Source organism: Berghia stephanieae, chromosome 4, assembly GCF_034508935.2.
Source record: "Berghia stephanieae isolate SIO BIC M18660-M18661 chromosome 4, UCSD_Bste_1.3, whole genome shotgun sequence".
Taxonomy (NCBI): Eukaryota; Metazoa; Mollusca; class Gastropoda; order Nudibranchia; family Aeolidiidae; genus Berghia; species Berghia stephanieae.
The window spans coordinates 32981172-33041171 of NC_088363.1; the positions used below are offsets into that span (position 1 = coordinate 32981172).

Genomic DNA, 60000 nt, shown 5'->3' on the forward strand with positions numbered 1-60000 from the left:
CGTCATCACAATCACCACCGCCATCATCATCATCATTATTATTATTACCCATAATCTTCCGGGGTCACGTCGATGACACAATAAGGTACCCGTCAATAATAACGACTCGACTCTTACGAGGCCGACCACATTTCTAAAGGACAATAATATAGACAGATCACCATTGGTTCTAGGCGGTAAACACCCTATTGATTTTAACATTTGATGATTGATTAGTGTGTCATTCTTATCATAGTCGTTGATAATGGTACGTCTCCTCTTCGATACTCTAGAAAACAGGAACCTACTTTTTTTTGTCCAGGAAACTCGTCTTTCAAGTGCAAATCACTTCAATGACCCTCAACTTAACTAAAACTCTCAAATTTCAACTTCGTGAGGTACCAGGTTTGAGAGTTTTTGACAAGTTGAGGGTATTGTATCGATCGATATATGAAGGACGAGTTTTCTGGACAAAATTTTAAATACGTGTTTTGTTTCACAGTACGGCGTTACTGAACATGTGACCCATCGTCTCAAAACGGAATTATGCTAAAAAGCCAAAATTAATGCTAAGCTGGTCAAAAATATGAATTATTGGCATTGTTAACCTAGGTGTGGCTCAGTGGTACGGTCTTTGCTTCGTACCCAAAATTACTTTCTGTCTTTGTTTTGGAATGAGATTACTTAGTTTTGTTCTGACTCTGACCAGAGACCTTGGCTGGGAAGAAAACAGTCGGGAGATTGGGAGATATTTTTTTCCCTTTTTAAATCATCTCTGTTATGTACTGTTATATTTTATTTTTAAAATACGAGTTGTAAACATTTGAGTGTGTTGCTCTTAGTGGGTTCTTGTGCTGGTGTCTGGGTGAGACTTTTAGGTGATCTCAAATTAAGTACACCGATAGTGTGCTCTTGGAATCTACTACTGCTCCCTATTTGTACCATTCACCTTTGACTTACGTTTTCCTCAAGTCCTTGTAATTGTACATCTAGATGCTTTTACTATCCAATTTGCTTCCTTTTTACTGGCGCTAATATGACCTAAATGTGTTGCAAGCGCCGTAAAAACCTTAAACTTAAAAACAAAAACACTATCCACCCAACTGGGTGGGGTCTTTGATCTCCCGTGGTGGTCAGGAGGTCAAGCAGTGTGTTCTATCCCCTATCCCCTTTTTATCCATTTTCCAAGTATCTTTCTGTCTGTGTCTTGGAATGGGATTACTTGGTTTTGTCCTAGCCCTAGCAGGAGTCATTGACTGGGAGGAAACAGTCAAATGTATAGTTATAGTTTTGGTATAACCCTTAAAAACAAAAACATAGGAGTAGGAATGACGAATTTTCAAGCGAACAATGGCTGCACTTCAAGAAGCGACATGGCAAGGTTTTCAAGGTGGCCTACTGGGTGGGGTTCCTGACCTCCCGTAGTGGGCAGGGAGGCATTTACTGTGTCTTCTATCCCCTTCTATCTGTTTTCCAAATTGTTTTCTGTCTTTGTCTTGGAATGAGATTACTTATTGATCAGACCCTGGCCGGAGTCCTTGGCTGGGAGAGAAACAGTCGAATTGTATAGTTATAGTTTTGGGAGATGATTTTTTTTTCCTTGTAAATCATGTCTGTTATGTATTGTTATTTTATATTTTTAACATGATTTGTAAACAGACCCATTATTGGTCTTTGTTTATCAGACTGAAGCTTACATTCCTCATCCTCATGTGCGATATTCAATTATTTATATTAAACTTTAAATCTCCACAAGAATTGCAATCCAGTCTCTGGGTGGGGTTCCCGACCTCCCATAATGGGCAGGGATGTCCTTGCTGTGACTACTATCCCACTGTGTCTGTTTTCCAATTGCATTCTGTCTTTGTCTCGGAATGAGGTTACTTGATTTTGTCCTGACCCTGGCCAGAGTCCTTGGCTGAGAGGGAAACAGTCGAATGTATAGTTATAGTTCTTAGAGATGATTTTTTTCCTTGGAAATCATCTCTCTATTACGTACTGTTATTTTTTTCATTTTTAACTTATGATTTGTAAACATTTGAGTGTATTCCTCTTAGTGGATCTTGTGTTGGTATCTGGGTGAGACTTTTAAGTGATCTCAAACTAAGTTTACTGATAGTGTGCTCTTGGATCGACATCTTTTTCCTATTTGAGCAATTCTTTGCCTTACTTTATCCTCAAGACCTTTAATTTTACATCGAGAATGTCTTTACTATCTAATTTTCTTCCTTTTTACTGGCGCTGATAATATGACCTAAATGTGTGGCAAGCGCAGTAAAACCCTTAAAAACAAACAGCAACCAAGTGTACCAAGTAAAAGTTGTTAGATAAAATAACGATGACTCCCCGATATGTTTTATTGAGGAGGATGAAATAGTAAATAGTTGAAAGCGCAATTTTTTTTGGTTAAAATAATTTTCGATTTTCTTACTGCACTGAGGCTATGGGTTACAATTATCAATGCACATCAAAACTAAACAAAATTGAGAAGACATTTAAATACTCATGGACGGAACTTTATTTTATATGTCATTAGCATATAATATTTTATATCAATGATTATATTTGCGCTGTACTTCATTCATTCAGATCATCATTTGTGAATTATTTATAAATGACGTTGCAATACAAAGCGTTTATGAATGATACGATTAGGAAGGCTGTAACAAATGTATGATTAATGAATGATGAATTATAAAAGAAAAATTTTGATGAAAATATATATATATTATTTATATAATTAGTTCAATCATAAAGACTACATATGAACTATATACACGTAATATATATATACATTTCTTGCATTCATTCGTTTATGTAGTCTATGATATGTGATATAATTTATAATGAGCCATATATGTGAGAGCAATTGCACTATGACATTAAATATATACAGACCTGCTATAGGTAACTAACACACAAATATTTATTTTAGGCAAATTCTATATTTGAAGAAAAAATATGAATATACCAAAAATTAAAAGCATGATTTTCACCAGAGATGCCAACTTTCAATTTGGCTCACAGGAATTTCAAACATCACTCGGAGGAATTTAAATACCGAAAGAGGAACATTGGACAACGATAATCACATTGTGCCAAACAGATTTACTAATGAACCACTTCGAAATCTATATTTTTATTGTGATAGTAGTTGTAGGACCTGGAAACATAAACCATCATAGTGATTCAACAGCTACAGTAACAGCTGTTTAATACCCTTTCAATGTGAAGTTAGTCTATTGCAGAATACTTTCAGCCAGATCCTATATTATTGTTGTTTAACCCAGCTACCCAATCACTGCTTTGAGTGGAGAGGGCGGTTGAGTTAAAGAAATATTTAATGTGGGAAATGTTAATACTAGCACTCTCTAAATCCCGTTCTTTAAAAAACTAAATTGACTCCTCTGATTGTGTTTTAGTATCACTGATACTAAAACGCAATCATTTTTTTCAAACACAACAGTTTTCTACGGCTGTTTTACGGGTAATTATTTAATAATTTTTATTTTTGTTTTAACATGCAATTGGTAAAAATAAAACTTTACTCAATTGAGCAAAAAACTCTATATTGGTTGTATATTAAGTATTACATTATTTTCTTGAAATGACATTTGGATATACTGTTGGTTGTTTTCATCATTGTCAAAAAGATCAAGCTTAACTTATGTTTATGGATACAAAATCAAAGCTTTTCCATTTTTCCCTCTAACTGATTGATATAGTTTGCTATACTCCTACATGATATTTATTAAGGTAAAGTGATGAAGACAAAAGAAAAAAAAAAAGGAAATGAACAGCAACATTAGAGGTCAAACCAGAAGCAGCTAAAAAACTTGAAAAATTGTAATTTTTTCTCTTTCTATTTATTGCCAACAAACTCTCGACAACTGAAGCTGTCATAAATCAAAATGCAATCCTGATTTAATTGACAAAACACGTGAAAACATAAAAAGTGTTGAGACATCTTTAAAATTCAGGTTTATGAATATTTGTCAAGCTGTATGTAAATTTTCATAAATCGATATTTAAGTTTCCTGACCAAAATGGAAAAGTGTTTTACCTTTGAACGGTGAAATAAGGAGTACCCTTCAATTTTTTGACACACTCAACATAATTTAAAGATGAAATAATGTTTTGTGAAGTGGGAAAATGGTTAACAATGATACTTTCTCTTTAAAAACCAGGTAAAATCACAATTACAAATTTTCAAAGAAATATCTCAACACGATACGTTTACAACAATGGAAACAATCAGCTAAAACCCCTGGACTTTGTACCCAAAAGTAAACCTAGTGCATCGGTGGAGTTGTACTCTAATCAAGTCCCTCCTGTTTGGAATTTTTTTTTTATGAGACTAAATTTTTTAAAGCAATTTTTAAAAAAAGTTTTAACTGTCAGAACTAGTTGTTTTTTATGTATTCACCGGTGCAGTTTATAGTAATGTATGAATGAAAGAGCTCCAGATGGGATTTATCTTAACTTAACAAACATATGGCTTGTAAAATGTTCATTACACAGCCAGAGCACAACGCAGTTAGTAAATGAAATATTCTACGATACGGATCATTGTATCAAATTTTCTAAAAATATTTACTTAACAGTATTAAACTTTTGCTGGTCATCATCTTCCATCTCCCAGTCCAGCAGAGGTTTGAAGTTTGGACGTGGAGCCAGTTAAATGTTCTAGAGTGAGCTCCCCTTTCCTACTCTGGTCTAGGGACATTTCACCTCTTTTGCTGCCAAGCGGTCCTCCTACAGGGCTGTTAATATCACGATTTCTGATGGTAATGTGGAGAAAAGATGAAAATTTTTATTACAAAAACAAAATCCATAAATATGATCTAATTTTAAAAGAAACATCGCTTCCCTCCTACTCTGTTGAATCAATTTGAGAGAAATTTTAAAATCATTGATGTCATTAGAAAGAGAGTTTCTCCAAAACCTCCTCTCTGAAGAAAGTAAAGAACCTATTTTCTTTTCTTACTTTTACCCAAGATTATTTTCTTTGCAATAATTGTTATTTTTATTCATAAACAATAAATAAATATAATTCCCATTATTCATACCCAAGGAGAAAGTTCTCATTAGGGTCAATTTCAAGAAAAAACTAGAATAACCCACGCATCAGCGCCTTAAAATGAGCTAGGGGCAAGGTGACTAGCTCAAGGCCACACAGTGTGATAGTGGGTTAAACTTGGTTTCTTCTGAGTAAGAAGCTAAAGCCTGGACTATACAGCTACACATCACTGCTGCCAAATCCATTCGAAAGTGAAGAAAAGTCTTGTAATTTTTCTAAAATTTAATTTTTTATGCAGACATGGTCTTAGAATTAAGTTGGCCTTATGTAAAAACCCTCTCTACGTGTCTAAATCATCAAATTTACTCTTTTTAAAAAAAACGATTGGTATCTTTTTCTATCCTGAAGATCAATAGTAAGACTCAACACCTACTCCCGCTCCCCACCCTCTTAGCTGGAAACAAAAATTATAGTTGGAGTTGACCATTGAGAGAATGCATTTGCTACCTAATTATTAGTCCCTTGATAAGTAGTCCTTCAGAGCCATTTTATGCCAGTTTCTATAGCGTGAAACGGAAAATAGCAATTGCTTGCTATCCTTAGGATAGGACGCTAGTCTATCGCTAAGTACTTTCCATCAAATCTAACAGACTTGACTACCCATTCACTGATGGGTGGACAGGGAAATAGGAAAAAAATCTCGACTGCACCCAGGATCGATCTTGGTCCCTTTACATGCTCTACCAACTGAGCTATCAGGACCCCCAGTCCCTTGATTGGTGACCAAATAATAATTTTTAAAACCCACACTCTGGGACTAGTATTTCTGTGTTGTGGCTAGTTATTTTTATGAAATGTCTCACTTTGCGAGTTCTGTTCACAAGTTCACAATTCATCAAACCCTTTGAAATAATGCTTACATCCAAGTTTTTCCCCTTGTTAAAGTTCACTACTTTAGGCACAACAAAGGACAGAAGGAAAGAATGTTGGTTTTTGTTTTTTAAGGGTTTTATGGCTCTTGCAACACATTAAGGTCATATCAGCACCAGTAAAAAGGAAGAAAATGGGTAGTAAAAATTAAAGCACACAAAGAATAAGAAAGACAAAGGAAATTGGTTCAAATAGGGAATAAATGTAGATTCCAAGAGCACACACTATCAGCGTACTTAGTTTGAGATCACTAAATACTAAATGTCTCATCCAGACACAAGCACAGGTCCCTGCCAAGAGGAACTCACTCAATTGTTTACAAATCATATGTAAAAGGAAAAATAATACAGTGCATGACAGAGAGATTTACAAGGAAAAAAATATCACCTCACAAAACTAACACATTTGACTGTTTCCCTCCCAGCCAGAGTATCCGGCCAGGGTGAGGACAAAACCAAGTAATCTCATCCCAAGACAAAGACAGAAAGCAAGTTGGAAAACAGATACAGGGGGATAGAAGACAGAGCAAGTACCTCCCTACCCACTATGGAAGGTCAAGAACCCCACCTAGGACAGAATCTAAGACAAGTGCATTCCCCTAATAACAAATTTGATCTAATATCTACTTTTCCAAGCAAACTCCCAACCTTTGACTCCGAGCCAGTTCTGCCAATAGACTTTCCCTCTCATTGGCCATTTGCCGTTCTCGCATGCTCTGACGACTCAGCTTCTTGCTGGCATCTGCGGCCATGATCTCCGTTTCTCTCACTCTCTCCCCCATGCGGTGGATGTGTTTGGTGTAGTCTGAAATCATACGCTCTGCCTGGAGATTTGATTATAATAAGAAGAAGAAGAAGAAGAAAAAGGAGAATGATGATAATAATAATAATAATAATAATAATAATAATAATAATAATAATAATAATAATAATAATAACAATAATAATAATAATAATAATAATAATAATAATAATAGTGAAAAGTGTTCATGGCACAGATGTTTCTTTCATATTGGGTTTCAGCATAGCTCATTTTTGGAGCAAGACAAAACACTGTACTGCTGAGCCATCGACAGTTAAAATAATCAAAGAACGATTCAGTCAAAGGCAGACGAATGGTCAAGTGATATTACAACATTTTGGCCATACAGTTTTGTTTTGTTTTAAACGTGAGTTTGTTTTTTTTATGTAGCACAATATTCACCAAATCAAAACTGCTCAAAGCACTGACGTGGGGCCCAAGGCCAACAGCAGCAATGAATATGGACAAAAAATGATGCCTATTGGTTGGTATATATATATACATACATATATATTTATGAGTATTGGTGGGTACTTGTAGGTACGAGAGTGCTCGATAATTTAGGTTAGAGCGTATAAAAATAAATAAATTCAGTCACATATTTTAAAGCTGAAACGAACATTTCCATGTGGACATGGACATGGAAACGTTCGTTTCTACTTAAAAATACGCTAGTGAATTTATTTATTTTTATATATACATAAATATTCATAGCCCAAACGGCCCAACAGAACCGCTTTCTGGTTTTCAACGGTGCCATGCTGTATACTACAGTGCAACCTCTCTATTGCGACATCGTCAAGACCATAAAAAAAATGCCGTTATAGAGGGTTCGTTGTTTCTGAGGAGTAGTCAAAACAAAATAAACAAAACAAAAAGGGGGAGGGGGGGGGGGAGGAGGGGAGGGGAAGAGGCGTGAAATTCCATTTTTTTTCTCTGTAGCTTATCCGGTTTAGGACTGGGATGTATGCAATTGCATACATGGCCACATTAAAAACGTTTTTTGTTGTTTGTTTTTTTTATTCTGTTTTTTTTGTTGTTTTTTGTTTTGATTCTTTTTTTTTTTTAATTTATTTACTAACAATGGTGACTATCATGTCATTCATTGATCGCATCTGTAGGAGACAATCTCACACACCATCAGTCCATTGTATGGCCTATCAAGAGCGATCATTAGTTGAAAAGCAAGCATTCTCATTGGCTACATGTCATGTGAGTGTGGGATATCATTGGTCAAAGAGTAAGGATACTTGCCATACATGAGAGGGTCCCAATAGCCTAGTTGGTAGAGCACTCGCTTCACAATCAAGGGACTGAGATCGATCCTAGGTGCATTTGAGATTTTTTTCTAGCTCCCCCCCCCCAGTCCACCCAGCTGTGATTGGGTAACTGGATGTTAGATCTGGTGGAAAGTCTTTGCAATAGACTAGCATCCTATCCAAAGGGTAAAGAGCAATTGCTATTGTCCATTTCACCCTATAGAATCGGGATAAACTCAGGCTCCATGGGCCTAATGGCTCTGAAGGACTACTTACTATGTGTCATTGGCCTATAATTAAGCTTTTTCATTGGCTATAAGGACAAATTTCATTGGTTGAACAGCTAGCAGTTTCATCAGACCAGGAATTTCAATGTTGCTATTCAGGGTTTTTGCTCAAATGTATGTCGCTATAGAGAGTTTTTTATGAAAAAAAAATCGGGACCTCACCGCCATGTCACTAATGAGGGAATGTTGAATTAACGATTGTCGTAATAGAGAGATTGCACTGCACTATATAGGTGAATAGTAAAGAAAAAGTACCTCTCTAAAACAAATCCCATCCCCTACCCACCTCAGTTGTCCTGGTCTGACTTTGTTTGAGCAAGGATGTTAACTCTTCATTCCTCTTCTTCACATGAGTTAACTCCCCTCGCACATCATCCAATTTGCATTCAAATTTGTGTGTGATTGTTTGGCATTCCTCTTTCCATCTGTATTTCATTTTCATATTTAGGAGACAGGAGAATAATAACAATAATAATAATAATAATAATAATAATAATAATAATAATAATAATAATAATAATAATAATAATAATAATAATATAATAATAATAATAATAATAATAATAATAATAATAATAATAATAATAATAATAATAATAATAATAATAATAATAATAATAACAATGATAATGATAATAATATTAATGTCAGAAGTTATTTGTCAGTTACATACGTTTTCGATTTCTATCTATAATACTGAACATGAATAGTAAGAATGGGATTATCTAACACTTACATATTATATTACCAGGTCAATCTAAAACAAACAGAAAGATTCGAGGAAAGATCTTTTATTACAAATTTAAGAGATTTAGATGATTTTAACTGTTCGAAATCTCATCTCAAGACAAATCTTTTTCAACTAAATAAAGCTTAATGTTTGTGCTTGTGCTAGGGATTGTGGTAATGTGTGTCTGCTTCAGAGGAGTATGAGAAAACCTGCTGAATCCAGGAACAACATTGGTTCCTTGCTTGTGAGTCAGTTTTAACCGGCTCATCCCAGGAACGAAACTGGTTCCCTGCTTGTGAATCAATTTTAACTGCCTCAACCCAGAAATGAAACTGGTCCCTTGCGTGTGAGCCAATTTTCTCCTAATTGCGATATCAAGGACCCCCCCCCCCCCCCCCCCTTCCCTCTCCAGCTTGCTATTATAGGATTAATCTTACCTAGCACTCATTCGCTGTTGAGATGTCAAAAGCCTTCTCAACTCTCCCACTGTCTGGCCCTTTGTATCCTCGGTGGTTTGGAGTTTGATTTCCAAATTTCTGGTTCTCGTTTGCTGTTCTTGTTCAATCAGAGCAAGCTAGCAAAGGACAGAATACCTAAATTGTTATTGAGTGTTGTCAAGTTGAAATTAAATCTGAGATTATGAAGCAACTTTAGAATTGTTACCCATTGCCTCAAAACAGAATTCTGTTGAGGTTTGTTAGTTTTATGTTTGTTTTTAAGGGTTTTACTGCCCTTGCAACATGTTTAGGTCATATCAGCGCCAGTGAAAAGGAAAAAAATGGGATAACAAAAGAGTTCTACAATTACAATTAAAGTACCCAAGACAAAGAGGAATTGGTTCAAATAAGGAACACAGGTTTAGATTCCAAGAGCATACCATCAGTGTACTTAGTTTGAGATCACGTGCATGTCTTATCTTGACACAAGCACAAGTTCCCACTAAGAGTAGGAACACACTCAAATGTTTACAAATCATTATGCATGTAAAACAAAAAAAATAATACAGTGCATAACAGAGATGATTTTCAAGACAAAAAATATCATTTCCCAAAACTCTATCTCTATACATTTGACTGTTTCCCTCCCAGCCAGGGTATCCGGCAAGGGCCAGGACAAAACCAAGTAATCTCATTCCATGACAAAGACAGAGTACATGTTGGAAAACAGATATAGGGGTATAGAAGACACAGTAAGTGTCCCCCTGCCCACTATGGGAAAACCCTACCTAGATGTAGGGGTTAACTTCATGCCAAGAAGAGATTTTAAAGATAAAATGTCCAGAATTGTGAAATTTTCGGGGTTTTTTCTTCAGTTTATGAAATTATAATAATTCTCCATAATAAAACATTAAAACTGACCCAAGTCCCATATATCTGACTATAAATTCAATTTGTATCATCTAAACCATCCAACATAGTAATGTTTTGAGGTGATGTGTCACAATTAAGTCTCATTAATAGGAGAAGGAGAAGATGGCAATGGTTGGGGCATGTCTTTCGTAGACCTGATGAAACACTGATAAGAAAGGCTCTGCGATGGACACCCCAAGGAAAGAGGAAGCAAGGCCGCCCCAAGGAGACTTGGAGGTGTACTGTAAAGAGGGACCTAAAACAGAGAGGTCTGTCCCTCGAGATGGCCCCAAGAGTAGCTGCTGACAGGACCAGGTGGAGATCCCTTGCATTGCCTCAAGTGCCAGAGTGAGTGAGTAAGTGTCCCAATTAAGTCTACAGATGCTAACAATTAAATTTCAAGTTTAACTTATCACATTGAAGTTAAAATAAATATGTCTCCATTGAGAATAGTGAGATTTGTCTCAGACATTTCAAAATACTTATATCTCCTAAATCAGATTATTTTTACTTGAAACTCAATTTTCTTAATCTAGCTCATTAATACATAAGACCAGATCCATACCAAAACCTAGAGGTGCCTAAATGAGTCAATAAAATGTATAGAAAAATAAAGGGAGTAAAAATGACTCTTATAAAAGATACAGCACAAAGTAAACGATGAGACATCATTTACTGACCAGATTAATGCAGTGGGTCACATTTGAGAAAAGGGGGGTGTAATTTGTTCTCGAGAAAGCTTTGGTGATAAGCTTGCTTCATTCTTCTCCAATCAACCATGCTTGAGTCTGATTAACAATAGATAAATAAATGACATAAACAAATATTTCATTAACCTCTTTTGTGAACTTTCTATGAGCTGCTTCTTTCTCTTGTGTAGCCTGAAGCAATTTCTTCTCCACTTCGTTCAGTCGGTCCATGCACGAGATCCTGTCCTCATCAACGGCCTCAAACTCGGACTGGACCGAGGCCAGTCTGTCCTGCAACTGTTTGGTCTCAGAGGTCAGTTGTTCTGTCAATCGTTTATTCCTGAGTCAAATGAAATTAAATTTTTAAAAAGGTTAAATCAAAAATTTTATAAATTTCAATCAAAATATTTTGCTGAAATGGCCACAATCCAGTTTGATGTAGAAGATGAATCAGATACTGATTATGAATAGAAATGTCCCATTGAGATGAATAAATGTAATTTCTCAAACTAACTGAATCTCAATATTTTAAAATTTTAAACTAATTTGACTTAAAATTCAATTTTTGAAATCACGTTCACACCAACATTTGGCTCAGTGACACAGTGGTACGGTGTCTTGTCTGGTCACAAAAGTCAAGTAATGTTAAGTGCGATGAGTGACAGTGATCATAGAAAATTCTTGTCCTCATTTGCGTCCTTTGGGTAAAAGAAACAAAACAAAACAAGTTTATATAGCGCAATATCCAATAAATGTGCTCAAAGCGCTTTACAAAGCATCCCTCGTCAACAGTAATACTTAACTGTAGGACAAGACATGATGGCAATGCTTCATTTTTTTCTGACAGAGACGACACTATTAATGACCAGGTACTCATTTTACACCTGAATGTGGTGAGAGAATGTGAGTTAAGAGCCTATTCCAAGGACTCAACTACGCAATGCTCAGAGCGGGACTCAAACCCTGGACTTTTCGATCCAAAAGCAAGCGTCATACCACAAGACAACATAAGCACATGAATCTGTTAGTGAACATTGATTTAAAGGTCAAAATCATGAAATTTCATTTGAATTGAAAAATGATGAATAAATGTTATTTCTCAAGACTAATTTAATCTCAAATTTGTTAATTTCAACTATTTCCTCTTAAAATTCGGTTATCAGAACCGGGTTCACCTCCCTTTCTTTTGATTATGTGTATAATTAGCGTTGTTCGTGTACTGTGTTAGGGCTTAATGATTAAGTTAAGCTATGTTATGCGCCCAGAGCCCTCCTGATGAAGGGATGTTTGGCGCACTATAAATCTATACCATTATTATTATTATTATTATTAATATGTGGCTCAGCGTCTTGTTACAAAAGTTAAGTAATGTCAAGCGTAATCAGTGACAGTGATTGTGGAAAATTCGAGTCCCGATTTGTGTCCTTCGGTAAGAAGGTGTGAACGAGTAATTGGCTACAAGCAGTGATGAATATTTTAAGAGTGTTAGTACGAAAAGGACATCTAACAGGCAATTGATGCTGTATGAAATGGAAATATGGTTCCAAATGGCCTGCTGGGGAGAATGGAGGGATAGAGAGATGGAATGAATAAATAAAACATTGTGAAAAGCTTTGAGAATTGTTTAATTCATGGAAACACGCCATACAAATGTTCACATTTAACATCATGCCATTTTCAGGCCTGTAAATGGTGGTGAAAAATTTGTCGGAATTTTTTGAACACGCAAAAATACACCAACAGGACAAAAATATGGATTAATTAATAAAAACAACACAGATATGACATGTCAGTTGACTAGTCAAATCCTGTCACTCTCCCTAACTCATTTATAATGAGGTCCTTATTTTATATTATTTGAGAGAGTACCCACATTTCTGGGTCCAGGTCTGAGTTAGTTGTAAAATGAAAGGAAGAGAACAATTCCTATGTTTTTGAAGGATGTGTATCTAGTGCTTGACACGAGAAGCTGCATATCTTCGCTCCTGTTGTTAATAGACCTGTAAATGAGCTCTATAAAAATTGACTGAAACTCTTCGACAAACTGAAAATTCAATTATTTTTTAAAAAATAAGGGCATCATTGGAGAGCAGAGTGATAAATAAAATATATTAAAATAGTGGGTGTTATTTCTTACTGGAAGTATGACTGCCATAATTTGATGTAGAAGGAATGCTAAATAAGCATGTCATTCATAAAAGTAAAGATGACTTCATCAAAGTCATATTCCTGCCTCTGGAATTTTTTTGACATAGTCAGAAAAATAATCACCATTATCATCTTTAACTTCTAGCCATGACCAATTGAATTTATTCCTCACATCTTTATCGATGTCGATAAGTCTGAATTGAATTGAGATCCATGAACAGCTCAGCCATTGTGAGAACATTAGAATAATGTAGCAATGAGCAAACTTGATTTTCAATCAGTAAATGACAGAAGAAAAAAAACTTAAATAAATATGATTTCAGGCCAATACACTGAATTATCAAGAAGAAACTTCGGCAGGCGTAGCGGAAAAATTCAAAGAATCGAAATGAAGGTAAATCGCCACAAAACAGCAAGCTCGCTTGGGCTTGAGCAAAACAATGGCAGAAAACGTCCTGATTTGCACAGGAATTAATTAAGCTACTTACCATTGTTCCTTATAATCAGGTACTCAATCAGTGAAGAAACGGTCAACCAGTTTGTTTACAACGTGAGGCAATCGAAATGTTCTTGTAGCAATCTATCCTAACTTTCGATTTGAAGGTGTCTACATAACGGACTTCCGGCATTCGCAATTTACTTTATCATAGTTTTGAGACTCGCCAGGTAAATGTGGTCAATTTTGGCTTAGATGAAACAGTGAAATTTATCGCTCGGTGGCTCAGTTAAAATTGGCTACAGTTGGGATCATGACGGGTTTGGAAAGTGAAAAAATAATTTAACGAAGAATGTGTGAAAATACCCAGGGAAGTGTTCAGACACGCCTTTTATAAAAAGCGTCGCTTAGTCTTGGCAATATATACATCGTTAATATAAACGGTCCCCATGAGCTATGCGTAGCGCTGTGGAACACTCCTAATTACTTTACGGTCATGGACTACGATTTGTGAATTCTTTCTTTTTTTATTTTTTTATTTCTTTCTTTCCTTTTTTTAAATATTTGAATTTGACAAATTGACTGATTTCAGTTAATTGACTGAGAATTTACAGGTCTATGTTAAATTTTTAAGCCGATTCAGTATGACAGTAGGCAGGCAGTGAATACATCCACGTCTAGCGGAGCGTGCAGGTGGCATGATAATATAGCTAACTGATAGACGGTCTAGTTTTGTTTTGTCTTTGATGCGACAAATAAAAAGTTTCTTTTTTTTTTATAGTTCAAAACGGAATAAAATCAGATTTTTTTGAGGAACGAAATAAAACTTTTTATTTTCTCTTTTGTTGGTTCTGTTCTTTGACGGTATTAAATTTATTTTTACTATAAATTTTTTGTTTTTTTAATATTAGCACTTAACAGAATATATAGAGCAAAATCGTATTGTCGGAAATCCGACAATAGTCGGAAGATTTACAGGCCTGCATTTTGAGACAATAGCTCACATATGGACTGTTTCAAAGACTACTTACTCCAACTTGAGTTTGTCCCTCTCTCCTTGAAGATTGTCCACTTTCACATTGGCCTCGTCCCTGCCTCTCTCCGCGTCAATCGCTCTCTTGTTGAGTTCTTGATAGGCTTCCTTCGACTTGCTACCCTCGGCCATGCCTTCTTTGTATATCTGAAAACGCGCAATCAAATACAAAGTTAGTGCGGCTATGTGGTCTTGTGGTAAGACAATTGCTTTAGGATTGGATGCTCAGCGCAGAGTTGAGTCCTTGGAAAAGGCTCATTACTCACATTCTCTCACTGTACTCAGGTGTAAAATGAGTACCTGCCCGTTAACAGCATTGTCTCTGTCCGGGAAAAAATGTATCATCACCTAACAGGCGTCATGCCCTGTCCATGTTAAGTGTTGCTGTTGGCCAGGGACCCCTTGTAAAGCGCTTTTGGGCATGTTCAGTGGATAATGTGCTATACAAAAGCTCATTTCATTTTTTATTTTTTTAAAGTTGAAAAAGGACAAACTCAAGATAGACATTTCTTTTGAAAACACTTTCTTGGAGTTTAACATCTTTATGTAACGCAATATCCACTAAATGTGCTCAAAGTGCTTTATAATGGGTACCTAGCAAACAACAACACTTATCATGTAGGACAAGACATGACGCCTGTTGAGCAATAGTACAATTTTTTATTTTTTCTCGACAGAGACAATGGTATTGATTACAGAGGTGTTGTGTCCCTCTTGCAGTTGGGCAGAAGTTGTCATTTCAGTCAGGTCACAAATTCAATTCCCATATCCCCAAAAAGTTTTTCTTCTCTAGTGTCTTCCATAATTTCTCCAATCACCTCATTTCTTGTTATTATTTAAGTTTTAAAAAATCTGTCCTTAAGAGCAATAAACTTCATGGAGCTGGAGTAAATCTCAGTTTCTATAGTATTAATCAGAGAAACAATTGATTCCTACCCTTTTAATAGAATCTTAGTCTATTACAAGGTACTTTCTGTCATGTCTAACAGATCTGATACCTGTACTATTCAATCTTTTCTTTTAAAAACAGAAAAGAGCCTAAAGACATAAATTATTTAGGGTATTATTCTATTTATATTCTAAGGCTTCATTTTATTGCCATTTGATCCTGGGAGAGGAGGGTGGGGTAAAGGGTATGAATAAAAAAGAAAAAGAAAGAAAAAACTTGAGCTTTTATAAACAGCGCAAAATCCACTAAATGTGTTCAAAGCGCTTTACAAAGGGTTCCTGACCAATAGCAACATGTAACATGTTGTAGAACGAGACATGTTGCCTGTTAGGAGAGAATACATTTTTTTTTTCCAACAAAGACAATAATGTCAACTGTCAGGTACACATTTTACACCTGAGTAAGGTGAGAAAATGTGAGTAAAGAGTCTTTTCCAAGGACTCAATTATGCATGCGCAAGGCTCAAACCCAGGACATTCTGATCCGAAAGTGAGCGTCATATCACAAGACCAAATAGCTGCAAGATCAAATTTGGCTCCAATAAATTAGTATGATATGATAAGTTTGATCGAAATAGCAGATCTAGAAAACCCACCTGTTGTAATTCTGATTCCACAGCACGTTTTTCTCGAATCAGACGATCTAATCTGGCTTGTTTCTCTGTACCTTCCTGAAGAAAAACAATAATGAAGAAGTTATAAAACATTTCACAGATAGTCCGTTACCAAATTTACCGTAGTACCATGTTAATCATTCCTTACATTAATTAATTTTGTTCATTTAAAAGTTTTTTTCCATTTTAAAATACAGTCCACTCTGGATAATCGCAACACCTTGGGATCAGCGAAAATGTTGCGATTAACCGAAGTTAAGTTTCCTGCCCATTCTTGCAACATTTTACGCAAATATGGTAAATCCAATCAATTGTTGTAAACATTGTTCTGAGTCCACCACATACTGAGCAATTTGATTGGAATAAAAAAGATATATGACAGCCCTGTATAGATTTTGACAAGCAAAATCAGATTTGAGGCAAGCCGACATCTTAAGATTGGATTCACTTTCACATTTTGTTCTCATCATTTGTAAGAGTCCAAGAGATTAGCCGTAATGAGGTCTCACCAAACCCATTGGTCACAATGCACAGTTGTTAATCATTAAACAAAGGATATCATTGCTCAGTCTCTCCTCACAACTGTCATCGTCTACCTGTTGTCTAAACCACGCCTAGCCCACTCGCCTCATGTCTAATGGTCACAGATGACCGCACAAACCCGAACTGCAAAGCCCTGCCTCTTTTGTCTCTAATAGTGTGGTGACACACTAATGAAGTATTAAATCCTGCCCACTCTCGATTCTTCAACGTGTCATGATTTCACATGATGAAATCTGATCATGAGATTTTGTTTGATTGATTCCATGAATTTGCCTCCTTTTGAGGTCGAAAATTTGTTGCGATTAACCGAAGTTTGTTGCAATTAACCAGCGACTTTTATATAGAATTAATTCCTTTTCTTGGGAAATGTTGCGATGAACCAAAAGTTGCAATTAACCGAGTTGCGATTATCCGGAGGGGACTGTATTACAATATTCTTTACAGACCTGCCTTTTATGAAAACTTCGTAGAATTACGAAAATTGGGTTCCACATTCAGAACTTTATGAGCATCTCTAATTCATTGAAACTTATTGAAAAAGAAAGTTTATGCCAGACTGCATAATTTTAACTATTATGAAGTGTTACTCAGTCCTTGTAAGGGTAAATTGTTGTTTTTTTAAGTTAACGATAGCGAATACAATTTTTTATCTCCTAAAAATTACGAATTTTTAAATTTTCAAGTAGCAGGTCTGTTCTTTATCTCATTTTCTCAAAATTTTGGTTCTAAAATCAAAGCTGAGGAAAAATATGAAGTTAGCCAAATTTGGTCACAAAAATATTTTTTAATTTAAAAATTAAATTTGTTAAAAGGAAAGTCCGTGTTTGATTAGGAAACAATTATCTTGGAATAATCTTACCTTTGTTCCTGGAGCATATGCTATATAGGAAAATCAACAGCCCAAGGAATGTACCTTGAGGCGCCCTGACTTTACATGTATTTAATTTGAGTCTGTCCCAATTATAGTTTTTGTTTAACTTCTTCAAAACCAATTTAAACCTGGAGTAAAATTCCATAAATCTATAGTTTTATAAAAAGTTATTCTTATAATTTGCTTTGTCAAAAGCTTTGAAGAAATCAAGTAGAATTAATCAATTTACAAAAACACATAATTACTTCCCCATTTCTCATTTTCAACAAAAACAAAACAAACCCAAAAAAAACCCCTCACAAAAACAAAAACAATACTGACCATCTCCAAAGCATGAAGTTCCTCTGTCAAACGAGAGATGCGTTCATTACACTGTTTCTTGACATTGTCCACTTCCTCTCTTGTGCGAGCCCCAGCTTTGTTGATGACCTTTGACACCATACCTCTCATCTCCTCAAGCTCCTCATCTTTCTGATGTGCAATTATCTCCATCTACAAGAAAAGTAAAAAATAAAACAGAAATAAAAGATTCAACCAGTACCTATATCATTGTTTTATTGAAAATTCAAATTTCCTAAACACAGTGAAATCCTGTTATACGGCCATGAATGGGAAGATAGTGTATTTATTGATAGTGTATTAAATATCATTTTTTCATAAGGTCCTAAGGTTGACTCTGTTTGGGGGGGGGGGGGGGGGGGGGGGGATTGGTTAGTTACAGCATTGTCACTGTCACTAAGTTGTCACAGTGCGGCATAAACCTTATACTTACGGTTGTCTTGGGACTCTTTGAGTTCATTCAATGGATGTTGCACAATATCAAGGCTTACTTTCGTTTTCTTTTTTCTTTTTTAAAATTAAAAATATGAATGAGACTTCATACCTGGTCTTTCTCAAGTACCGCAGCCTCCACCATTTGGACAGCATCTCTGACTTGCACAATGGCATCATTTTCTCTTGCTTCTGTCTCTGTCCTGAATTGTTTTAATATAAAAAGGAATAAAACTAGTAACCTGCTGGTCCAGTAAGATTATTACTAATTCAGTGCTTTGCTCAGATCTGCCTACTTGATTTGAAAAAATTTGTAGTTTTCAGTGGTAGATATTTTAAAATCTATATCTATCTTTAAAAATTACCAGTGTGTCCTCAATACTGCTTTTAACTCCATTATTTACTAGATCTGGCACCAAAACATCGTTTTCAAGCTATTTTATTTAATTAAATATCTTTATATATAGACCTCCAATTAGAACCAAAAATTCGTAATATTACGAAATTTTCATAGGAGTAGACAGGTTTGCTTGCTCTTGCCAAATGTTCAAACAAGGCATCCATCTTGAAGTCATCGTTGAGTTCGAGCACCAGTTCTGCTCCAGACATTGCCGTTTATATCCCTTCAATCTTCTACCAACCTCAAAAAATTAATCTATCATCTGCCCATCAGTCATCCACTCATGGCATCTATTCAATTCAGAAATTTATAAAGACGCTTCACAGCTTTACATTTGTTTGGATTTTTTTTTCCCTTTGTAGAACTAAATAATCTCATAGTTTAATCATTCTAAATAATAGTAATAATAAAATTTCCATAAACTTCTTTGGTTGTTAAACCTTGTAACAAAATATAACCGAATGCCATCACTCAGGGTTGCTAATTTTGGCATTTTAAAATATTTTTTGGCAGGAATTATCTGGTGACTCTGAAATTACTTACAGCCTTCTTTGTAATTCTGTGGATCTGGTCAATAAGGAAGTGTTGTCTCGTCTAAGTTCATCTGATTCTTTTGAAATCACACCTAGTCTGAAATTGAATGCAGACAATGTGAACGAATAAGACCATTCCATAACTGTATTCATTATTTTCAGTATGCTAGGGAAGCCTGAGATTGTAAAAATGTGATTTGTCATCTTAAAACAGTATCTATTACAAAAGGATGATTTTCTAGCTTGTAAAATTTGAGTTGTAAGAAATACTTTCATTTTGGAGAATAAGTTTTATTTCTGAAATTATCAACAATTCCAACTTATAATCTTTACATAGAAATAAATTCTTTCCATATTTCTTTTAGGTGACAGTATATAGTTAAATTAGTTATTTTAAAACATAAGAATTTATTACTTATAATAATAATAATAATATAATAATAATAATAATAATATAATAATAATAATAATAATAATAATAATAATAATAATAATAATAATAATAATAATAATAACAATAATAATAATAATAATAATAATAATAATAATAATAATAATAATAATAATAAAGTTTATTTGTATCAATCCTGTTGACAAAACAGCTCTAGGCGCTCAAAATTGTAAAACATCATTATAAACATTTTTGTACACATGTACACCCATTTATACAAGCGCGCACACACACACATATCCTCACAACGACACACATATGCTTAAGAAATATTTGTCTTACCGCTGCCTTAAGTCATCCATTATCCGTTTCAATTCAGAGTTTTTACTGTCAGAAAATCCCTCTTTAAATATGTTGTCTGCTAATTCTTGATCCTAAAAAAGAAAATAGATTTACTCATAGTTTTACTCATTTGATTTTACAAAATTTCAGAATGCAAGCTGATAACAAAATGTATTTATGAATAAACCAGAGACTAGTGTGTAATGCAACTTACCATTGGCAATGACTTCACACCACATATGAGTGGTAAGTCACAAATCTGGTAGATCAGTTTATAAAAAGACAAACATACTAGAACATTTATATTGCTCAGTATCCACTAACCATGCTCTAAGAGCTTTATAAGAATTATGGGACGTAAAAGAGTGAGGATGGATACTCTTTATTGACGACCAGCATATTTTTAGACTAGAAAATAAGATGCCATCACTCTGAAACCAGAAGATCAATTCCACAAGGTATGTATCCAGTCCTCTGGAAGACTGGTTTCACACTTCCAATGAGATTGGAACCAGTTTTCTAACATCATACTTTCATTCCTGATTAGATCAGCAGATCTGATCCAGCAACTAGGTTTTTCTGCAATATGTCTTAAACAAAGACATTTTAAACACAATTTTCCCTGTCTATCCAGCAAATATTAGGTATATTTGTCTGTTAGATCTGGCAGAAAATACTTTGCAAGAGACTAGCATCCTATCCGAAAGGAAGGAAGCCTTGGTCACTATCTTTTAATACTATCGAAAGTGAATGAACTATGGCTCCATGTGTCTCATGGCTCTGAAGGACACAAAAACAGATATCATTACCCAATCATGACTGAAAGGGCAAAGGTTAAGATATCATCATCATTGCCTTTTTCACCCTGGGTCAGGGTATAGGCCACAGACAAACAGTTTCCATCCTTCTCTCTCTCTCTCGAGCTAACTTTTTTGTCTCGTTCCATGTCTTATCACTTCTCTGTACATCAGCTTCTTTAATTCTGGTTGAGATATCAGGGTACCAGAAAAGGCAAAAAAAAACCCCATTAAACTTTTGTGAGACAAATGAAATGTCCATAATACTCGTACCTTCCACACAAGTTGTTGCCGAAGTTCATTGATATTCAAAGACAGTTCTGTGATCTTTTGGCTTTTGTCAGAGTTCTCAGCTCGGCATTCCCTGGAACATTTAGATTAAATGAAAAGTGTAAACACACCAACTCGTATACATTATTTAAGTACACCTTATTGCAGCTGTGATATTATCTTTGTTTTCAATTTCACAAACTACTCTCATTCTAAAATTCAAAAAGCCTTGAACATTTCTTTATCAGTTTAAGGAGAATAGCAAGATAAATAGTTTACGGAGTGGCTATTCGTCAGTACTGACCCCCAGGCGCTGGCACCTGCGGGTCAGTACTGACGAACAGGCACCGGCGTCTGGGGGTCAGTCCTGACTAATACTATTACTTGTACTGATGCCAATTGGTCAGTTCTGACCTGGCCACGGGCGTTGACGGTACCAAAATTATGGAAAAATGCCATTTTTAAAAATAACTTGCTCTACGGCAAATAAATCAGCATTTCCTGTCCCATACTAGTCGCAGGGAAGCCCTTGTTTTCACTAAATCTTTTTGTCGGTTTACGTGAGATTTGTTTAATAAATATATCAATTAATTAAACAAGTGAAATTGTCCAATCCTGAGAAAAAGACCAAATTTGGTGTTGAAACGCCAAACTGGAAGCCCTATATTTCGGTTCAACCAACGCGCATGCTCACTGCACTGATGCGTGGCCCAGAACTGAAAGTGAAAGCTCTTTCATTGTCTCGTCTTTCTTCATTCCTGTCATTTGAAATTCGGCTTACTCGCATCTTACTGAGACAGGAAAAGTAGAAAACGGTAAGGGCTGCCTGAAGCCGGTGATCGTAAAATACTAACGAAAGAGTGAAAATGAAAGGCTTCGTATGGGAACAAAACAGACAATGGACGTTTCGGGTACAAACCCTTCATTAACACAACAATACACAAATAAACGTGGAAAACAAATAAAATATAATGAAAAATAACTTGTATCGTCTGTACTCAATGGTGGTTGCAGTATGAATGAAATGTTAGCGTGGGTAGAGGATAGGGTGCCCCAGGGGGGGGGGGGGGGGGGGGGGGTGATCTGATTGATAAGAAAAGGTCAGCGTCAGGGAACAGAACCTTCCAGAAAATAATGGAAGATAAAAGACATATAAGTAGTAGTAGTAGTAGTAGTAGTAGTAGTAGTAGTAGTAGTAGTAGTAGTAGTAGCAGTAGTGGTAGTAGTAGTGAGTGGTAGTAGTAGTAATAGAATGGACAAAGTATTATAAAAGAATCGTAACAGGAAATATTATATAACACATTTTCCTCTATTTTTCTTTAAATTAAGCTATAACGAAAATATACGGGGAAAAAAAACAATAAAAACAAAATAACCCAAAGAAATAGAATGGACAACATAAAATAAAAAAGAATCTGAAGGTGGCTTGAAATAACGAGTCATATCGTTGCCCCAACGGCATCTAACGCGTTAGAAATCAAACTTATCTAAGTGACCAAGTGTTACTGTGTGCCATCGGATAAGTTGGCCTGAGAGCCTGGAATTTTAATTGTTTTGTTTTTTTTAATGGTGACGAATAAGTGCGTAGAGGTCTTTGCACTGACGAACAGGTCCGATGTTCGTCAGTGCTGATCAATGGTGGGCGGTGGCACAGACCGAAGAGAGGTTGTCTGTGGGCGGTGGCACCTGTTGTTCAATACTGACCAATAGACACCAGGTTATTGGTCAGTACTGACCTCCAGGCACTGGCGTCTGTTCGTCAGTACTGACCCGCATGTGCTAGCGCCTGGGAGTCAGTACTGACCAATAGCCCTAGCCAATAGTTTATACAATGAATTACTGAATATAGGCTGAGAGGTTCAAATTAGCAGACTTGTATAACAGTGAACGGGTTGGTGAATTAAATGGGTCTTGTCAGTCAGAAAAGTGAGAAAAACTCTTGCACAAATGGTATGAACATTTTGGACAATAAATAAAGTTGAGGGTTATCCCATAATTGTAAAAATAGATTCTGACATATTCCTAAAATAATAGAAGGAATAAAGTAGGCTTCTGGACTGAGCAGACTGGTCAGTACTCTCACACTAATGAATAAGTTTTAGATGTTAACTTACCGTAGTTCATGTTGTAGTCCTTCTAGTTCTTGACTCAGAGCTGCCACTGACTTCTGATATTGGTCCTTGACCTGGGAAATACATGACAAAACAGGAAAGGAAAATAAGGCTGTGTATAGAAAAGGACAAGACATTAGCATCTTGGGCCTTCCTTGTGGGAAAAGGAAACTTCTGGAAATTAATTTTGACAATCATAACCAATACTATCAACAACAAAAAAATAAATGTAAGCAAAAATAAAAATGAGACTTTATAAGCCTAGTCAAGGATAACAACAACAAAATAAATAAATCAGGTGTACTATTATTATAAAAATATATGTAGCCCAAAACCCCTTGAAACAAAATCTCCTGCACTCCGTTTTCAACTATCAATATATCTTTTTTTTTTTAACTATTAAAAAAAATATTTTCTCTTTATTTTTTTAATCCATAGAAACTGGACTTCCAGGTTGTGTGAACCTTACTAAAAGCCATAATAATTCTTTGACCAAGAGCCATGATAATTCCCTGATTCCTGTTTGAAAGACCATAAAACCATTCTTTGCACTAATTCCCAAGAATGGAGAAATTATTTTTTTTCTTAACTTGAAAATAATGAATGCCCTAAATGTTCAATTTCTTATTGGTATGGACTTACTACCAACAAATATATCGTGAAGAAAGAATAAACAAAGGAAAATTCGTGGCATCTATTTTCCTGCCTCATTAGCATTCTTTACTTATTTCTATAAGGTATCACAATATTCTTAATAGGAGAATCATTCAAATAACTAAATAAGATACAGGTCTATGACCAAAACCAAATTACAACAAACATTTTAGAACTTGAATTTATTTTTGAAAACCAAATCAAGAACAATTGTGGAACTTTTTTTCCCCTTTTTTCTTTTGTTTGTTGGTTTTGCTTTTTAAAACAATGGTTGAAATGACAAACCTGATGAGCTTGTTTTTCCACAACTCTGAATTGATGGCTATCTTTCTCCATCTGAAATAAAATGGAAAATAATTCATGTTTTTCATTATAATAATATAGTCTAGTAGTACATATAAGCGTCTATAAACAAAAAAAAAAATAATTTTAAAAAAAACAAATAACAATAGACAATCTATTGTTGTCATTTCCAATCCAGAGGCTTTTAAAAGTCTTATGCTCCTTTGTCCAACACCAATGGCTTTGTGATCTTGCGGAATGACACTCAGCTCCAGACCTGTAGGTGTCTGGTTAAAGGTCTCACTTTTGAGGATACAACGTTAGGTCCTTGGAAAAGGCTCTTTACTCACATTCTCTCATCATACTTAAGTGTAAAATGAATACCGGACTAATAACAGCATTGTCTGTCCAAAACAAAGAAAAAATGGTAACAAAATGCCTCATATCTGTCAACTCTTATCCCATAAGTCACTTGTTCCTGTTAGCCAGGGACCCTTGTAAAGCATTTTTTTTCTTTTTGAAAAAAACTTGAGGTTTTATATAGTGCAATATCCACTAAACATGCTCAAAGCGCTTTACAAGGGGTCCCTGACCAACAGCAACATTTAAAATGTATTATGGGACATGACGCCTGTTAGGTGATATTACAATTTTTTTTCGGACAGAGACAATACTGTTAACGACCAGGTACTCATTTTACACCTGAATACAATGAGAGAGTGTGAGTAAAGAGCCTTTTCCAAGGACTCAACTATGCGCACAGAGAGAGGCTCGAACCCAGAACCTTCTGATCTGAAAGAGAGTGTCATACCACAAGACCACATAGCAGCACTTTGAACATGTTTAGTGGATAATTTTCTCTATATAAAAGCTCATGCTTTCCTTTATCAGTATGTGGAAGTCTTTGCCAATTGTTCCATTGTGCTGTCAAGTGTGTCTGTGTTGGAGTAAGGAAGAAGTGTTGTCTGAGGTAACGTACAAGATAGATGCATAGTTCAGTACAGACAGCCCGGGTAAAAAAACAAGCTTATAAAAAAGTAAGACATCTAATAAGACCCTAGTAGTAGCAGGCAAATGATCTTTTAACTTATTTCCGAAGCAGAAAGAATTTAAAACAAACGGTGACTGTTGTTTCCAAATTGATTCAATAGACACAATAACCACTGTACCTCCAACTCAGCCTCTAGTCGGTCAATCTCTTGTGCTGCTTCCCTCCATTTTTCTTGTGCAGCATCCTTCTCCTATGGGCATAAAAATAAAAAAAGCTTAAACTTTAATGCTCAATTATTTTTTATCAATACTAATTGAGTGATGATGTGGTGGTTGGTGGTGGCTGTAGTAGTAGAAGTAGTAGTAGTAGTAGTAGTAGTAGTAGTAGTAGTGGTAGTAGTAGTAGTAGTAGTAGTAGTAGTAGTAGTAGTAGTAGTAGTAGTAGTAGTAGTAGTAGTGAGGATGATGTGGTGATGCTGGTTGTAGTAGTAGTGGTAGAGATGATGTTGGATGTTGTAGTGGTAATGATGATGTGGTAGTAGTAGTTGCAGTAGCAATGGTAATTATGATGCTGTGGTGGTGGTTGTTGTAGTCGTGTTAGTGATGATGATGAGATGGTGGTTGTAGTAGTAGTAGTAGTAGTAGTAGTAGCAGTAGTAGTAGTAGTAGTAGTAGTAGTAGTAGTAGTAGTAGTAGTAGTAGTAGTAGTAGTAGTAGTGTTTGTAGTGGTTTTGTGGTGGTGGTTGTTATAGTATTGGTAGTGATAATGATGTGGTTGTGGTGGTTGTAGTAGTTGTTGTAGTGGTGATGATGTGGTGGCCGTGATTGAAATAGTAGTGATAGTGATGATGATATGGTGGTGGTGGTGGTTGTAGTAGTGGCAGTGATGATGATGTGGTGGTGGAGGCTTTGGGGAGGGAAGGGGACACACTTGGAGCAATGTGACCTCACCGGAATTTGACATAAGTTGCCCGTAACCCAGAATTTTTTGTTCCAGACTGGATTTTTTTCAGGTGAAACCAGAATTTTGGCATCACTGTAGTAGTTTAGAGAAAGAAAATAAAAACCCAAAAATAGTTCATGTTTCGGGCTGTCATCCTGAAGAGAGAGGAGAGAGTGAGAAATAAAGAGAGGGAGGAGATTGAGAGAGAGAGAAGGAGAAAGACTGAGTGAGATATATAGATAGATAGATAGAGAGAGAGAGAGAGAGAGAGAGAGAGAGAGAGAGAGAGAAAGAGAGAGAGAGAGAGAGAGAGAGAGAGAGAGAGAGAGAGAGAGAGAGAAAGAGAAAGAGAGAGAGAGAGAGAGAGAGAGAGAGAGAGAGAGAGAGGGCGGGGCAGGGGGAGTGTTAGACATACCTGTATGGCCTGATCCACTTGCTCCTGCAAGTTACTAAAAATAGCATCATCTCCTCCCTCCCCTCCACCAGATCTTCCTAAACGTGCCTCCAGTGTTTCCCTAAGCTCTCTGCGAAGACTGTAGACAGGGGGAAAGTAAACAATATTTTTTCAAACTGATAACTAAAACATTCACAGTGAATATTAGAAGCTCAAGACTGTAAATAGTAATGTCCAAAAAAAAAAAAAGAAAAGAATATAAAACAGCTTCTTCTGCCAATATTAAACACAGATAAAAAGGTATTAAATCACATTAAATCCAAATAGAACAGTATTTGGCATGTCCAGTCTGAAAAAAAGATGGCAAAAAAAGTTGATTTAAACTTTACCATAGTTTTTCTAGACTTAAAGTTTCTTGATTTCAAAATATTACCTAAAGTCTATCTAACACATTATAAATAAGTTTGATGGGGTCTTTTTTTTTTGGCAAGATGGGAAGGGGTTAGGGGGGAGGGTGATAAATGTGGTCAATGACTTGATAGGTTAATAATCACCCATAGCCTTTTGATAAGGCATTTTACAAGTATAACCTCACCTGGCTATAAGTATAGACATAGACTTTAAAAGTACTTAGAATTTTTTAAAAATAAACGGCATCTGACAAATGACTTGAGCTGTTATGAAATGTAAACTTGGTTACAAATTTCTTACTTTAAAAAAAAAATTGAGCTTTTATATAGCGCAATATCCACTAAACATGCTCAAAGCGCTTTACAAGGGGTCCCTGGCAAACAGCAACGCTTAACATGTAGGACGGGAATTAACGCCTGTTAGGAGATATTACACTTTTTTTTGGACAGAGAAAATGCTATTAATGGCCAGGTACTCGTTTTACACCTGAGTACGGTGAGAGAATGTGAGTAAAGAGCCTTTGCCAATGACTCAACTAATGCGCCAAGCTAGGCTCAAACCCAGGACCTTCCGATCTGAAAGCGAGTGTCTTACCACAAGACCACATAGCCGTGTATAAATCAAGCAATCATTGTGAGATCGTAGAGAGTGCTCAAACATACTCTTGTATCTTCATCTGTGTCTCTTTTGAGTTCAAGATTTAATTGTGAAGGTTCAAAAAGAGTTCACAGTAGAAACACGTACACTTGTGAACATTAAAAACACTGGTGCTGCTGTGTGGTCTAGTGGTATGAACAGCGCTGTCTCTGTCCGAAAAAAAATTGTTATATCGCCATGTCCCGCCCTACATGTTAAGTGTTGCTGTTGGTCAGGGACCCATTGGAAAGTGCTTTGAACACGTTTAGTGGATATTGCGCTATACAAAATCTCAATTTTTTATTTTTATTTTTAAAATCATCTCAGGTAAACCCCTGGGGTGTGACACTAACACATCTGATGTAATAAATAGGTCTGAGATTCGATCCCTGGTTGAATCTGGCACCGTTTTATCCACACCTTTTCAGACTAAGACCATTGATCAATGTGAAATTGTGAGTGTGTTGTAATACAAACGAGCACATTCACTCCTATTCATACTCACCCTTCATTTTCCATACATCTGATGTAATAAATAGGTCTGAGATTCGATCCCTGGTTGAATCTGGCACCGTTTTATCCACACCTTTTCAGACTAAGACCATTGATCAATGTGAAATTGTGAGTGTGTTGTAATACAAACGAGCACGTTCACTCCTATTCATACTCACCCTTCATTTTCCTTGACTACATCAGAGGCTTGTCTCTTTAGGGTGGTAATTTCATTCTGGTAGGAGGGGGAGAAAAAAAGAGAGAGATAAAATGTATCTTATTAGTCTCTATATATCTAATTTGTTTATTTGAAAATGGAAGGCTTATTATTTGAATTGGAAACTATACTAAAAACATAAAAAGAAAAATAAATAAAATTCTCTCTAATCATTCCCATGGGCAGATTCCTTTTTAAAAAATGTTTCAAGAAAAGACTAAAATAGCCCAGGCATCAGCCAGAGAGCAGCAAGGCAGGAGAGCCAGGACGAAGTGACTTCCTCAATGCCGCTCAGTGTGGTGAACGAGACTATGATAAAATCATTCATTTCGAATCAAGATGTAGATTTTATGAAAAGTGAGTTTGATCGGTTGTCAAACCATGAATATTTACCAAAATAAATTAAGTTTTATTTTGACTACAGATTTGTCAGTCATCAACACTCAAATTATAATTTTTTTCCCATATTACTTCGGGGGGAAAAAAATAATAAAGAAGGAAATTAAATTTTTAATTGGAGAGGCATGACACAGTGTTGGGCTAATTGATAAATGTAATAAGTTTGGGGATGGGTCATGTTAGCAAAGGGCAAAAGGCCTGAATATCCTTTAAAAAATGATCCACTAACCAGCCTTACTCTGACAAAACGCTTTTTTTTATTACCTTGACCTGAAATCTGTATCCTCAAATATTTATCAATTAAGATGACCCCAAATTAGTCAAAAGTTTCAAACTGAAAACATTTTTCAAATTTTAGGTTTAAGACTTTTGACGAGTTAGGCGCCATCTTAATCTTTTAATATAGGTCAAAGTGATACTAAGCTGCTAGAAGCTGGGGACTGTAAAAAGTAATAAACAAAAATGAATATAACAGCTGCAAAAAAGAACAAAATAACAAACATGGAACTTTTTGGGCTCAAAACCCTTCTCTAGAGAGGACCTACCAAATTTCTCTGTCGTCTATCTGAAATTTAGTAATGTATTTATGTTTATATTGTTTTTTGTTGTTGGCTGAAGAAGGGTTTTGAGCCCAAATTTTGATCTTTTTTGAAGCTGTTCTATTCATTTTTGTTTAAATCTTTTAATTTATAAAGTAATAGGTTTCTGGCCAAAATGAATTGCTGTGTTTTGTTGTTGTACAACAGAAATAAAAATGCATGCATCAATCCTCATCCCTTTAATGTATCAAAATACAAAAGAATCAAGCACAACCAAAAGTCAACTCCATTTCTGCTAAATTTCAATGTTGTGCTTTCTTGTAATTTTTTTATATTTTTTTTTTTTTGGGGGGGGGGGGGGGGGGGGGGGGGGGTTGTGATCATTTTTGGAGAAGAAAAAAGCTTTATGGATGATAAGTCAGTTACCAGTAACTTTTGATTCTGGTCTTGAAGGCTGTAGATGATGGTGTCATATTCTTTCAGTAATGGAGATATTTGCCTTGAGGAAACGAATAAAAAATGCTAAACATAATACTTGTAATGTGAGAAATTAACTAATGCTATTCAAATCAAATTAATTCACGTTGAGCATATAAAAATATATAAGTGATTATGGGTCTTTAAAAAGCCACACAAAAAAAAAAAAAATAAGTTGATTGTAATCAAAAACAAATTTCAAAAATTATCAGTTAAAAAGCATATTCCTTATAAAACGACAAAAACAATGCAACACGTAAGTTTTTACATCAAAACAAGACATGTTTAAAATCTTGAAACATTTAATAGTCTAATGAAAATTGAAAAGGTTAATTACTCTTCAATCATCCATGGTTTATGACCGTCACCATCAGCCTGGAAGTAAAAAGTAACAATATTTGTTAATGAATGACTTTTGAAGTTGCATTAAAATGTAAAGAAAAACAGCATGGCAACATTGCTATTCACATTTTTCAATGGTGAATATTATACTAAAAAATCAGGATCTGAAAGTCTACTCAATCGCTTTTAGTCGTGACAAGCAAAGTAACTTACTTTTTTTTTAAAGTAAACACTTTTTTTTTCAACAATAGTGAGTTGGAAACAGGGGGTTTTATCTATAGTGACTGGTGTCCTATAAAAGTAGTGGCAATAATTAGTGAGTGTTTCAGTTTCATGATAGGTAGAATTGAAAATTACGGCTTCAAAAGGGTGAAAAACGAACATCTAAAAATTCATGTTCAATGTTGCTAGTTTCATTTTGCAAGATAAGTAAATCACTATACCACCCATACAAATCCACATTGGTGCCTTTTCTACAGACAGTGTGTAAATAGTCCTCCAGAGGTTCTTAAATTGAACTACACAAATTCTTGTACCGAATAAATTCATATCGTCAATTTAAGATCTTCCTTCTTGTACAATGATGCCTCATAACCATAAATGATGACAAACAGTCTATGTCTGCAAGCCTGCAACTTAAACAGATTTGTCAGTTTACATTTAATATGTTTTTAAAAATTTTTATTTGAGCTTTTATATAGCGCAATATCCACAAAGGGTCTCTGACCAACAGCAACAATTAACATAAAGAACAAGACATAATGCCTGTTAGGCAATAATACAATTTTTTTCTGACAGAGACAACACTGTTAACAGCCGGGTACTCGCTTTACACCTGAGTATGGTGAGAGAATGTGAGTAACGAGTCTTTTCCAAGGACAACTATGCGCCAAGCGAGGCTCAACCCAGGACCTTCCAATCCGAAAGAAAGTGTCAAACCACTAGACCACATAGCCGCTAAAAAAACTTTAAAAACTATTACTAGTCAGTATATCACTTCTTTTCCATATCTAGTATTTTAACCGCTATTTTTGTCCTGTTAGCTCTCAATTCAACAACTTGATTTCCACTTACATAGTGATTGATGAAGTGCATTGATAAGTGAACTGAATAGTAATCTTTCTGTCCTTCAGTTCAACACAGCCTTTAAAACCAGAGGAAAATTTAGACACAGTGTCTAACAAGTCCTTCGAGGGACTATTTACACACTTCTTTATCTTTTCCTAAATGATACAAGTATTTTCCGAACATGATAATGATTGTAAAATTTACCTTAGACACTCCATACTCGTCTAATACAAAATTGGGGTAAGCCTCTTGATAACGAGACAATAAATGACTTAATCTGGTTACTGAAAAGAAAAAAGAAATATTGAAAACAAGCATAGCACATCAAAGCAAGACATAATCTTTAGAAAAATTTCTAATAGGGCAACATTTTTTGTCCCACGACCAAAGAAACCTTCATACCGAGATCTCTGGATAAACAATATAGTCTCCAATTTGCAGTTTGTGGCAAACATTTTACGGAGTGTCTATGTACACAGTAACCCTAGGTAGTTTAGTGCAGCAGCAGTGTGAGTCAAATTGTGACCCAACTCGCCCATAAGAAAGTTGTGACTGGAAATTGCTGTTCGCTTATACTAAAAGTTTTAGGGGGGTTCAATTAAAGATCCATAACTTCATTATAAAGAGGAATATCGCAGATATTTAGGTATCATTATTTTTGTTACTAACTGGGCACCTAGCCTCAGAATCAACGTACACGGTATACATGGTAACTTTGAATCTCGCCTTTAATGGATAAAATTGTATTGTTTGATTTTTTAAAAATAGCACACACACACACACTCACACATACAGAGCGAGGTCCATCCATTGCTTGTAGTTACCGGAGCTACCGTGTACGTAGATCCTGAGGCTAGGTGCCCGGTTACTGTGTACGTAGACACTCCCAACATTTTATTCAGCGTAAATTATAATTTTTTTTTTAATGCAAGCTTTAATTTTGCGCAATATTTTTGATAAATAAAGTAAAGGAAAGTCTAGCGATTTTCAGTTTTTCCAGAATTAAATAGGAAAAATCTCTCCAAATCCAGAAGCTTTTTTTTTGTTAGCACTTTACTGTACTTTAGCTTACAAATTGCAAGAAGAATCACGACTGAACTGTATTACATATCTATCTATAGATAGATACTGTTAAGTTGTAGCGCCCCCCCCCCCCCTTCTTTTTTTTTAATGGACTAACTATTTTGGGTGGTTTATATTAGAATAATATTATTTGGTGGCGTTTTTATGCACCTCCGTTGGAGGTGTACAAAAACGCACCATTTTTATGCACCTCCATTTGCGGTGATTGGTAAATTAATGAAAATGTTGCTGCATATGTCCATGAGGTTTAAATAGTTTTAGATTGTAGTTTAGCACACTGCTTAGTGATTACCGATGTATGTTTATACAATGATAATAAATTAAAGAATATTCACAATAATTTAACAAATCAAAAGTAAAAAGAAACATGGCACACAAATACTGATCTCAAATAAATAAATAAATTTAGAAAATTAAAATCGAAGTTTTTTAAACACATTATAAAAAGATTTTGAAGAAAAAAAAATGTTGTCTCTCACTAGGTACGGAAAACCCAAATTTGGATTATATAATTGTTGTCTTTAAGTTGCATTCAACAGGTAGAACTTTTTTTCCTGATTAAAATGGTATAAAAATTATTAAAATTGGTTAAAAATTAAAAAAGATATGTTATTTCGAAATTTGTAGAAAATCGCCAAAATTTGTCCTTCTTTGAAAGCAACCTTTTGTCCGTTTTCAAAATGCCGTATTTTCATAAATATTCAAACCAGACCTCTGTAACTTTCTAACAATACACATCTTTTTATAAACAATATGTGTATTTTTTTTCTGAGCTCAACTCTAAGTAAAATAGAAATAATTTGCCCCTAAAGTAGCTGACAAAGCCAAAATTGTCAATTTCAACGCAAAGTTACGAAATATCAGCGATTGTGCCCCTTGCCTGAGCCGGCATATGAGTGAAGTGAATACGGCAAATGTTGTAGTTGTAGTTTCGTTTTCAGTTGGCTGGTGAACGCAAAGCTATTAATCTTGCTTTCGTATACATCATTTTAAAGCTGAGATTTTAAACTTTCTTTTGATACCAGAATCGTCCAAATTTTCAAATTTTTCTCAATTTTTTTATCAATTTAAAGTTTTTAACTTGAAACTTCAACCTTTGAAAAAAATCATAAAAATGCGAATCTGGTATCGAATGAAAGCTTGTTCAATTTTCTTTCGGATGCAGCCATTGACGTTACTATTAATAGCGCTGACGCGACCAGCCGAGCGGAGAGAAAAGACAACCGTCAGTTACGGTGATCGAGTAGCGGAGCGCCGGTTCCAAAATCGAAGTTTACTCCTCTTCTTCAACTCAAAGCCATGAAATAACGGCAAATCATATGAAAAAAGCATGAACGTTTTTTTAAAGATGAAGATTTGAGATTTAATTTGATACCAAAAACGTTTTATTTGACGGACTGAAAATGAGAAAAAGAGAGAGACGATTTGAGTTAAAATTCTCGGTTTGCCAATAAAGCCATGACTCGATAAGAGGGTTTGCCATACCTACTCTCACAATAAAGTAATTTTTTTTAAAAAGTCTAAAATGGGAATCGAACCCGGTACTTTCTAGAGGCCGACAGCTTGTCCACTGCGCTACGGAGCCACCTGACTGACGTCACATTTAATAAGGTCTTTCTAAAACTTTACCTTCAATGCAACTTCTATTTTCTGGTTTTATAGTTCGATTTTTTAAATTATTATTATTTTTATATAAATTTATTAGCAAAAATCAAAAACATCCTGCAGATGTCACAATATGACTTTCGCCATGTCCAAATACAGAAACACAATATCGTTGATGAAATTGGGTGGGATGCGCATAAGTGACGGAGGTGTATAAAAACGATCCGTTAATATTCACCGTCAACGGAGGTGCATAAAAACACTACGATATTATTTATCTATAGATTTGAGAGGAAAGGGTATAGCCGACCCCCCTGCCGGCAGGAATGAACCTGTCCTGAGAACTTCCGTCAACACAAAACTTGATTGTATTAAGATATATGATTATATATACCTTGATCACGGAGGAATCCGTCTTCGCTGGTAGCCATTTCTGATAATTGCACTAATTTTAATTACTTTCAATCGAGTTATTGATTTACTAAGAGCTCTTTTTCAGTTATTAAATGAATCTGCTTGACAAAGCCGCCATTTTTGTTGTTGATACTATCCGCAGTAAATGTTGCCACTTGTCCGTGACTGTGTTATCTATGTCCGTGAGTACTTATAATCATAAAATCATAACTTAAAATAGGTCGATCAATATTAATTTCTTCTCTTTAATTTCATTTTAAATTTTTCTAAAAAATATTTACTTTTTATATTTTGATTCAGACAAAGGAACATGGAACTGTGGACTGAATACACAGCTGTGTTTTCAGTCCACCAGTGGACTGAATACACAGCTGTGTATTCAGTCCACCGGAAAAGATTATAATTATACGGGCTAAACTGTTTGACCGAGCGCGAGAAGGCAAGGTGGCCGGCTGTTTTAGCACAGCGTAACTGTAACCGGGGTGGGGTGAGTTGGGTGTTCGAGCTCCTTTCTCGGCATAATATTTTCTTTCTCTCTCTCTCTCTCTCTCTCTCTCTCTCTCTCTCTCTCTCTCTCTCTCTCTCTCTCTCTCTCTCTCTCTCTCTCTCTCTCTCTTTTTTTTTTTCTTTTTTTTTGTACTCCCTTGGCAAAAAATTCTTAATTTTCAATATCAACACGTTGACACTATTCCTGGTGATTCGAGAAGTTTTATCGACTTTCAACATTTTTAAAAATTTATTTATTTTTAAAGTTAGGACACAGTGAAGACTTTGGATACCAGAGACTCTTTCCTGATAAAGACCTGTGATTTAATTCGTTCACCTATAATTAGGGTAAATAGGCATGTATTTTAAGCTGACAATAGTGTTTCTCTTAGTTATAATGCCAGGTTCAGGCGAGGTTTGTTGGGACAATGACGACTTTGTATTTGGTGAAATTGTTTGAATTCAATCTGGCATAATTTAAAGATGAGAAATCTCATTTACTTTAAGAAAAAATAATTGCGCAATTTAATTCGTTTAGGACAGCAGATATTTGTCGACCAACAAACCTCGCCTGAACCTGGCATTATAAGTAAGAGAAACACTATTGTCAGCTTAAAATGCATGTCTATTTACAGGTGAACGAATTAAATTAAAGGTCTTTTTCAGGAAAGAGTCTCTCGTATTCAAAGTCTTCATTGTCTCCTAAATTGAAATAATGAACTTAAAAGTGAGTAACAGTAAATAGATTTTGTAAATGTTAAAAGTCGATAAATTAAGATAATAAACTTAAAAGTGAGTAAAAGTAAATAAATTTTTAAAATGTTAAAAGTCGATAAAACGTCTCGAGTCACCAGGAATGGTGTCAACGTGTTGAAGTTTACAATTATTTTTTTTCTTTGCCAAGGGAGTACACAAAAAAGAAAAGAAAGCAATCAAGAAAATATTATGCCTAGAAAGGAGTTCGAACCCCTAACTCACCACACTCCAGTTACAGTTACGCTCTCGGTCAAACAGTTTAGCCCTTATAATCTCGTCCGGTGTACTGAAAACACAGCTGTATATATTCAGTCCACTGGTGGATGGAAAACACAGCTGTGTATTCAGTCCACTGGTGGACGGAAAACACATTTTCTTATCAAAAATGCATTAAAGTTCCTTAACTCTCAGTTTAAAATTTTGTAAACAAAAGATGTCCACCGCCCACTTCGCATCCAACTGTTATCACATTGGAGAAGAATCGTATATATAAAAAATAAAATTCTTATGCGCTGTCTTTTTATCACTCAACTAGACAATACATAATTGCATTGAATACGATATGGCAACATATGGTGAATGTAACCTAATCTGATATCATATTCTTAACTGATACTGATAGATACTAGAATAATTATAAATGAAATGTACTGCCACTGCGTGCGTGCTGTATCTCCATTTCCTTTCTTCTTTCATCTGCCTACCTAATCTGTAACCGTAGGTGACTGTGACTGTGAAGAATACAGTAATCTTTTTGTTATTTCTATAAATCATAAAACGACATGATCACAGCATGATTGTTTTGCAATAAAGAAGAAGGAGGTATAAATTTAATCATAGTGTGAACTGTTTAATGATGATTATTGAATTCCTATTGACGAGCAATAAATAAGAAGATAGTTGCCTTTTTTTTATAGGTTTGTGAATGAAAAATCAAGATATTTAATTTTTTTATCGCGAATTTATTTAATGGAATGCTATGATCGCCGATATGCCATGCCTGATCCAGTTCAAAGACCGCTACACAATAATCTGTAACAAGAAACGCTTTACATTTTATTCTGTGCCCAAATGAAGATTAGTAATGACTTAAATCGAGGGGCTAAAGGAAACAACTCAAGTATTCCTTAAACTAACCCTAAGAAAAAATAAAAGCTACTACCTTTAACTAACCCTAATAGGGAAAACAAACACCTAAGGGTTTTTCTAAGACCTATAACTAACCCTAATAGAAATAAAATCCACCAACCTCGAGCTAACTCTAATTAAAAAAACAAAAACCATAGGACTGCTTTGCTCTACCTTTCAATAATTCAATGGCAAAATGGCGGTGGAGCACAAAAACAATGGTCATATTAGGAAACTTTAAACTTTCACTCTTCTATCGAGGTTTCTTCTAACTAGAGTTTTCAAAATGCTACTATATTTATATATATTGACAAATTGAATAAATAAATGTCCGCCTGACAAAAGATCCAATGTGAAAATAGTGAAAAAGATGCTACCCCGAGGAGCTTACTGAAAATCTTCCCTTAAATTTAAATCATCATCACATATCATTCATATACTACAGGTATACAGTCGTGAATAAATTATATTACCAAGCAGTGTACATCATACATAAGATCTTTAATAAACAAAATACGTTTGACCAAAAGACTTCATATTTAATGTTGGGATATCCTCTCTCTTATTCTTATTAATACGTTTGTGTTGATTGTATTAGATAGGTTCGTTTAACCACCTTGCATACCTGGCATGCAACTAGTAATACACCACGAACACCCAAAATATGGAAGTGCCATGTACACTCGAGAAAAATCTACCATACTGAAAAGCGATGATCACTCAGAAAATGACATTGAGATTCTCAGAGTAGAAACAACACTGATTACCATCATATCTGTGTACAAACCTCCATTAACCCCATTCAAGTGGCCCCAAATGAATCTATCCGATAGAAAACCAACCCTGATCATTGGAGATTTTAACAGCCATAACACTATATGGGGATATGAGCAAAATAACCTTGACGGAGATGCTGTTGAGGAGTGGGCGGCCGGCAATGACCTCACAATCCTCCATGACCCCAAAGACAAGAAAACCTTTATGAGTGCCCGGTGGAAGAAAGGTTACAATCCGGACCTGGCATTCATATCCTCTCAACACTTCTCAAACTTTGAAAGGACTGTAGGTGAGCCTATACCGAAATCTCAACACAGGCCTATTACCATCAGCATCAAACCAGCTGTTAAAGCCCTCGAATCAAATGCGATACCACGATTCAATTTTAGAAAAGCAAATTGGGAAAACTTTACTAAAGATTTAGACAATGAGATCACCAATATAAAAAGTGACCCACAGAGATACGACGACTTTAGAACACTCATATGGAAAGTTGCAAAGAAAAACATCCCCAGAGGATGCCGAAAAAGTTATATTCCATGTCTCCAAGATGAAAGCAAGAAACTATATGAAAGATACATTGAATCATACAAGGTGGATCCTTTCAGTGAAGAAACCCTAGAACTGGGTGAAGAACTCACATCAATGATAGCCGATGAAAGATCAGAAAGATGGAAGGAATTAATAACCTCCACCAATATGACCCTAAACAGCAAAAAGGCCTGGACTACAATTTCAAAACTGAATAATGACAAAAATACCCAGACAAGAGTGGCTGCAGTAACACCTGACCAAGTAGCACATCAGCTTCTACTGAATGGGAAACCAGCCAAGAAAGCACGAGGCCAACTAAAAGCCCTGAAACGTGAAATGGACAAAGCCCTCAAGGATAGTGAAGATCATCTTGACTCTTTTACCCGGGAGGAGCTACTAGAGGCCTTGTCCCATCTGAAGGCAGGAAAAGCATCTGGACTGGATGGAATCACAACTGAGATGATTCAACACTTTGGCCCGAGAACCCTATCCTGGCTATTGGACCTCTTCAATGTATGCGCAAGGACAAACAGGCTGCCAAGTGCATGGAGGAAAGCAAGAGTAGTCGCCCTACTGAAACCGGGGAAAGATCCAAAATCCAAGAAAAGCTATCGCCCGATCTCCCTCCTGTGCATCGCATACAAGCTATTTGAGCGAATGGTTATGTCCCGCATGTCACCCAGTCTAGACGAACAACTGTCTCCAGACCAGGCTGGATTCCGACCAGGACGGTCAACATGTGGTCAACTTCTTAACCTTACACAATTCATAGAAGATGGGTTTGAGACAAAACAGGTCACTGGCACAGTATTCGTCGACCTCACTGCAGCCTATGACACAGTGAATCACAAGATCCTACTCCTCAAAGTGGCTAAAATGATAAAGAATAAGAAAATTGTAAATATTATCCAGTCACTTCTCGAAAACAGGCGCTTCTTTGTTGAAATGGATGGCCGGAAGAGCAGGTGGCGCACCCAGAAGAATGGTCTTCCCCAAGGATCAGTGCTGGCTCCAACACTTTTCAACATATATACAAATGATCAGCCTGAGTTCCCAAATATCCGCCGATTCATATATGCTGATGACCTATGCCTCGCAACACAGGATGTGTCCTTCCAACCAATCGAGAGCAGACTGACAAATGCCCTAGACACCCTTACAAAGTACTACACTAAAAACTCGCTGAACGCCAACCCAGGGAAAACACAAGTGTGTGCATTTCACCTCAACAACCACCAAGCCCACAAAAAACTTAACATCAAGTGGAATGGCCAGACATTAGAGTACAACTACCACCCAGTGTACCTCGGAGTGACGCTTGATCGAACTCTGTCCTTCAGAGAACACGTGAGAAAGACCAAGGCAAAAGTGTCCACGCGTAATGCCCTCCTTGGAAAGCTGGCAAACATGAACTGGGGAACTGACCCTAAAACTCTAAGGACCACAGCATTGGCCCTCAGCTACTCAACTGCGGAGTACTGCTCAGCTGTATGGGCCCGATCATGCCATGCCTCCAAGCTAGACCCCGAGCTCAACAACGCCTGCCGGATCATAACGGGCCAGCTGAGAGCAACACCATTACCACTGGTATACCGTGCAGCAGGAATAGCCCCACCACACATCCGGAGGGAAACTCATGCCCAAATACAAAAATACAAACAGGAAATGGACCAGAGACACCCCTTCATGACCACAATTGCCCCAAAAGCAGGCTCAAATCAAGAAAAAGCTTCCTCACAGTAGAGAGCCTTCACCCAGACCACTCAGCATTCTTCCGCCTGGACAAATGGGTAGAATGGGACAAGACAGCAAACGATGCCCTCCAGCCCCCAACAGAAAAGCTCCCAGCAGGCACAGACCTCAAGAGAAAAGAATGGGTGGCGTTGAACAGAGCTAGAGCAAAGGTGGGAAACACCGCCACCAACCTCTTTAAATGGAAAATCTCACCGGGCACTGAATGCCCATGCGGTCACCCCAGACAGACCATGGACCACATCCTGTCCGAATGCTCGCTGGGACCTCACTGCACCAATGCTGACCTGAGGGAATGCAACCAGACTGCCCGAGACTGGCTGACTCACTGGCGCGACAAGATATGATGACCTCTAATTTTGTGAAATGTGTAATTGTTTATATATTTTGCTTGGCTATTATATAGCTTCTTCGTTATTCTCTCATCTCTAACAGTATAACTAAGAAAGGACTTGAATGGATCCTCCAAAAGATTTGCTTGCTGTCCTCCAGATATGCGACAGTGGTATGTGTAGTGAGAATTGATTGTTAATTTATTTTGCAGTTCTTGTACTTTTAATTCTTGATTTAGAGTTTTTCAACGATATTAGCAGCAGTAGTAGTAATAGTAGTAGTAAACTTTATTTGCATAGCGCCTAAAACCATTGTCAAAACAGCTCTTGGTGAACAAAATTTACTGTTATAAAACATAATTCTAAAAAATTGCATGCTCGCACATATTTATACAAGCGTGCACACACATACACAAATGCACGTGCGCGCACACACACAAATGTATCATGTATGTACATTGAAAGAGATCAAAAGATACAAGTAAATATGAATTGAATAAAATCCTATCCGAGCATTTAAGATTCTAAACAATTATGGCAGCTTCTAATGGTGTCACACTTCTTTGTTATGATGATCTATCTAGGCTGCAAATTCATTGCTGCATTCGTGTATGGTCGTGAATCCACCCGGAAGCTTTGTCACAATGCAACACTCAACTATATACTCAGTGGTTTTGAGCTCTTGACCAAAGTCGATTTGCTGCCAATGAGTGTCTCCTCTTGCTGGTACAGAAGCCTGGCAACTTCTCTCCTAGTTTTGAGGAGTCTATGTCCCTGCCCCTTGAGGGATTGAATTCATCCAAACCAACTTCCATCTCATACGAGCAGCCCTGTCAAAGTCAGGAAAGCTAAGTACACATGTTGCCAGACCTTATTTCAGCTTGAAACAGGGGCATCATCTATTATGCGCTTGAGAGGGATTTCCCCATCTTATTAAGCCAGCCAGTTGTCATCGTCTCCTGCTGGACATTTAGGGGGCTGGATTGCTGCCATTATTGGGCCCCATTCTCTAGGAGTTGTTGCCAGCATTCCCGACATTATATGCATGGACCTGCAAAATTTTACATCAACCTTCTCAAAATCCTTGGTCCTATCACACACCGGAGAGCAGTACTCCATGGTGGAATAGCATAGTGCCAGGGTGGAAATCCTCAGAAGTGCTTGATTAGCACCCCAAGTTGTTCCTCAGAAGACTGTTGTGTTTCTCTGTCTTCTGGGCAGCACCTTTGAGATGGAACCGATAGATAAGGCTTTGGTCCAGCGTAAACTTCCAGGTACTACAGATTTGGCTCATATGGGAGAAGCTGGTCCTCGATGAGGACCTTCAGTTTACAGGTGTGCCAGTTACTGCATAAATGGAATGCTGTAGTCATGATTTTTGAAGTGTTCATCTTCAGGTACCACACTTGTCAAAGTAGGACTTTAGTCAATTAACATCCTCACTGAGTACACTCTCGAGACATTCCACACCTTACTTTGAGTAACGATTGCCCAGTCATCCGCATATCCCAGCCTCATGGAGGAAATGTTATCGGAAATGAAGGGAGGTATTCTGTCCCCGTAGTTTTTCGCGGCCGCGATTTTAGCTGTTACTCGCAACTGTCCGCGATTTTTGCGATTTTCCTGAATATTTTTTTTTTGGTGGACTTTTCCCTTAACTAACTGGATACTGAGCTTTTTTTGACCGCACAACCCTTGTAGACTGACTGGGCTTCGAGTTCGATAACTCTATGTGTGTGTATTCGTAGGCATGGTCAAGACTGGAGGACTTGAAAGTTAAATTTGATGCGTGTGGCATGTCATTGCCTGAGGCAGAGCGGTTTTTCCTGAAGGCATGGACCAGCGTGAAAAACTGGAGATGAGGACAAGTTCTGCCAGGCCTTTTCTGGTGCCAGTCAAAAGTTGGACAAGTATATGTCCACAGAAGGCCAACCAGGGATTCAATTTATTAAACAGTTGCCTTTTTTTTATCCTAGCAGACTTATTATGTTTGATGACACTGATCTTTCATCTCTGCCTGGAATGAAAGAGGTGCCTGCTACAGAAATCAGGAGATACAAAGAATCTCTTGGTCCAAGGGCCTTAAAGGCCTTTATCGGATTCCGGCACGATCGGATACTAGCACACTTTTTGGTGATGACTGGCCGTGCCAGTATAACGCCAGTATACTGTATTATTATCATTATTAATATTACTGCTGCTGAGGTAATAAACAGATGTGGTTTAAATTGAAACTTTGGCCTTTGTTTGTGCGTTTGCGAATCGCAATTTTTTCTCCCCCCCCCCCCCTTGTCAGATAATGTTCCGCAAAATTTGGCAACTTTTGGCAATTTTTATGGCAACTTTTGCCCTTTTTTATGGCAACTTTTGCCCTTTTTTATGGCAACTTTTGCCCTTTTTTATGGCAACTTTTTGCAACTTTTGGGGTTTTAAATGGCAACTTTCCGCAGGGACAGGGTATTATATGTATTGAGAAGTCTGATGTATGATATGTATACTTTACAAATTTAGTAGTAGTAGTAGTAGTAGTAGTAGTAGTAGTAGTAGTAGTAGTAGTAGTAGTAGTAGTAGTAGTAGTAAGAGGAGGAGGAGGAGGAGTTGATGGAAGAGCAATAATAGTTGTAATAGGATGAAACTACACTTTTGTTACTGTTAACAAGATGGAATGTATAAATTTAAGTCTTATCATGACAAGGCAACAATATAGTTATTACATTCATAGAAATGATTGGACTTTTTTATTCAACACAAATGGCATTGAGTGTATTCAATAAATGACAATTCTCACAAAATCTGACACCGGCATTCTATCCCTGGATAAGGTACTTTACATGATTATGCCAATTGACATATATGGATATGAGTAACTGATCGCAGTGACAGATATAATTGTGAAGTGCTAGGACAAGAATTGGCACACAGCAACTGACTTGCACTAATAAAAATGAAATTTGTGTATCTTATGTTCTGCTTTGTAAACACACCAAGCTTTGTGAAGTACATTGGCATGGTGAAGACATCTAAATGTGTTGTTTTAACATGCAAACCTTAGCGAAGTGCTTATATTACTTATATTTTTCTTCTAATCCATAGTATTTCCTGTTGGAGGATTTTCTCATAGTCTAGGACTTGAGGCGTGTGTAAAATATCAGAATGGAAAACAGATTGGTGAGTTTTGTCTTGTTCTTCATGTTTACACAATCTAGATTATTTATATAGCACAATATCCACTAATGGCCAACAGCAACACTTAAATTAGGACGAGACATGATAGTTCATCTTTTCCTGACAGACACAATGCTGTTACCATTCAGGCACTGACTGTACACCTGAGTACGGTAAGAGAATATGATTCAACTATGCACGCTCAGAGCAGGACTCGAACCCTGGACGATCTGTTTCGAAGGCGAGTGTCATACCACAAGACCACATAGCCACATTCAAATTGTAATATGAAGTCATGACTGCAAACCTAACCTGTTTCACAAAACTGATTGCGATGTACTTTCTGCCAGATTCACACCATATCCAGATTCAATTCTAAATGAATGAGATATTGATCACAGATTCTTTGTATGTCAGACTTACGCTTTAAAACCACAGGTTTTCATTTTCAGGTTCCGGTTCACAGTGGAATAATACTACGTTTAGGCAATTAGTTTCATATATCATTGTTGCCTATTTAATAGATTTTCAACATTATATATTTTCGTTTATTTATCCTTTTTTTAAATTTCAGACAAGAATGAGCTGTACAGCACCTTTGTTTGCATCATGGAAAATGCTGGTAAATTCTTTTTATGTCATCATTATTTATCTCCAATGATCTTCATTAGCCACCTCGTGGCACAACATAATTCAAACTAAACTCATCCCAGGCACAAAACTCATAACTTAATGTAGCGAGAAATGATGTGTTGATTAACGAATTCACATTCTTCACCATATAATCAATCTTTTCAGTCAAATTGTGCTAACGTTCTTATTTAATTAATTGTAGAACCATGATAAAATCAGTTCGCCATGACTTAATCAACAATTTTTGGGGTTTTTTTGTATGTGCTGCCTTTTTCACCAAACAATAAATTTTATAGGTTCATTTGGAATCCCATTCATCAAGGCATCTCATGGATCCAATGGAAATTTGGAAGAGTTGTCCAAATTAGACGAGTATTGTGAGGCCTGCACATCCAACCATGTTGCCAAAAGAGCGAGCACAAAACAGGTTTTAAAACTTTTTAGAATGTCAATGTCATGGCTTTTAAAAATAATATTCAAAAATATATTTTAACTTAACGTGGTGGTATTGGTTTATTGATTTATGTGTTAAAAGTTTTAATCAGAGGTTTTTCCAGTACCATATTAGCCTCTGAAGAAGTTATGGAAAATCTATGACTTCAATGTCATTGAAGCATCTAGAAAATAACAAATCTATCAATGAAAAGGGGTATTGATAGCTCAGTGGTATAACACTCACCTTACAAGCAAAGAGACTAGTATTAATATCGGGTGCAGTCAAGATTCTTTCAGACCTCTCCCTCACCAAGTGGTGATATAATAACTGGATCTGTTAGATCTGGTAGAAAGTACTTTATAATAGACTTGCGACCCATCAAAAGTGCATAGACTAGCGACCTATCCAAAGTGCTGTACTGTAAGTAATGCTACCGTCATTTTACCAGGGCAGGGACTGAGATTAATTCTTTTCTTCTTTCTCCTTAGTTCTTGTTAGTTGGGGAGGGGGGGGGGGAGGTAGAGATGTAATGAAGTGCTGTAACAAGTTTGATTTAAGTTAAAGACAAGACTCGTGTACAAAAGTAAAATAGAAAATGGTTTCGTATAATAATATATCTTTCAAAATATGGATAAAATGAGGGGCAAATGATTTATATTGAATTATTACACTGATTAGATTCAGATTGAAAACGTATTTCAATAAAATGCTGAGGGCCCAATGGCTTAAGTGATGTAGCTATTAACTCACACACAACTGGATTCTTTATTCAGACAACAATGACTAGGCTGCTGGGTCTAAGTTAGTTCATGTGTAAATTAATTTGTGTGAGGATAGCAGGTAGCAAACTAAAGTCTGTCAAATTGTTCAGAACTATGCATACATTCCATCTCCAAAATCTCTAAAGGTTTTTTGTTTTTTTTTTCATTTTAAGCGTCATAAATAATTTTCCTTTTTTTTTCCACCTCAAGGGCACATCACTGGCAGAAATTATCTGTGCTGTTTTCGGAGATCTGCCTTTTCATTACAAAACATCCCTGGTCAATCTGCCCCATTGTCATTTTCCTGTTGTCTTTGGGTCTGCAATGGCAGGATTAGAAATATCCCTGGAAACTTCAGAGACAACTTTCTTGTTTTCTATGGCCAGAACTGCAATTGCTAGTGCTGTCAGATTGGATGTAATCGGGGCTGTGGAGGTGAGTATTGTGTAGAGAATTTTGTCTCAAAAAGGCAATCCCAGAAAGAAAAGGAAGAAGCGAAGAATTGTTTTCTCTAAAGTAATCAAATCTATCCAGAATTTAAGAAAAGTTAGTGATTTTTCTCTATTGGAAATTTCTTATAGACTTGACCCTGACTTGCCCTAGGTTGGCATCTAGTGAAAAGCCTGTCTATTTTTTTTTTTTTAATGTTTTGTTTTTGAAGTGGTGCCAAAATGTTTTGGGTTATTCTATTGCTAGTGCGGCTATGCGGTCTTGTGGTATGACACTCGCTTTTGAATTGGGAGGTCTTGGGTTTGAGCCTCGTTTGGCGCATAGTTGAGTCCTTGGAAAAGGCTCTTTACTCACATTCTATCACTGTATTCAGGTACCTGGCCATTAATAGCATTGTCTCTGTCAGAACAAAAATTGTAATATTTGCTTAACAGGCGTCATGTCTTGTTCTACATGTCACATATTGCTATTGGTCAGGGACCCTTTGTAAAGCGTTTTAGTGGATATTGCACTATATAAAAGCTCATATTTTTAAAAAAAATTAAAATAGAGATCAAGTTTTCTCTTTCATATAAACAAATCTATTCAGAATCTGAACTTTTGAAAGGTTGTCATCTAGTGAAAAACCTCTATATTTTTGTTTTTTTAAATTGTGCAAAAAGTTTTGGGCGATGCATGAACAAACAATTTAAATTGGCATTGCTCTTCACCATTGGTTGGTGGCTAACATACAGGTCTAGTCTTATGAAAAATTATTGTAACATTGAGTGTGGTTGGTGACTAAAAAAACAAAAACAAGAAAAAACTCAAGCTTTTATATAGAAAAATATCCACTAAATGTGCTCAAAGCGCTTTACAAGGACAAATGTGTAGCAATGATTACACGAGCCCCTCCTCAATTCAGATTTGAAGGAGTATCTTGTTATAGGCCATGTATCATATATGATATAAATTTTAATTTTATTCAAATCTATTCTATGAAATATCTTTATTTCGTTGAGATAGTCAGTATCAATAATTCAGAATAATTAATAAGTGTCACATAAGTGATGTTTGACTTTGTGGTCTAGTGAGGTAACATTCAGGTTGTCACCTGTAATTCCTGGGTTCAAATCCCCTTATGGGCAGCACATTGTTGAGTCCCTGATAAAGACTCTTTATTCAACATTTTTCACCATCCTCGGGTGTAAAAAAGTTCCTGGACTGTAACAGCGTTGTCACTTATTTTAAGAGTTGTAATAGGGCTTACAGCCATCCTGTTTTGTTCTACATGTTAAGGGTAGTTCCTGTTGGCTGGAACCCTTGTAGATCACTTTGAACAGTGGATATTGCACCATATGAAAACTCACAGTTGATATTGATCAAACCAATAATATTCTACTTTTTTTTTATTATTTAACAACATTTAACAGGGACAAAAGATTCAACGAAGTTTGCAAAACATGATTCCAGACATTATTCAAAGGTATGCTAGTCTTTTAACTTGAATCTTTTTTTAATTTTTTTTTTTTATTTAAGGAATAACCATTAAAAATGCTCGGTCCAGTCACAAATCACATACTGAGTGGGGCCTAAAATGTCAAGCAAGATTGTTAACAAATATGTCTATGTCCAAACAATAACACCATAATAATCACCAACGTTTAAGGCAGTAAAGACTCTTTAAACAGTTTTAATTAAAGGGAGATAACTATTGAAAACTACTCACTTAATATCACATTGAGTTATCGTTCGTTATCTATTGTTTTAGTGATGCTTTTCTTTACTTCTTTGGTTTTTTCTTATTATTATTTCGTGAATTTTAATTATATTATTTTGGGGACCAATGCTAATTCTTATCATTGCCATCATCATCATCATCGTAATCATCATTATTATTATTATTATTATTATTATTATTATTATTATTATTATTATTATTATTATTATTATTATTATTATTATTATTATTACAGCTGTATTATTATTATTATTGTTGTTGTTGTTTTTTGGTATTGGTGTTAGTTTTGTTGTTGTTGTTGTCATTTTTTGCTCTTACTATTTTCAGCATATTTTTATTGCTTCTATTATTATTATTATCGTCATCAACATTAATTTCAGGTATGAGGAGACAACCTTGGACGATGTGAGCATCAAATTTCCACCCATTGACATCATGCAAAATACGCAAGACACGTTTTTCTACAAACTGTTCTGCTCATGAAGTGGTCGCAATATCTATATGTGACCAGACGTCTGAAAACGGTATGATTCATGATGTCGGAGGTAAACCTGGTGCTTAGGATTGATGATTTAGCCTAATTTGTAACAATCAAGTCAAAATAAATGTCTTCATTGGAGTTTGGTTTCTTATCATATCACATCATATCATATCACATCCTTAGAAAATGTGATGTTGTTAAAATTAATAGAGTCCTCAAATTTGGAAAGAAAATTACGGCAGACTCAAAAAGATATGAAATTGAATCCATGTAAAAACCCTTTGTAATAAGAAATTGAATAAGATAATAAGAGATGAATATCATTGTACCCTCAAATCAAATGGAGCAATACATGTTATAGGCTGCTGCACTTAAAATCAAACAAAGAACGCTATAACAAATCTTTCTTACCCACTGCAATTAGGAATTATCAAATGTCATTTATTTAGTTGTGTAGTTTTAATGCTTTCCATTTATTACTAATACCATTATTTCTGACATCTTTGATTAATGAGGGAGAACATAAATATAAGAGCGAGTGTGAGAATGAATTATCTGAATGTTTTTTACGGCACAAAATCCTAACTGGCTTTGATACATTGTTATTGTTTTTGTTGGATAATCATCTATCCTGCTAAATTTCTTATCTTTTACCTTGAGCCATGTAAAACACAATGTATTTCCTGTTTTTGGATTAATAAAGTTCATCTTATCTTATATCATATCATATCATATCATATCAGTAACAGGGCTTTTAAGTGGACCAAGTGTTCCTTAAATGCCCTCAAATCATAAGTAACAATATATTGTACATTATACATTGCACTTCAATAAATCTTAAATTAATTAAATCCTGTTATTTTTTACATTAACTAATCAATTATATGCATCTGGGTCAATCTGACATTATGCCACAATGACACAGCGGATCCCATAAATTGATGTGTACAATTATGTGTACCCTTATCAATTATATGCATCTGGGTCAATCTGACATTATGCCACAATGACACAGCGGATCCCATAACTTTATGTGTACTAGTTTACACATGGGTTTTTGTCCATGTTTGAGAGAATCATTTACCAACCTTTAATTTATTTTCAGAATGTTGTGACAATGTTTAATCCGAATAAAGATAAGTATTGAATTGTAAGCTTCAATTTATTAGACGAAGACAGATTAAGTGGACGTTTAATTAGAGCATCGTTGACTTTTTAAAATCTAAAAGGCCCAAATAAGGTCGATGAATTGTATGTGATTTGCATAGAGACCCTGCTGATTAACGAATATGTATGCAAATTAATTGTTAACAAATTTCGATCAATGAGAATCATTATGACCATGGAGCTTTTCTAAACTTTTAAAAAAATATATAACTGTAATGTTTGAATGGGTATTAAATGATAATTTAATAATGCAAAGGTGGATGGATGAAGATTAAAGTTTATTGATAAGCATGATACAGAGTTGGTTGCTGCTTGCCGGCAGAATACAAAGATAACCAAAACAGGAAGTGAAAGTAGAAGACTGGAAGTATTGAAAGTGAAAGTAAATTATAAAACAGGGGATGTTATTCATTAAATTAATTACTTGGAAACATTACATCACTCCCCTTTTTAATAAAGAAAATGTAGTTGATTAATTGATATATTTACAACAACAAAATGTTTAAAGATAAAGCAGGGAAACTGAGTTGAATATAATATAGTAGCAATAATAAATTGATTCACAAATAAATTGCAAACATCTTGCAGTTATGTCTAGATCAGGAAAAGCAAAGTAAATTAATTGTCCCAGACTTGATGATGTCGTATACTCTGATATTGTTCCAATGATAGCATAGATCTTTCCTCCTCAGGGTGAAATAATAGTAAGAATAAGATGAGTTTAATGATAGTGGTACACTGCTAACTTGAGTATTTGAATAACTGATAACACACATATTATATATGTATTAGTTTTTTATTAGAAAACCTTCCAGACACGGCACAAGGTTTTCACATTATGGTGTAGTGGGAACTGATGTCATGCCAAGATTTTAAGACTAAATCTTAAATATAGTTTTTAAATGCTTGTAGTTATCACTTTAATGAAAAAAAACCTTCCAGACACGGGCACAATGTTTTTTATTTAATTATTCTTATCCACCATATATATATATATATATATATATATATATATATGATTAATATTGGTTTCAACTTTTAACACTACGTATTGAGGATTTAATTAAGACAATTAATTATTTAGTACAAAATCGTCAAATTTTTTGGGACGACGAATGTTGCGACGTGGTCTTATCGGGGGACCATTTGTTACACAATTTTCGGGTGATGAATGTGCAGGTGGGGAATGCAGTAGGGTATTGGTATTTTGGGTAGTGTTGTCTGGCGAGTCTGGATCGGGATGATCTGGTTCTATTTCAGCAGTTGTTGGTGGTCGAGGCGACTTTTTGAAGAAGCTACTGTTGCGAGTAACTTGCTGTTGACCTCTTGCAGCTGTGATCATGGATCCTTTCTTTTGGGTTATAACAAGAGGTTGTGATTCGTATGGGGGGTCGCGTTTTGTAAGGTTGTTGTGTTTTAGGAGAACGGGATCGCCAATTTTGAGCTCTGAAGGCTTTACATATGTTTTGTTGTCAGCGTAATGCTTCATTTTGGCTTTTTGGTGGACGTCTCATTCACGCAATGAGTTATCTTTGAAGGATTTGGTGGTTTGTGGGAGCATTGTTCGAAGTTGTCGGCCGAAAAGCATGGTTGCAGGAGCAACGCCTGTTGTGCAGTGTGGAGTTGATCTGTATGATATTAGAAATCGGTACAGTTGTTGTTTTAGCTGTGGAGTTGGGGTATTTTGGAGTGTCTTTTTGACCGTTTTCATGAATCGTTCAGTTTCGGCGTTGGCACGAGGCCACAATGGGGTAATTTTGCGGAGTTTGATGCCCATGTGGTGACAATAGTTGGAAAAGTCATGTCCGTTGAAGGGAGGACCGTTATCAGTTTTCAATGATTCCGGGATGCCGAATTCTGAGAAAATTTTGTCCAGGCGAGGAATAACGCTGTGACCTGGAATGGAGTCGAGTATTTCCACAATGGGGTAGCGGGAATATTCGTCTGTAACGACCAATATGTACTGGCCATTAGGCAGATGACCAAAATCTGCTGAGAGTTCTGTCCACGGGGCTGATGGAAGCGAGGACATTTGTAACGGTTCACGTGTTGTTTTCGGTGTAGAAATTTGACACAGCATGCAGTTGTTTACAGTGTTCTCTACTCTGTTCTGCATGTTTGGTATCCAGACCTTTTTCCTGAGTAAGGATATAGTTTTGACTATGCCTTGTCCAGAATGTGCTGGTTTGATGGCTGTTTCATAAAGCGATTGTGGTAGGACGATTTGATGACCCTTTAGTATGACAGGGAGTTTGTCTGCAATGGCGAGTTCAGAGCGGCAGAGATAGAACGTTTGAAAAAGCTTTTGGTTGACTTCTTGAGAATTGGTGTACCAATTATTGGATCGTATTGATTGGATAACGAGCATTAGGGTTTGGTCTTGTGATGTTTCGTGTGCCACTTCTTCTCGGGTCATGGATTTTGGTGTGGAGTGTGTGTGTGAGGTAGTTAATGTATTCTTCGGCTATGGTTTGTTCTCTACAGCTTTGAGAGTGTGTGACTGGGTGACGACTTAAAAAGTCGGCAGGATTGTCAAATCCTGGCCTGTAGCAAATGATGAAGTGGTATGGTAGCATGCGTAGCATCCAGCGTTCAATCCTTGGTGATGGCCTGGCTTTAGGATTTGAAAAGATGGTGGTAAGAGGTTTGTGATCGGTGTGTATTTTGAAGGGTGATCCGAAGATGTAAATGTGAAAATATTCACACGCCCAAGTTATTGCGAGAGCCTCGCGTTCTGTTTGCGAGTATCTCTGTTCGGTTGGTGTAAGTGGGCGGCTTGCAAACTGTATAATGCGACCGTCTTGAACAAGTACTGCCGATATCCCTATGGGACTTCCGTCTGTATAAATATCGGTTTGCTTGTTTGGGTCGAAGTAGGCTAAGGTGATTGCTTTGCTCAGAGCTGCTTTTAGAGAGTTAAAATCGGTGGTATGGATGGTTTTCCACTCCCATGGGACAGTCTTTTTGGTGAGTAGGCGCAGATTGTGTGTGAGTGATGCGTAGTGTGGAATATGGTGTGCACCGCAAAAATTTATCATGCCGAGTAAGCTACGCACCTCAGAAGCATTTGTGGGTGTAGCTAGGTTAAGAATTGCTTTGACCTTCTCGTGGCTTGGAGTGACTCCGTCTTTGCTGAAGGTGTGTCCAAGAAATTCGATTGATGTTTGGTTGAACTTGCACTTTTCTTTGTGGATAGTGAGACATTTTTCTCGTAAGCGGTGGAACAATCGTCCGTAGGTTGGCGTCATGGTCTTGTTGCTAATTGCCAAAGCAGAGGTTGTCATCGCTGATGTTAATGACGCCTCGCAGACCGGTGAGTGCTTGTCTGATCTGTTCTTGAAAGATTTCGCTTGCGGAATTTACTCCAAAGAAAAGACAGCGGTATCTGTAGAGTCCTTTGTGCGTGGCAAATGTTGTGATGTATCTTGATGCCTCGTCTAATTCAATTTGGTTGTATCCTTGATTCAGGTCTACTTTGCTAAATATTTTCGCTCCGGATAGTTCAGTTTTTAGCTCGTCGAGTGTAGGTGTCGCGTGATGTTCACGTTTGATGGCTGTATTGGCAGAGCGCATGTCCACACTTACACGCACTCTACCAGGTTGCTTGGGTTTTGGCACAACAACGATAGGAGTAGCTTTCTCGATGACACCCCGTTCTTCATCTTTGTTGAGTTGTTTTTCAACGTCTTGGCGGATATGAAATGGAATGCGTCTGTAATGCTGCGCTATAGGTTGAATGTTTTGGTCTATGTGTAGTTTGACTTGAGTGTTTTGCAAGCAGCCTAGACCGGTAAATAAGTCTGAAAACTCTTGTACGAGAGCACTCTGGTTTGGTGAGATATGATTGATGGTGTCAATCAATTGCAAATCACGGCATGTTTGCCAGCCTAAGATGGGGCGTTCATTTCGATCGACGACGTAAATAGGAGCCGTAGTTGATGTGGTACCATGTCGCAGTGTAGCATGGAAGACGCTCAACACAGGAATGTGTGAAGGAGAGCCGTATGCTGAAATTCGTTTGGATGATGTTTGTAGCATCTATTTGGGATTTAACTTGTCAAAGTCAACCTTTGCTAAGAGATTGATCGTAGCACCTGAGTCAGCAAGAAACTGAAATTCATGGTCTCCTATCGAGACAGCGAAGTGAGGAAGGTTACTTCCCTTGTTTGTGGCAAACACGTATTCTGTATCATTGTAGTTGTACTGGTCGGTGGTGTTGAGACGATTGACTGGAGTGTCCGAGTCTGAGTCTGAATTTATGACGTGGACGCGACGCCTTAGGTTGTGACTTTGACCTTGTCTTCTGTCTGAGTCTGAATTTATGACGTGTACGCGATGCCTTAGGTTGTGACTTTGACCTTGTCTTCTGGAATGAGATTGCGATTGAGATGGCTGGTCTTGATGACGTGTTGTAGTAGATTTGCATACCGAGGCAAAATGATGCAGTTTGTTACATGTACGACATGTTTTGTTTCGAGTGGGACAGTGGTTTTGACCTCCAATGTGTGGCCATTCACCTCCACAATTGTTGCATTTGCCATGATGATGACGTTGATTGCGGGGTAGGGTAGATCGTTGTCTTTGATTATTGTGATTTTGACCGAAGTTTGTATTGATTGCGTTTACAGGAGAATCTGATGCCATGAGCTTTGCCTGGACTGTGGTTAGTTGCGTGGTGCGGGCATAAGTCAGAAGGTCAGCCAAACTAATGTCTGGACTGGATAAACCTTTTTCACGTACTTTTTGCGATTTACATCCTGATATTAGCTGCGATTTAATTTCGGCATCCGCGTCGTGGAACTGACAAGTGAGAGATAACTGTTTCAGTTCTGCGTAGAATTCCTCGATGTTATCAGATGACTGGTGTGTATGTTGAAAAACATATCGTTGGTATTCCCTATTGCTTTGTGGGCTAAAATGGTTGGTGATTGTATCACAAAGTTTTGAAAAGTGTGTCTCATTGCCTTTCGGAGTTAATTGTTCTTCAGTGAAGGTATCAATGATGTCATTGAGTTCGTCACCGACAAAGGTGAGTAGCAGCGCTTTTTGTCTTTTAACGGACTCTATTCCGTAGCCAACAAACAAGTTTTTCAAACGAGAGACCCACTTCTGCCATCTTACAGCTCGACCTGCTGATGCACAGTCGAATGTTGGGTAGGTAGGCAAGCCTAGAGAAGCCATTGTTTACAAACACGATTGTAATGAACTATAGGTTAAGCATTTGATAAAATACTCTATTTGAAGTAGTAAATACTTGCGTGGATGTACCCTCTCGTCGCCAATGTAATGTTTGAATGAGTATTAAATGATAATTTAATAATGCAAAGGTGGATGGATGAAGATTAAAGTTTATTGATAAGCATGATACAGAGTTGGTTGCTGCTTGCCGGCAGGATACAAAGATAACCAAAACAGGAAGTGAAAGTAGAAGACTGGAAGTATAGAAAGTGAAAGTAAATTATAAAACAGGGGATGTAATTCATTAAATTAATTACTTGGAAACATTACAATAACTAGTGGAGAACTTGCAATATTTGCTGGGAAATAACTACTATTACTGACATGCACTGATCCATTTTAATTATTTTACTACTGTATTGTGGACATTAATATAGATCGAGACAAATATTTTTAGCCATCAACAATAAAAATCGATCCAGTAATATAGTTTGTAGGCGAGCGCAAATGAATCTGTCAACAAAGTGGCTGTAATAAAAATTACCCTTAGTCTAAGAAAGTTTTGCAAGTAACCCGTATATCAATCTGTAAAAAGTTGTTTTTTTTTTTTTTTGTTTAATTTTTAGATTTGCCAGAATTTTGGCTAATTGGCAAGAATTTAACATGGACTGTGAGGAACAACTCTGATCACGAACACTTTTTAAAATAATAAATGTTATTATTTATTTATGTTGTTGACTACCTGCATCTTGATATTAGTGATTAATTATCAACCATATCATATTATCCAGAGTAATGTTTATTTGTTGAGATATCATATGCCATTTTCGTTTTTATATTCAAGAGATCTGATTAGAGCCGTTTTATTTATTGATGTTTTTATATGTTTTTTAATTAATCTGATATTGAATTACAATAAATATTTTTGTTCCAGTTATATTATTAGTGTGTCTATATATAGGTTTGACAAAGTTGAAATAAAATGATTAAGATAAAAGACGTTACTTGCTGGATTTTAGCCAAAAAGCGCGCTGAAATCCAATGCTAATCGGAGGTAACGACTTGTTAAAACAGATAAAATTATTTGGTCAGCCAGCTGCATCGTGCCGGATTCCAGAGTGTGCTGGAGTTCAACTTGTTAGAATCCAGTGAGTGTTGTCATGAAAGTCAAAGAATACTATAGAATCCAGTGAGTATTGTCATGAAAGTCAAAGAATACTATAGAACCAAGTGAGTATTGTCATGAAAGTCAAAGAATACTATAGAATCCAGTGAGTATTGTCATGAAAGTCAAAGAATACTATAGAATCCAGTGAGTATTGTCATGAAAGTCAACGAATATGTACTATAGAATCCAGTGAGTATTGTCATGAAAGTCAAAGAATACTATAGAACCCAGTGAGTATTGTCATGAAAGTCAAAGAATACCATTGAACCCAGTGAGTATTGTCATGAAAGTCAAAGAATACCATTGAACCCAGTGAGTATTGTAATGAAAGTCAAAGAATACTATAGAACCCAGTGAGTATTGTAATGAAAGTCAAAGAATACTATATAACCCAGTGAGTATTGTCATGAAAGTCAAAGAATACTGTAGAACCCAGTGAGTATTGTCATGAAAGTCAACGAATACTATGGCTATTGGCTCTCTGTCTTTTAGCAAGACACTTTACACACATTTTTTTTTAAATTAAAAAAAATCAAGCATTTATATAGAGCAATATCTACTAAACGTGCTCAAAGTTTAACATGTAGGAATGGACATGACGCCTGTTAGGTGTTTTATTACAATTTTTTTTTAACATAGACAACACTGTAAACGACCAGGTATACATTGTACACCTGAGCACGGTGAGATAATGTGAGTAAATATCCTTTCCCAAGGACTCAACGATGCAAAACTAATAACTAGAAGTGCCTAAATGAGTCAAATGATGCACCGCTCAGAGCTGGACTCAAACCCTGGAACTTCCGATCCGAAGGCGAATTTAATGCCACAAGATTACATAGCCACATGAAACTTCTCAGCTCAAGCTAAAGGCCACCTGGTTATGAGGAGTGAAGGATATTATTAGAGCTTTAGTAGGAAAACAGGTTAAAAAAAAAAAAGTTTAACTTTTATACAGAGCTATATCCACTAAACATGCTCAAAGCACTTTACAAAGGGTCCCTGACCAACAGTAACATGAAACATAAAGAACGAGACATGACTCTTGTTAGTACTTTTTTTTTCCAACAGAGACAACGCTGTTAACGGCCAGGTACTCGTTTTACTCCTGAGTACGGTAAGAGAATGTGAGTAAAGAGTCTTTTCCAAGGACTTAACTATGCGCCGAGCGAGGCTCGAACCCAGGACCTTCCTATCCAAAAGCGAGTGTCATACCACAAGACCACATAGCCGCACAGGTTACTTTTACTATATGACAAAGAAATTTGATTCTAAAACCTGTTTCGGGGAGATTTTTAAAAACAAAACAAAAACAAAAAAAAAAAACATTGAGAAGTTCATTGAGCATGGTGAAACTGTAGGACTGCTATACAAATGTGCATGGTATTTGTATTTCAATATTTCCTAGTCTTCTTCTTCTTCTTCTTCTTCTTCTTCTTAACTATGATCATCCTCTTTCATTATTTCCTTCTTTCGTCTTTCTATTTTTGTTCCTTTCCTCTTGGGGAACCCCCCCCCCCCCCCCCTGCGTTGGGCGGAAATGGGAAGAGGTTGTGTATTGACACCAGTTCGCTTTTGCTCTATCTGCCATCTCCTATATAGGTACATATTAATTTAAATTTAATATTTTTATATGAACTCGTGTCCATTAGACGGATTTAGACAATCACCGTATGGAAGCAATAACTATACCACATCATTTGATGTCAAAAATGTCACCTTGAAAGATGTGGTTTTTAAAAAAATTTTAAAAATACATAAATATGTGCTCTGATCATTCTTGGGTGTTAATTGAGTACCTGGCTGATAACAACGTTGTCCATATTGAAGTTAAATTATGGTAAATTACGCCTTACGAGTCATGTCTCGTCCTGCATAGTCAATGTTGCTGTTGGCTTGTGACGATCTGACCACAATAAACTCTCTCTCTCTCTCTCTCTCTCTCTCTCTCTCTCTCTATATATATATATATATATATATATATATATATATATATATATATATATATATATATATATATATATATATATATCTTGTTTTTATTTATTGAAGCGTGCGTCCTATTAGTGTCGTTATTGCTCCCTTGGTGAAATCAGAAATCTTTTACGAGTGACAGGTACAGGTAATAAATCAAAGCCCCTCAGTCAGGAAGGGGAGGGGAGGGGGTGGTGATAGCTCAATGGATAGAACACTCGCCTCACGCTTAAGTATCAGTGTCGATCTTGGAACACTAGGTTTAATTTTTCTGATCCCCACTTCCTTCTCCACCAATGATTGAGCAGCTGGCTCTGTTGATCTCACAAAAAGTATCAACTTTGTAATTGACCAGTAGCTTCTTCTTCTTCTTCTTCTTCTTCTTCTTCTTCTTCTTCTTCTTCTTCTTCTTCTTCTTCTTCTTCTTCTTCATAATCATCATCATCATCTCTCTCTCTCTCTCTCTCTCTCTCTCTCTCTCTCTCTCTCTCTCTCTCTCTCTCTCTCTCTCTCTCTCTCCTTTAAAAAAACCCAACTTTTTCTGGTTTGTTTGTTTTGTTGTTTTTTGTTTTTCGTTTTTGTTTGTTTGCTCGCTAGTTTGTTATGTTTTATTCTAAAGAAAACGCAATTTCGCTGAAGACTGAAAATGTACAATTAATACTTGGGACCTCTTAAACCTTAATCCTACTTTTCGATATTTGATTTATACCCGAGAACGTGTGTATATAGGTGTATGTGTTTGTGTGTGTGTGTGTGTGTGTGTGTGTGTGTGTGTGTGCGCGCGCGTGTGTATATACAATATATACTTTGGGATCTCTTAAACCTTATGTCTGTCGTTACAATTTTGTTGATGAATTGGGTGTAAATTGATAATGATGATGAAAAAAGGAGGGGGGGGGGGGGGGGGAGGGGTAAGGGGTGCGGTGTCCTTCTAAAGATATTTAATTTACTCGTTGATGAAAATGACGAATAGGAAAAGGTACCATGCTGGCTCGGTCGCATAGAAATCGGATTTCTTTACAATTATAGTTGCTTGGTCGTCGCCCAGTTGTCTTGTTGATCATAAAGTAAATAATTCGAGCATTTAAAAAATGAAGTAATATGCTTTCCCCCATAGAATTAAACGAAGGAGAATATGTGCGGAGCCTAAAAAGTGTCCACCAATGAAAGCATTCAGTCATTCAGCGCCATTATATCTTGGGCTGGGAATATAAGCATTACCGTTCATTCGGTCTCTATGCCAACATAACGACACAAGAAAAACAACAAACAATATCAAAATCCACAATAAAATGGTTCAGAACTGTTGCGTATATTTATGCTTCAATAAAGCTATTAAAAAATGAAGTTAGAGAATGTGTGTAATCATGTATTATAATAACCTATAATGTGTTTTCCAACCACCACATCATCACTGCCACAACTACTACAACCACCACCACTCCATCATCATCACTACCACTACTACTACACCATCACTACCACCACTATTACAACCACCACCACCACATCATCATCACGACAACTACAACTGCAACAACCACCACCATATCATCATCACTACCTCTACTAATAACCACCACCACAATATCACCACTACCACTACTACTACAACCATCAGCACAACATCAGTATCGCTACCACTACAACTATACCACCACCAGTACATCATCATCACCACCACTACTACTACAACCCCCACCACATCATCATCACTATCACTACTACTACAACTACAACCACCACCACATCATCATCACTACCTCTACTACTACAACCACCACCACAATATCATCACTACCACTACTACCACAACCACCACATCATTATCACTACCACTACACCACCACCAGCACATCATCATCACTACCACTACTACTACAACCACCACAACCACATCGTCATCACGACCACTACTACTGCAACCACCACCACCACCATATCATCACCATTACAACTACTACTACAACCACCACTACCACAGCATCATCACTACCACTACAACCACCACCACATCATCTTCACTATCACCACTACTACAACTACAACCACTACCACATCATCATCATTACCACTACTGCTACAACTACAATCATCACCACCACCACACCATCATCACTATCACTACTACTACAACTACAACCACCATCACCACATCATCATCAACACCTCTACTACTACAATCACCAACACCACATCATCCTCACTACCACCAGTACTACAATCACTACCATTAGGTTTGGGAGCTTTACTTCTTTTGAAATAAGGAAACTTCGGAATTGTATTTGGCATTGTGTTTATATATCATAATATAATTCTAATCAGTTATCTATTTAGAACTAGATAATATACAATATGTATGCCAAATACCATCCCAATTCCTTTTTCTTGTGTGCGGGAATTCCTCTTTCGACATTGAAATTCCTACGAATGGTGTCTGAAATTCCTGCGATCCAAATTTAAAGTTGACGTCTCTTTGCTATGATGATGCAGTGAGTCATCACTACACACATAAACAACAGAAACAATTTAAAAACATGAATATGACACGCAACCACTCACACACGAGGCTATACTATTTATCATTTTCTCTATATAGAACAGGACAAGACAAACAGGAGCTTGACCCTCTCTACACTTCGCATTGATGTTTGTCGTCTGACGAGTTCAACTCTCGGTCGACCTGTCAATATTCCTTTTTGGACGTAATCGTTAATAGAATGTTGTGTGGTTTTGACCGTGAAGAAAACCTTAAGAAGTCACATTTATAAATTTTAGAGACATCGTTTTGAATAATTTTGAGTTAAACGAGCGAGCAGGAAGTTATTTTCTTAGATTTCATGAACGGCCGATCAGCGCTTGTTTACTATAGTAACGCAATTGGACGCTTTTAAGGACAAGTAG

General features: G+C 36.4%; 2 protein-coding genes across 8 annotated transcripts; one reads left to right on the plus strand and one right to left on the minus strand.

Moving 5' to 3' along the window:
- Window positions 1-2479: 2479 nt before the first annotated feature.
- On the minus strand, window positions 2480-34552 carry LOC144970440 (sodium channel and clathrin linker 1-like). Its single transcript, XM_078910074.1, has 21 exons — window positions 34179-34552; window positions 31301-31380; window positions 30024-30061; window positions 29636-29708; window positions 28234-28289; window positions 26537-26654; window positions 25358-25429; window positions 24192-24242; window positions 23256-23326; window positions 21145-21235; window positions 20075-20166; window positions 19352-19438; window positions 18521-18611; window positions 17959-18129; window positions 16206-16280; window positions 14660-14808; window positions 11192-11384; window positions 9444-9580; window positions 8563-8701; window positions 6577-6752; window positions 2480-4760 (listed from the first exon to the last, which is right to left on the minus strand). Exons 1-21 carry the CDS (start codon window positions 34213-34215, stop codon window positions 4604-4606), a joined length of 2154 nt encoding a protein of 717 aa, XP_078766200.1. The 5' UTR covers window positions 34216-34552; the 3' UTR covers window positions 2480-4603.
- A 1310-nt stretch (window positions 34553-35862) lies between these two features.
- Window positions 35863-49275, plus strand: LOC144970442 (uncharacterized). 7 transcript variants are annotated; one of them, XM_078910085.1, is made up of 9 exons: window positions 35878-35923; window positions 36931-37013; window positions 40067-40136; window positions 43057-43131; window positions 43703-43750; window positions 44058-44188; window positions 45169-45393; window positions 46821-46873; window positions 47509-47742. In XM_078910085.1, the coding sequence occupies exons 3-9, from the start codon at window positions 40088-40090 to the stop codon at window positions 47609-47611; spliced, it is 684 nt and encodes a 227-aa protein (XP_078766211.1). In that variant the 5' UTR covers window positions 35878-35923; window positions 36931-37013; window positions 40067-40087; the 3' UTR covers window positions 47612-47742. The 7 variants fall into 7 exon arrangements, with proteins under 7 accessions (XP_078766213.1, XP_078766214.1, XP_078766211.1 ...); XM_078910083.1 differs by having other exon boundaries at window positions 35888-35923; window positions 36914-37013; XM_078910087.1 differs by lacking the exon at window positions 36931-37013 and having other exon boundaries at window positions 35863-35923.
- The last annotated feature ends 10725 nt before the right edge of the window (window positions 49276-60000 follow it).

Bases quoted from the DNA above. Each gene is read 5' to 3' on its own strand.
- LOC144970440 (XM_078910074.1), bottom strand. From the start codon at position 34,215: ATGGCTACCAGCGAAGACGGATTCCTCCGTGATCAAG. The intron at 30,062-31,300 runs GTAAATTTTACA...TTTTACTTCCAG, and splicing joins ACGAGTATGGAGTGTCTAAG to GCTGATGGTGACGGTCATAA. The intron at 29,709-30,023 runs GTAATTAACCTT...CGTTTCCTCAAG, and splicing joins AAACCATGGATGATTGAAGA to GCAAATATCTCCATTACTGA.
- LOC144970442 (XM_078910087.1), top strand. From the start codon at position 40,088: ATGGATCCTCCAAAAGATTTGCTTGCTGTCCTCCAGATATGCGACAGT. The intron at 43,751-44,057 runs GTAAATTCTTTT...TAAATTTTATAG, and splicing joins TTGCATCATGGAAAATGCTG to GTTCATTTGGAATCCCATTC. The intron at 45,394-46,820 runs GTGAGTATTGTG...AACATTTAACAG, and splicing joins ATGTAATCGGGGCTGTGGAG to GGACAAAAGATTCAACGAAG.